Consider the following 70,258-nt stretch of genomic DNA (forward strand, 5'->3'; position numbering starts at 1 on the left):
CATTTCATTACCATTTGCACTTCTTTGTTAGCAATTTGGATACCTTATCCCCAATTTTCAAGATCTTGCAAAATAATGTGACATTGCCTCTCTATTTATCTTAACATTGGCTCTCTGTTTTTGGTATCTTTATTTATCTCTTCAAGAGATGAGTGCATGGTTGTCACATAATCACATTACATGTTTCTTTATCAAACTGTATACGATTTCTGATTCTTTCACGTCTTAGACAATATAAGGATCTTGAACCTGAAGAAGACAACAAATGTCAGGCAGCGATGTACTGGTGAAATACAAGCATCAGTATTTCATTGGAAAATCAGGTGCAATACAGGTGTTTTTATCTGCAAAAAATTCAGATATGGTGTCTTAATAACTTTCTCATGCTATTCTATTTGATTCTTTAATCAAAGTTTTGTAGTTTTTAGATTTGGTGGATCTTAGTAAATTAGGTAGTAAAAAGTGCTCTTTTGCTTATTCTCAATGTAGTCAAATTTTGTCAAGACGATTTGAGTGGGGAAAAACAATGTCAAACATACGTCGTATATATAAACGTTTCTTTTGGTTGTGAAGATACACTATGGAGTGTGTGCATATTTGAATTTTCAGTTTCCTCGAGTGTATTCAATCTCCCATTTCTTTATAGAGACCTCACGTAGTACTTAATTTAAGATGCATGCTTCAGTACAATCGAATGGAAAAAAATTAAAAAAATACCATTGCAATGTTGGTATTTCGTATATCTTATTTATAACTACGTTTTCTATTGCAAATTATCGCCACAACAATTTATATGCGCGATGTCCATGTGGCGATTATGCATGCATTATTTTCTTCCAAGTGAGGATACGCTTTAATTTGTTCCTCCCTCATTTTTCAGGTGCAGAGTGGTGCTGAAAGTTTTTCTCATTATGCTCCTATGCCCGGTTGGTCTGGTGTATATGACATGCAGTGAGCTCAGGGACACAGATAGGTTAGTTCATCCACGATGCTAAGCCCTGTCTTGAATGGTATCTTGGCTGGCGCGTTTTAGATGCTTAGGTCTGTGATTGAAGTATTATCTGTAGTTTTTCATTTTGCAATTCATAATATTCACAACTATAAACAATAATATTCTTTTATACCTCTATTTCTCTTTTCTTTGTTTTCATGAGAAATTATTGTCATTGGCAGCACTATAGAAAACCATCTTTCTGCATTATTCTCCGCTTCATACATAATTACATGACTTTAGGTTTAACATCAAATGTCTTATATGTGTAAAATGCATGTTGATTCTGTTTCTCAGGGAAGCAGAGTATTTTTTGCAACCACATCTTTTGTAATCAGCTTGGTTGAATGTATATAAAAACTAAGCTGCTTATCTTACCGACACCGTTCACTCATCTATCCCTTTTGTTTGTTCATGATTATGTTGAATTTTTTTTCAAATTAAATGTGTCTTATTCATGTAGTTAAGGCTGGTGCATTCAAGTCCCGCAACAACGCGCGGGCATTCCTTCTTGTTCATCACTATAATAAGAGCATATTCTCAATCCTCTTCAAAATCATATACCAATAATCACTAACTTGTAAAATCATACCTCATATCACAGTGTCTCATGCATATATGAATAATTTAGATTCTATTACAAAATCAATTGACAATATGGAGAATTAATTCCCATTTTTTCCTGACATGGGTTTTTTTCCTTGACGTGGGATTTATACTCCTAACACCCCCCTCGTGTGTGGTGAATTTTCAAGCCTATTATATGAACAACACAAATCGGGTGACGTGGATCACGTGTGACAATTGGGCTTTACAAATGGGACAACTTGCTCTGATACCATGAAGAATTTGGGGTTCTACCATAAAACCAATTGGCAATATGAGAAATTAATTCAATTGCTCATAAACACATGCAAAGTTCACATTCTCAACAATATATATCTCACAATACAAAATGCTACTCGTGATAAAGATTACACTGATATATGTTAGTATACCCTACTTTCATTAGAGAGATTATACAAATAATAGTATAAATATTTGACAAGTGTAGCATTTGTCGCAATTCCCATTGAATTATCTATGCTCTATCCCTATAAACTGAAGACTAACAGTGCTTGTGGCCAAAAGTTAATGATCTGTTAGGAATCCTTTGCCTTAAAGCCAACCTTCTTTTTTAAAAGGAAAATTAATGAAAAGGGCTTGAAAACTTTGAGTTTTAACGATAAGGACAAAATAAAGGGTAAAGTGAATAGTACCAAGATTGACTTTTTAGTGTAAAAATGTGATTTTTTTTGTTAAAGTGAATAGTACGAGGAGCTTTTTGTTAAAGTTCTCTTTTTTAAATGCATTTTTTTTAGGAAACAGAAATTTCATTAACTAGGGCAAAAAGCCAAAGTACAAGGAAAGCCACAAAGGCTGATAGATACCAACAATGAGAAAGTAAGAGGGATGTGAAGGTTACAAGACATAGCTGAGCATCGACATTCACTTTGATCCAACGCTTTCGAAACTAAACAACCTACTGGGGGCAGGGAAGACTGTCCTTATTGAGGATTGGATTCCCACAAGTGAGGATGGAGGTCTTTCGACCCACTCAAAATTACGTATCCCAGCCACATAATGTGATGCAACAAAGTCCACCGCTACATTTGCTGATCTTGGGATCTAAGACCAGGTACAAGCCTGGAAAGATCTACCCAAAGCCAAGTCACAACTTAGGATGTAGAAAACTTCCCATAGAGTATATTTCAAGCGAGCGTTTAGATAGGAGATCACCAACTTAGAATCTAACTCTACAACAATCTGGGGCAAATTCCTTTGACGGGCAAAGGTACACCCCTCCCAAATTGCCACAGAATCCTCCATCAATGCACTTGAGGCAACAACTTCCACCCAAGACACCTCGATGCATCTGCAGTGGGCATCACGAATAACTACGCCCACAAAACCCTGAGATTTCCCTGACCTCCAACTGGCATCAACATAGACCTTAACCCTATTTGGGGGAGAATGGGACCACAGAAGGGACTGGTTAATCACCTACAGGAGGGGGGACGTAGGCGAGCAGCGTGTTGCCATAAGGAAACAGTCAAACGCACTTCTGACAACAGCAATAATATTAGTGGGCGACGGTTGGCGCAGTTCGAACATAGCATCGCACCTGGATTTCCAAATGTGCCAGCAGGAGAACGTGACCAATGAGAGAGTCTTTGCTCTTTCCCATTTAGATCCATAATTCCCATTCCCTCACCCCAAGAATCCAAGCATCAAATGATGAAATGGAGGTTCGGTCCATCTGGAAATCAAGGCGACCGCCAAACCATACTACCTCCACCCAAAGGTATAAGAGGAGAAGATGTTTAGTCGACTCGTCTTGTTCACCACAGATTAGGCAGGTAGGGGAAGGGGAGCATCATCTTCGAAAAAGATTCCGAGAGGTGGTAATAACTCCTTGAACCCCACGCCACATGAAGTTCCGCACCTTGGGAGACGCTTATATACCCCAAATCATTTTCTAAGTATTCGAGTTAATCGATCCAACAGGGCCTGCACGAGATGGTCTTTGCCCAAGGATCCATTGATAGCCCGATTGACCATGTAGCTCCCTTTTTTGTCCGCACACTAAACTAAACAGTTAGGCTTCCCGGGATCACTAAATTGGTTTCCCTTAATTACCATTTTATCAGTCACCGAGATCACATTAGAAATAGGGTCAAAATCCCATGCTCCAGCCTCGTGATTAATGATTGAGTCAACAATCTACTCCAAGTTCATCGCGCCATTGGTAATGGGAATAGGGTGACCACTCGTGATACTCGAGACCCAAATATCTTTCCAGAGGCAAACCCGCCTGCCTCTGAGAACCTACCAATTAGCACCCTTCATAATTACATCCCGTCCCTCCAAAAGAATAAACCATATCCATGAAGCTCAGCCTCCCCTTTTTACCTCCAAGAACGAGGAGTTAGCGAAATACGGAGCTTTAAAGACCGGAGCCCATAATGAATTGGGATCCTGGATAAGATGCCAATTCTGTTTAGCGAGAAAGGCAAGGTTGAAATCCCTAAAGTTCCTAAACCCCATGCCACCATCACACTTAGGCAACCCCATGTCCCGCCAATTAACCAGTGGATACCCCGGGCCTTGTTCGAATTCGCCCACCAAAATCTCATGATTGCCCCATCAATATCTCTGCATAGCCTATCCAGGAGCCAGAAGACGTTCATTAGATAAGTTGGCAGCGCCTGTACCGCTGCCTTAATCAACACTTCACGACTAACCTGTGATAGAAATTTGTTCTTCCACCCTTGAATTTTCAATAATACCTAATCCTTGATATAAGACAAAGTCGCCATCTTAGTCTTGCCCCACCCCATTAGGATATGAAGGTAGGTCCCAGGATCCTCCACCCTTGACATGTTCAAAATTGTACATAGTTCATACTGAACAGACGGTGGAGTATTAGCACTGAAGTACACCATCGATTTTTTAGTGTTGACCTCCTGACCCAAGGCATGACAATATGCCTTTAAGAGCCTGTCAACATTTTCGCAATTACTCCTTGAAGCCGACAAGAAAATCAAGGTATCATCCGCAAATAATAAATGAGATAATCTAGGGTCATGGGCGTTAATCCTGATTCCTTCAAGAAATCCCATCTCAGAGGCATGCTTGAATAACCGGGATAAGACTTCGCTGATGATAAGGAATAGATATGGGGAGAGTGGATCCCCCTGTCGAAAGCCATAAGTCAGCCTAAAACATTCTCCCGGACATCCATTGAGTGGCACCAAAAACTCCACAGTCGTCACACACCTCATAACAAGCCCTACCCATAAGCGGTTAAACACCATTTTCAGCATAGTGGCTTCTAGAAAGTCCCATTAAACCTTATCGTAGGCCTTGTTCATGTCCATTTTGATGCCAAGCTCAAACTTCCTCTTAGTCTTCCGGAGCTTAAGGAAATGGAATACTTCATGGGCGATGACGATGTTGTCCTAGATTTGGCGGCCTCCCACAAATGCAATTTGGCTTGGCGAGATGATCGTGGGAATGAGGGACTTTAATTGGTTGGCAATAATTTTTTAGAGGACCTTGTATGAGTAGTTGTAAAGGCTTATCGTCCTAAACCGATTAACCGATTCAGGGTTTGGGGTTTTCAAGATCAGCACAATATTCATAACATTAATAGAACGATGGCTCCAACCATCATCCAGGCAATCAACAGCGAACCCATTCTCGCAATTATTCTTAAATACATTTTGAAGTTAAGAAACCAACTACAAAAATTAACCAAACTACAAAGCACAAGAGAAAATGCTACCTGGGAACTCAAGAAACCAAGACTATCTCCAACAGCTAAAAACCTTTAATGACTCCAAAGCTGGTGTTAAAGGGATCGTTGATGGTAGCATCACCAAAATCGCTCGCATTTTTGTTTGCCCTTTGGAAGATCTCACCGGAGACAAACCAAAGTTCCGGCCAACCAATCTAAACCCAATTTAGCATCCCCATAGTGGACCTTGCTGACACTGCCGCGCAGCGTTATGACGTGGTTGCCGGAGTTCGATTTGCTGCGGAGACAGTTGGGTTCTTCTAGGTCGTGAACCATGGTATACCCAATAGAGTGTTGGAGAAGATGTTGGACGTTAAGCGTGGGTTCTACGAGCTGCCTAAGGAGGTGAAGGTTGTGTACTATAGCAGAGAAAGGGTGATGAAAGTCAAATTCGGAAGTAACTTTGATTTGTATAAGTCAAGGTTTGCTAATTGGAGAGACAGTTTGTTTTATGTTATGGGTCCTAATCAGCCTTTTGTTGAAACACAGTTTGCCCGACATCGGACAGAGGGCCAAAGAGAAAACATTTTAAATAGAAATACCCCTCTCTAACTAACACCGAGGTTTTTTGTGATAAAAACCCACACCTGAAGATTGAACAGGTGGTAAAGTGAGGACAATATCAATGTTGTTGGAGGGGGCCCTGGCCTGTCGACCTGAAAAATTCTACATGGTATCAGAGCCAGGGACGGGCCAGTACTACCATGTGATTGGATAGGTCCCCATTTGGCCCCGCATGATAGGTGAGGCCCGACATGGCTCCACGTAGGCCAAAGATGCCACGTGATTGGGTGGGTCCTCATTGGCCCCGCATGATGGGTGAGTCCTGACATGGTTCCACGTGGTTACCGATGTGTGGATCTCCACGTGTGACCCATAAAAATGGGGTCTCACGTGCGGGGGAGTGTTGAAACACAATTTGTCCCACATCAGACAGAGGGCCAAAGAGAAAGCAGTTTAAATAGAAATACACCTCTCTAACATCGAGGCTTTTTGTGATAAAATCTTACACATAAGGATTGAACAGGTGGTAAAGTGGGGACAATATCGGTGTTGTTGGAGTTTGGAGTGGGCCCTCGGCCCGTCGACCTGAAAAATTCTACACCTTTTGATCCTTAAGAATTGCAGGATGTTTGCAGGTATATATGACCTTAGCATATTTTTTTTGATCAAACAATAGATTTTGTTAGATTAGCTACTGACAGGAATTGAACCCACGCAGTCATGCAAGGGCTTAACAGTTTTCCACTACTGTGGTAAGAGACCACTTGCATATGGTCTTAGCATCTTTAATTAGATGTTTGCCCCCCCCCCCACCCACAATGCTGCTTGGTAGCTCGGTTTGGCATAGACTATTTTTTGTTTTTTTCTTGTCAAACAATAGATTTTGTTAGATTAGGTGTTGGATTAGCTACCGACGAAGTTTGAACCTACTCCGCTCACACCGTCTTGCAATGCTCACCATCTTTCTATTACTATGGTAAAGAGAGTTTGGCAGAGTATAATTGAGTTGGACAGCAATTGAACATAGTGTTTCTTACAAAAAAAAAAAAAAAGTGTTATGGACCTATTTTAAACTCAATTTCAATCATGTTCATTCCCATCCACAAGCCGGGTTGGCATGTGATTTGAATTGATAGAACTTGGCGACGAACTTTGTTGACTGCTTTATTGCTAAATAATTGATCACATTGTTCAATTTTTTTTTATTATCTTTTTTTTTTTTTTTTTTGTTAGGAAGTGATTTTTGCGCATATATTTTCTTCTCCCAGTACACTTATTATTCCTAAATTTTAGATTGAATAAAGAAAGGTGAATTAACTGATATAAATGAACATGATCTATTTTTGTTTGAGTAAGTGATAGACTTGTAGTTTTATGACATAAGATACCAAATTTTTTTTTTTGTAGGTTTACAGTTTGACAACATATTTAGTTATAAACATTCCAATAAAAAAAAAAATCTAGTTGTAAGCATAGCATTGATTTATGAAATGGAAGACAAATTATTCTCATCCCATTTGATGTTATCGTTTTATTTCTTGGTTCAAATTACAGGAACATAACTATGGAGTATGCAGACCATGTCCACAAATTAGGTGTCACTTTGTTTGAATTTCTATCCGAAGCACTAGGGCTGAAACTGACCACCTTACAGGCCTGGATTGTGCAGAGGGGCCTCTTATTGTTAGTCACTACTATCCCCCATGCCCTGAACCTGAGCTGACTATATGAGCACTAGCAAACACCCCAATCCTTCTTTTCTCACCATCCTACTTCAAGACCGCATCGGTGGACTCCAGGCTCTGTGTCACAACCAGTGGATTGATGTTCCTTCTGTGCCGGAAGCTCTTGTAGTGAACATTGGAGATCTCTTGCTGGCAAGAACTCTATAATTTCTACATGAAATACTATTTTCCCAAGAAAAAAAAATTCAGCAAATAGCTTTAGTTTCTAATCTGTGTTTTGATGCAGCTAATTCCAAATGACAAGTTCATAAGCGTCAACCACAGAGTATTGGCTAAGCATGAACGTACTGATATTATCTCACCAACTTACATTTTAAGAACCACACCAAGTATGCGCTTATTACAAAAGAGTTCCAGGTAATCAGAACTGAAACCAATCAATGAGTCTCTTTGGGTAGGAAAGCAAAATAAAGTTCAAGTACCATAACTACACGTAACTTGCAAAGTTCCACATGTGGCAGCAACGAAAACACGTGGAGTCTGAATTGTGATCTCTGGGAAGTGGGAACCTATGTTGCACTTGCGCGGATACGGTGGCGATACGTATCCGAACAAATGGATACGGGCCCGATACGTATCCGAACAAATGGATACGTTGTTTATTGATGAGATACATGTATCATACTATCGAGATACGCGTATCATACTTTTTGTATACGTTTCAAACTAAATCAGAGGATAATTAGAGAAAAAAAATCCAATAAATTCGCACAAAATCATGATTGATTCAAATTAGCTAAACTGAAACCATTGTTTGACTAAAAACCAAAACGATTTCGAACCTCAAAAATCAAACTTGTCGTCTGCAACAGCTCTGTTTGTCCGTTGTCTCTATCGTCTCCGTCTGCAACTGCTCCGTCATCTCCATCGTCTCCATCTGCAACTGCTGCCGAGAGCTTTGGACTCGTTTTCACTTTGTTAATTTTGAAGCTCAATCTGATTCACAGAACCCATCTCTGAAACTGAAAGGAAGCTTGCTTTTCGGTTTTGAACTTCGAAGCTAAAAGATTCTTTTGCTTTGACTGATTCAATGACTTTTAGCTCATCTGTTGTGTTATGTAAATTGGAAAAACTTAAAGCCCCCTTTGCTTTTTGTATATATTATTATTATTATATTTTGTATGCTTATTTTCGCTTATCTTTCCATTTAGAGTTTATTGAAATAAATTTAAGTTTGGGTAATAAATTTGAATGCTTATTTTATAATATTTTAGATATATTTATTTATTTATATATATTTTTAATTGACGTATCCTTGATGTATCATGTCTTCGTTTTTAGAAATTTGACGTGTCTCTGTGTCGTATCGTATCGTATCGTATCTCTGTATCCGTGTCCGTATCCATGCATCCTAGCTGGGAACCTATGTTTCACTTGCGCGGATACGGTGGCGGATGCAGTGACACGAGACACGGCGACATAACAATCTCAAAAAATAAAGATACAGACACAGTTAGTGTCAAACCATGATTTTCTAGGGGAAAAATAAAGCAAATTGAAATACAAATATCTCAGAAATCTAGTCATAAACTTAGCAACATTCCAACGGAGCTGCACACATGAAGCAGAGATGTCACCATCATTCTGGTGAAAGTTTGATTTTTATCGATGTCCCTCGCCTCTAATAACTAATAATTTAACCTACTAACTGGTATCTAAAAAAGTGTTACTCTTGGCCCGGTCATAAAGAGAGAGCGGATGTTGGTGGGTTGTGTGGTCAGTTGAAAACCACATTTATAAAGTCAAGCTACCTCCACCAGAGTCCACACATTAGAATTACTTTCTGAATAAATGAAGTTTTTTCCCACATTACAAAGCATGAGCCAAAGTAGGACAATATTCAGTCACAGACACTTGATCAAGTTTTGATATGGAAAAGTTCATGGATCTCAAACTTGTTGGGCATGCAGACTCGCATGAATCTAACAAATACGACCGAGCCAAAGAGCTAAAAGCTTTCGATGATACGATGGCTGGTGTCAAAGGCCTAGTAGATGCTGGCACAGTTCATGTACCCAAGATATTCATAGAGCCACCCAACGATCTCACCCATTTTACCACGTGTCACCAACCCAACCTGCTAATTCCTGTCATTGATCTCAGTGGCATCAATGGTAGTGATGAGATCCACAAGCAGATTGTAGATGATGTTCGGACTGCGTCCGAAACATGGGGATTCTTCCAAGTGGTCAATCATGGAGTCCCACTGATTGTGCTGGAAAATATGATCCAAGGAATAGTTGAGTTTCATGAGCAGGATCTTGATGCGAAGAAAGAGTTCTATTCCCGTGATCTAGGGAGAACCGTCCATTTCCTTAGCAACTATGATCTGTACCAATCAAAAGCAGCTAATTGGAGGGATACTTTGTCCTTTACCAGGTCTGCTGTTGTTCATGATCCCAAACAGCTTCCTTCAGTCTGTAGGTACGTATTCATCACTTTTCAAAGGGATTTTCTACTTCTACTATATATGTACAGATATGGACACCGAGATTTGTGGCCTTGGTTAAAGATTCAATCATCAAGACCTAAGGACCAAAAAATTCCGGTGTAAATGTTAAAATGCTTGAAATAAACATGTTGGAATAATGGTAGGCTAGTCAATTTTCTTGTTCAAAGTTAGGCAAGTTAGGTTAGTCAAGCAAGTTAGGTAAGTTAGGCAAAATTAGGCTTATGTTCTTTTTCTTGCCTATATATATGTTTCATCTTGTAATTGTTTCAACAAGCAAATATACAAAACCATCTTCAACACTTCTCTCTCATGGGTTAAACCCTAGAACCCACGAAACCCTAGCAGGTTTATATTTCATCATGGTATCAGAGCACCGTTTCTGGTGACTCTGAATACCCCACCTATCTTCAACGCTTCCGCACCACAACCAACAACATCGTCATCATGAGTGATTCAGGAACCAACACAAAACCATTAGAGATGGCTACTGATCTCTCGAACCCATTTTTATTACACCCCTCTAATCAACCTGGGAACATCTTGGTCTCCAAAACCCTTCAAGGAGACAACTACAACACATGGAGCCGTGCTATGCACATCAGTATGTGGTTGCAGTTTTGACTGATCTTCCACATCAGAAAAGATTTCTTGAGATTATTGCTGGTGCAATCTTCCACGAGGTCAACCATTCTAGGCATGGCCTCTCATTCAAAATGGAAAAGTCCCAACCACCCGCTCTATCTCCACCACTCGGATCAACCTGGTGCAATCCTCGTACCACAACCATTGGTGGAAGACAACTACAACACATGGGTTCAATCCATGAGTATGGCCTTAACGGTCAAAAACAAACTTGGTTTTGTTGATGGGACGATCAACAAACCAAGTGAGGATAATTTTGAGGGGCTTGATTATCGGGAAACTTTTGCTCCAGTTGCCAAGCTCACCACCGTCCGCGTCCTCCTGAGTATTGCCTCCATACGAGGCTGGCATCTTCATCAACTTGATGTGAACAACGCATTCTTGCATGGTGACTTATACGAGGAGGTTTATATGTCCCTGCCTCCTGGGTTCGGACGAAAGGGAGAGACACGAGTATGCAAATTACTCTTCCTTTCCCAACATTTTAAACTAAAGGATTTGGGAAAACTCAAATACTAAACCTGTCCCTTACACAAACTGATGGGACGCTCCTACATGATCCTTCTTCATACAGGCGACTCGTAGGGAGGCTGATTTACTTAACCATCACGCGACCTGACCTGACTTATGTGGTTAATATGTTGAGCCAATTCATGGACAAGCCACGACAACCACACCTTGAAGCGGTGCAAACAGCTTACGAGTATGCAAATTACTCTTCCTTTCCTAACATTTTAAACTAAAGGATTTGGGAAAACTCAAATACTAAACCTGTCCCTTACACAAACTGATGGGACGCTCCTACATGATCCTTCTTCATACAGGCGACTCGTAGGGAGGCTGATTTACTTAACCATCATGCGACCTGACCTGACTTATGTGGTTAATATGTTGAGCCAATTCATGGACAAGCCACGACAACCACACCTTGAAGCGGTGCAAACAGCTTACATACGGACCTCGAATCAACCTGCAGACTTGTTCACCAAACCACTAAGCTCGGCACAATTTGAGGTCTTAATTAGCAAGTTGGGTGTCATCGACATTCACACTCCAACTTGAGGGGGAGTGTTAAAATGCTTGAAATAAACATGTTGGAATAATGGTAGGCTAGTCAATTTTTTTGTTCAAAGTTAGGCAAGTTCGGTTAGTCAAGCAAGTTAGGTAAGTTAGGCAAAATTAGGCTTATGTTCTTTTTCTTCCCTATATATATGTTTCATCTTGTAATTGTTTCAACAAGCAAATATACAAAACCATCTTCAACACTTCTCTCTCATGGGTTAAACCCTAGAACCCACGAAACCCTAGCAGGTTTATATTTCATCAGTAAATACACACAACCCATTTTAGTCGTCGAATTATTTAAAACCCAATAAAAGAAAAACTAATGAAAAATGCTTGAAAACTTTGAGTTTTAACAATAAAATAAAGGGTAAAGTGAATAGTACCTGAATTGACTTTTTAGTATAAAAATATGATTTTTCGTTAAAGTGAACAGTACCGAGAGTTTTTCGTTAAAGTTTCCATAAATAAAACGTCACACATGATATACATGGACGTATAACAGAAGAAAAAATAAGTATTATTATTTCCCCTTCATTTGTGATGCTATTGTTTGTGTGGTTGATTTGGTTGTATCTAGTTTTAGTTATTGGTTGTCTAATGTAACTGGTTAATTGATTACATGGCCATTTTTACTGCTGGTTTTTGCTTAAATTTTGAGTTATATATGCACTTGTAAGACTTCATTTTGAATTAGTTCACATACGGTGATATTATTTTGTCAGACTCAACATGCTGTAATATTGTTTTCTCAGACTGTTTGGTATTATGAAATATTAATTAATTTCGTCAAATTCTAACACAGTCTGCTAACCCACAAGAATTGTAGCAGGGTTACATTCTAATCATAAAAAATTGGCTTCAATAAATGAAGAATATAGCTCTGTATAATATGTTCCCAAAACATACTCTGGAAGTTTTAGAATGATATTGGTTTAACCTAGAAGTGGGTTGAATAGGTTCCTTAGAAAACTCAACGCAGATTCAATTCTCAAATCAATTTTCACTTACTCATTACATACTAAAACATCACAAAAAAAAATAAAAAAATGCAAATAAATAGACCAATAAAAATGTATAGCGGGATCAACTTTAGATGGTTTTGGAAAAATATTTCCACATGGTAAATTATGAGTCAAAATTTATTACTGGGAAAATCTTCAGGCGTCCAATCCAAGACGTACTCATCTACCAATTCAACTTTAGATGGTTTTGGAAAAATACTTTTTTCAGTTCAGATATCTTTTTAAATATTTGTTCACTCCTATATGCAGAGATGCAACAATTGAGTACACAAAGCATGTCATAAATTTGGGAGACCAACTTTTTGGAATATTATCAGAGGCTCTTGGACTCGAACCTGACCACCTAAGGGAATTAGAATGCGCTAAAGATTACAAGTTTGTGTGCCACTACTATCCACCATGCCCAAAACCAGAACTAACTTTGGGAGCCAGCAAGCACTCTGATCCTTCTTTCCTCACTATTCTTCTTCAAGACCAAATTGGTGGCCTTCAAGTCCTTCATGATAATCAATGGGTAAATGTAAACCCAATTTCAGGTGGCATAGTAGTAAATATAGGGGATTTTCTCCAGGTATGTAACCAAACACATTATTTTTTTCTGTTATCATAATGTTGCGCGTGTGTGTGTGTGTAGTCACCAACTTTTCTATGGCTTCCTGAAAAATTTTCCAGGCTATATCAAATAACAAGTTTCAGAGTGCTCAACATAGAGTGCTTGCGAACCGCATTGGTCCAAGAGTTTCCATAGCATGCTTCTTCAAAGGACAGAGTAATACTGATGCACCGGCCAAGTACTACGGTCCGATCAAAGAGCTTATATCAGAAGAAAACCCTCCCGTTTATAGAGATTTCTCGATAAGTGAATACTATGCAAAGTTCTATTCTCAAGGGCTTGATGAGAAGTCTGGTATTGACCATTTCAGGCTTTGAAGCCAACAACTTTCACAAGGTGAAACTTTGAATATTTACATAACAGCTTGGGTAATAAAGTTGTTTAATCACACATCGTGGAGTTCCACGTACAATCACCGGCTTTCCTTGTTATATATTTGCAAGATTTATAAGAGTTATAATACTTAAACATCTATTTGATAATCATTTTATTTTTAGTTTTTAGCTTGAGATATAGAAAAATCATATGGGAGAAATCAGAGATAAAAACAGTAGGTTTTAGTGAGGGAGGTGAAGAGAAAACAAGAAAGAAAATAAAATAGTTAAAATGACAACTTAAAATTGGTTCTCCTCTATCTCCCTAAAAGCAGTAGGTTTTAGTCTTTTCACATTTCTTCAACACCTCTCTCATTATCCTTCCCTCTCCCTTATATTCCCATCATATTTTTCCCATATATGTATCCTCTATCTGGAACTCAAAAATGAAAAACTAAAAACTAAACTTTATCATTAAAAGTGTGTTGGATAACCGTTTAGTTTTCAATAGCATTAGGAGTATCAATTGTTCAAACTCCACTGGACTTTTGACTAGATTTCCTTAAATATGACTAGACGATACATACATGTATTTAATATAATTGCCATCTCAATGGTTCGATAGTGGTCTTCTATTTTATTCACATGAATTATATTCGACGGTTAGATAATCGTTGCTCTTCTATCAGCTCGATTTTGAGTAACCTGATTAATGATTATGTAGGCTTCAAATTTCAGCATCTTTCGGTGGATGCATTGAAGCACTAATGATTTTTGTTATTTTATAAAATTGATTCAAAGAAATTCAACTGCAATGCCAAATTTCATCCAGTTATAGTGGATTACATTCCATCTTTTATCCTACAAATTTTCCGAAACTGATTTATCCTACTCGTTAACTACCTTTGGAATAGTTGAAGCTTTGTCTCCATTGAGCTAGAATTGTGGGAGCATATGAGATCTGAATAACTACCGAGTTTTAAAGATCTAATCAAACCAAGATTTCCATTGACCACCTATAAGCTGCCTACATATTTGCTTCGCCATTTTTTGTTATTCTTTCATCAAATCTTAAGAAAACCATTTTGACCAAACGATATGTCATCATCGTTGAACATAGGTAATCCGATAACCATTTTTAACAAAGCTATATACTTAATTAGTGTAGTATCCGATAACTGTTGATGTCAGTGAAACACTACAAGAATCATATTTTTTTTATTTTTTTTTATTTTGTTATGTTGTATGTAGTCACCAACTTTTCTAAAACTTCCTCAAAATTATTCCAGGCTATATCAAATGGCAACTTTCAGAGTGTTCAACATAGAGTGCTTGCGAACTGCATTGGTACGAGAATTTCTATAGGATGCTTCTCCAAAGGACAGATTAGTTCTGCTGCACCGGACAAGTCCAACGGTCCGATCAAGGAGCTTATCTCAAAAGAAAACCCTCCCCTGTATAGAGATTTCTTGATGAGTGAAATTCAGTGAATACTATGGCAACTTCTTTTCTCAATGCCACGACGATGAGAAGCCTACTCTAGAGACTTGATTACAACTTCCGAAGGGTGAAACTTCGGATATTGTATTGTTATAGCTGAATAAAGGTAACGATCACAACATTGTGGATTTCCACGTAAAAACACAGCGATTCCTTGTTATATATGTATATTATAATTTCTCAATTCTGACACAAGGTACTTATTAGATCTAATAAGTACATTAGATCTAATAGAATTATTTTGCTGTATCCAGCCTAATACCAACCCAACCCATTTCATGAATAAAATGTGACCAATTAACCAACCAACAAAACTACTTGTTACAAATAACATCTTGTTGTTGCATCGAAACATATAAATGTTGACTAATCTGACTAACATTGAACTTGGTAAAATGAAATGGTTGAATAATTGAAAAATGAGATTATTCAGGAATAACCATTGAATGCTAAGATTACGCATTGAATTTCTGGTAGTAGATCCATAATCAAAAAAGTGTTTGTGATTGTTCCAGAAGAAATGAAACAAAAGATACGGTAAAGCTAGGACAGTTATTGTATGAGGTCTACCCAATGCTAGATGCAGAGGCACATAATAGATCGATATGAACATCATGAGCTGTCCCGTAATAAAACCGGTTGTTGCTGATACTTTCTTCTCGGTTCCTTCTTCTCCTTCTTCCATAACCCGAGCTCGGAGAAGGAAGAGATAAGAGGGCCCTATGGAGAATGTGGTCAGAAATCCATAATAGAGTCCGACCACAACGACTGAAGGATACTAGATTACCTAGCATAAAATATTTTAAAATCATCACAAACCTCCGTTTTTTTCTTTTCTATTACAATTTCTGGATTATTATATGATGATTTTTAACCTTCCATACATATATAGAAATAGAAAGAGATAGACTAGAAACGACATCTCTTATCTCAATGACACCAAAGGGATATTAAATGAATGGAATTGAGATATGGATGGAATATAATGAAATAGAGCCGTTTTGTGGTTCCCTATGAAATGAGGCATGGAGCGGAGCCACTACGAAGAAGTTCCGGGAGTTACAAGGGAAACTTCGAGCTCATATTGGTCATGGGTTGAGAATGGGAATTGAACTCTATGAGATCTAATCTCCTGTTGTTCCTCAGTAGCTCAGTGGTAGAGTGGTCGGCTGTTAAATGACTAGTCATAATAATCATTAAGGTTAGAGAAAATTTGATAACTATTTTGTTTTTATTTTTTATTTTTATTATAAAGAAAGGAGAGATGAAGAATAGTGGGGAATTGGGAAATAAATAAAAAGGAAAGAAAAATAAATAAAATCTCAGGTGAAAATAATTTAAAAGGTTTTTAGTTTTTCCTTAATGTTTCTTTATCTATAACTCAAAGCTAGAAAAAATAAAAACTAAAATTGAAATAAATAGGGTTTAGAATGCTGAACTTTTGAACTTGAAGTTTGATGGAGCTTTGTAGTTATTGATCTTTGAATTGAAAATGTATTAAGAGTTAGGACTGACACCAATAGCATAACAATCTATATAATTTCTTAACTTTGTTAGCTCAATCTTTTTCGTGTGCAATTTTTCAGCTTTGGTAACCAATCGTGGAGAAATTTAAAGTTTGAAATGCATCAAAATCTAAAGTTGAATAACTAATCTAGCTACCATCCAAAGATTAATAACTATAAAACTCCATCAAACCTCGACTTCAACATCTTCATCTATGACGTTGTATTAATAAAAATAAAAATTAAATTAAATTAAATTAAATTTAAAATAATTAAAATAAAATAAAAATAAAAAAAAAAAGAACATTCTTATTTAGCTATTAGGTACCAAACAATGATCATCCAGTTGGATTTTGGACCGTTTGACTTTTTTCTTGGTCTGGTTCAAGGGAATTGATGCTCACCCTTACTGAATTCTCATAGTTTTGAGAACAATTTACATCATATTAAAGTATTATCATTTAATTTTCAGTGTTATTTCGGTTTTATACACCATCACTAATGGAAGTAAAACTCATAGTTTTTGGCAAAGCTAAACATATGACGACATACAATTTTTCTTTCTTGGTACGTACCATTAGTAATCTAAAAATCTCCGTCTAGGCGCTAGGCTGCTAATCACCGTCCCGATTAATGCTTAGACATTTGAAAATTAAGAAAGGGTGTCTAAACCAGCTGAATCGCCCACCTAGACAGCCTAGGTTGCGACTCACTTAGACAGAAAATAGATAACTTTCAATTTGCATTTAATTTTTTTAATAAATTGTAAGAGACTTGTTAAATACTTAAATAAGCACACACTATATGCTTGTTCCCCATGTTTTTATTATGTTCTAATACTACATAATACATATGTCATTCTATTTTTTAGTTTATGATGAAATTATATATATTTTAAATATAAATACACTTATTTACACAAATTATAATGGATTTACTTAAATTTGCTTAGTCCTCCTAAGCGCCCGTCTAGACCTCGCCTAGCCGTCTAGGCACTAGGTCCCAACCTGCCGTCCGACTAGCGCCTAGCATGTTTTGGAACCTTGAGTGTATGTGTAATGTAAGTCTCTCTAGATTTGAAAAATACATTTGCTCACTTGATGAGCGTCACTAATGCACTGTTTATTGTTAAATGAGTTTAAATTTAGATTTAGTAGGCCAGGTGGCATGGTCTGGTGACATCATACGTGATTGAATTTACGCGCCACTTGGCGCGTCCGGGGGAAACAATCAATTTTCATGTTGAGCGGGCCAGATTTGCCCACGCTATTTGACCGGAAGCATGTTGGTTGGGGGAGAAGTTGGGAATCGCATTTTTGTTCAGCTCGTCTTCTTGATTCATTCACTTCATCTTTCTCTTTCCCTTTTCTCTGTTGTAAATTGCAGTCCAAGTTCTTCACTTTCCACAACAATCAAACGTACCCAGTTGGAATTTACCTCCAATTATTTTCTGGGTAGCAGAGATTTGGCATCCTGAAAGGAAAGGAATAGTGGGTTGGTGAGCTTTCTTCTTATTGTTTTTTGGGTGATGAGTTTTTTATGTAAAGGTAAGATGGAGTTTTTTCTATGACCCAGTAAGAATCTGATACTTTTTCTGGGTTTTGAGAGGAATAATCAAATGAGGGATTTTCCTGGGACTCCTGGGACTTTGACTGGCCTTCTTCTCAGGATTTCCCAATGCGTCTTTGCTGCCGGGTCCATTGCTTCCATGGCCACCACTGCCAGCTTCTTCAATTTCACTGCTTTCTGGTATTTTGCTTTCCTGACTCACTGATTTCTTATTAGATTTGATTGCAGAAGAACAGATTTTTGGCTATACTGTAGTGTTTAACTGAACAGGATTGACACACTTTCGGGATACGTAAACATTTAAATGTAAGCAGAAGGAATTGGGAAGTTCCTCTGCAGGAAGTTGAAACTCTGCTGAAATTTTGACTAGATTTGGTAAAATATGACTTGATAATTCAATTAGCAATATTAGAATTTGGAACTAGCAAATGTGCTGGGCAGTGATCTTCATTGGCCTTGTTGAATTGGTTGCTATCACCTCGATTTTGCATGACTCAACTATATAGGTTTCAGATTTCAGCTTCTTTTGGTTGATAGATTTAAGCACTGTTGAGTTTCTATGTCATATAATTGATTCACTACTACTTTACTGCAATGCCAATTTCATCCACTTATGACGCATCACAAGCCATTTCTTGTACCGAAAGATGTCGGATATTGGTTTAAGAGAATGCTGATTTTGCAGCTACCTGATTGCTTCAATGGGTCTGCAACTGATCTGGAGTTTGGTACTTGCATTGCTTGATGCATATTCCTTGGTGAAAAAGAAGGTCCTCCACAACCCTGTATTGGTTAGCCTCTTTGTTGTTGGAGACTGGGTCAGTCTCTATAAATCTCTGACTTCGTTTTACTCTTACATGAAATCTGTGTTCGTACTTTATAGCGCTTGCCATTTAACGGCTTACTCATTTAATGTTTCTATAGGTTACAGCAACATTGTCTCTTGCAGCAGCTTCGGCCTCAGCGGGCGTAACCGTGTTGTACTTTAGTGATCTGAATGACTGCAATTACGGAAGGGAATGCCAAAAATACCAAATGGCAGTTGGTTTGGCATACCTGAGCTGGGTAACAGTTGCAATTTCTTCTCTGATTATGCTCTGGCTATTGGCAGCATGTTAGATCTCTTGTATTTGTATAGGCCATAGGATTTGTTTGATCTCATAGTAGTCCTTCTTTGTCATACATATTTCATTTTTCCTTTGCAACCAAAACAAGAAATTTCAGTGTCGATAGAAAAGGAAACAAACTTGATAGCGCATTGCGGTAGAATACTCGAAAATTACTTTTATTCTGTTGAGATAGATCAGTTGGAAATGAGTTGTAACAACTGGAACTGTAGAATTGTTACATGTACTTGTATAGAGTTGAATTATAAGCAAAGGGAATTACTACTTTTTCTATTGAAGTTGTAAAAATTGATGATGATCCGAATTGGATGGTGAATATTGCTTCGCTCCTTACATTTAACTGCAATTACAAACTGACACATATTGATTTAACATGTAAAAATCACAAAAAGGTTTATGCACATGTGTCACATTTATCAGTAAGGAGAGAGAGAGAGAGAGGAAGGCTAGGATTGATTTTGCATTCATAAATTATATACAAAAAATTTTAACTTTTTCTGTATTATTGGTGAGGCATCTTACTGGTACATATTGATTTGCTTTTAATACAAGAAAAAAAATAAAAAAAAAGCAGATGCTAGTCTTGTGCAGCTTTTGTAAATGCTTCAGGGAACATTATTGGGTGGGTTCTTTTCTTTTCTTTCAAAACAGCAAGTTGCATAGTAAGCATAACGCAATGCCATCTACTATTCTACTTTGAGTGGTCCTCGCCTCACTCCTCATGCTCATGTGTCTACTTGATGTTCCTCCTCTGTCCGAATCCCACTGGATGTATGCTAATTATTTTATGCCAAAACAAAATCCACATGAACTCTTAGCTCACTGGAAATTATGTCCATTTATGGTATTATATTTTTTAGAGTAGCCTGCTTTAATTTTGCTTGTGTTTGAGCAAAGAAACACTTCATTTGTGTCATCGATAGTGGTAACATGAATTATGCTAGGGATAGTCGTCCTTGGTGCGAATGACTCCCAACCATTGATACAAGTGTAGATCCAACTGAATCAATGGCTAGGAACCTAGGAGTCATATACATGCATGGACGACTCGCCAAGCATTCCTCTTGTATGTCTTTTGTAGGTGTATTTGGTGGTTGTGGCAAAATCCTTCGTGTTCTCTGGTATTGGAGCATATGCCATATGGTGTGACTTTTCACTACTTGATTGTTAGATTTTTGGCAGAGCATTCGGTTTTTGTATATTATATATCGGAGCATAATGAAGTTTTGACAGATGTTGTGGGATAAGTGGCAGCAAGAGAAGTATCATTTGACATTGCATCAAGAAGCAAAATGATTACAAAAAAAAGTAAGTGGAAGCAGAGATTGTTGGGTTAGTTGTTGGATAGGGTCCACTGGCAGTGGCAGGTGAAAGTGTGCTATCAGCCACTACTTCAACCCTTTTGTCTTTCCAAAATTAGATTCAGAGGCTATAATTAATCATGGCCGGCAGAAGCTACTCAACAAAATGATTCCCACATTGGAAGAAGTATTATGTATGTAAATCTGAAAGATGAATGTAGGAAATGTCGCCTCTTTCATTGTGTGGTCCTGTCCTGTGGAATAGTGAAAGTGAAGTTGTGTTTGATACCAGATCCAGATGTGGTGGTGACCTGGTGGGGCTTGGGTTGAGCACCTGAGCTCAGCGGAAGAGAAAACTATTCTTTCAAGATGAGGTGGTGGTGGACTGGTGGTGTTTACTTTACGAATAGTTTGTTTAAATGACTTATATGAAATGAGTTTACAGTCATTGTAGCGTTTGATCTAATAAAACAATGACATGCATCCATTTCTACTAAATCAATTACCCGTTCCATGTGCCCATCTTCTAAGCTTTCTCGAACCAAGAACAAGAAAAACTCACCTCTCATGTTATACCCTACCAATACCCTACCAACCTGGTCATATGAAGTCATAGATATCAAATGAATTTAAGCAGGATGTATCTTTATACTCGTGTACAAGAGTCTTGCCCAGTCGCAATAGTTGAATTAGGGCTCGTGGAAGTAGCAGTGGTACGGAAGATTAATGGTTACGATTGAAAATAGAAGATCAAATAATTGTGAAGTCACCTATTTCCTTGACAAGTGACATTGGGAATATATAGACTAGCAACTTCTTAGTTTAACATTCTCGTTCTATCTTTAGGACTCTTCTCGTTTCTCATAATGAAGACTATTGCGTAATAATCCAAACCATCTATCTTATAGCTAGGTGACCCTTTTTAAGATTAATTTTGCCTGATACCAACGAAACCCAAAATCGTTTAGTCATATATCCAAAACAAACCATGTCATTGTGTTATTATACAAATATCTGACAAGATTAATCGAAGGTTGAACGACTAATGATTTTGTTGATTTTTTGTAAAGTTGATATTAAAGGGGTGGATTAGAAATTAGGCGAATTGGATCGTCATGCAACATGTTAGAACAAAAATGAGAGCCGAAATGGTCCAGCTAAGAAGGTCGGCAGCATCCCTAGAAAATATGTATAATATATAGGATAGGTAACCAATTTAACTGATAAAGAAATACATGATGATCATTTGCAATCACATCAATGATAAAATCTTCATTGCTAATGCAGTTCTCTAATGGTTCGCTAAGATAAATGATGCAAGAGTCATTTTCCGAGGGGATGCCATGAAATCAATCGGCAGACAAATTGCTAATTTGGTAGAACAGACTACACACAAATTGATGATAAATTCTATAAATAAAAATCTTCTCTAATTGAAAGTTACGTTATAATCATCAACGAATATTGGATATACTTATTGGGATCGAATATCTTCTGCTATTCCACTTATTTATTCTGTGAATTAAGCCAGAAGATTAATGAAGAACCTAATACTGTCAACATGAAATAAGAATCAAGAACTTAACTATTCCATCATGCCCTATATGAACGTATACATGCATGATGTGCTCCTCCAGCTTGTCTAGAACTGAAACAAAAGAAGGAAGAAAGGCGGCCGGACAACCGGAGGAGGTTATGGCACACGAGTTACGTAGTAGTAACCTTAAGGGACTTTACAGGAAGTTCAAGCCACACCTCCTCATGATATTAGCCCAGATGGGGTATACATTTCTGTATTTTATCACAGAAGCGTCCTTCAATCATGGGATGAACCCTCACGTCTACATAACTTATCGAAATATTGTGTCCGGCGTAGTGATGCTCCCTTTTGCTTATTTTCTTGAAAGGTATCAATATTGTGTATAAAGCTGCATTTGTACTTGAATAGGACAACATTCTTTAGTCTAATAGCCTAACAACATAATATGTCAGACGGTCTAGTAAGAGACACTTCCTGATTCTTGAAACATGTTCATGTGTGACTCAAATATTTCTACATATTGTCAATCATGTCCTGCGGTTAACTATTGATCTTTGATTCCTCACCTGCAGAACAGAGAGACCAAGGCTCACTTTTGCACTTTTCTTGGAACTTTTTTTACTCTCTCTATTGGGGTAAGGACATGTAGAATTAGAACCCATACATGCTTCTGATGAAGGGACAAATCAAAGCGCCAACTAAGTTCTCTTTCTTTTTTTTATTATTCTTTCTTTCCAATGTTTGCAGTGTGGGCTTGACATTAAACATGTACTTTGCAAGCTTAAGATACACCTCTCCGACCTTCCTTGCATCAATAATCAACACCATAGCGTCCCTAACCTTTGTAATTGCAATTGTACTGAGGTTAGTACACCTACTTATCCGTAAATCCAGACATTAATTCACATTTTATCCTTAATAAATTACGTTTTTATTCAGGTTGGAGGCTCTTGACCTTCGAAATCCTCGAGGGTTAGCAAAAGTTTTGGGTACCCTAATCTCCTTAGCGGGTGTGATGACCATGACATTGTACAAGGGGCCTATTATCAAAAATTTATGGCCTGCACTAATCCATGTTGAAGGAAAATCCTCCATCCATGAGAACTGGCTAAAGGGTTCAATTCTAACCGTTGCAAGTTGCATAACATGGTCGGCATGGTACATCATGCAGGTTTCACCCCTTACTCAAAAGTACACTTACAAATGTATATATGTTGAATTATTGTCTAACGAAGTAATGAAGTTAACTGAAAGTGAGATGTTATTGTCACTCCAAAAAAAATGTAGTTAACTGATGAATATGTAACCGGGTGCACATATTGATCGCTATCTCAACCCTCTCAACCACCTCGACACAACATTCACTGGTTAACTGCTACTTTTATTTGTGGTTAACTTCTTGCATATAAGTGAGACTAAATATAGAATTTCTGATAATTTACATTGGTGATGTTGGCATGTAATTTATACAAATAATTTTCTGAGAAGAATAAGATTATTGTAGGCAATCACATTGAGAAGATATCCTGCACAACTATCATTGACTACATGGATGAGCTTTATAGGGGCAGCACAATCCGCTGTCTTCACCGTGTGTATAGAACATAGACGAGCTGCTTGGACAATCGGATTCAACATTGACCTCTGGTCGACATTATATGCTGTAAGTATCGGGATTTTCTGAAAATGACAGTGAAACTACGACCCATTTTGTAACCATTTTGGATTTTAGTTTTCACTGTTTTAGATGGATACAAGATTGGCGGGAGGTGGAAGAAATTTGCTCGAAATGCTACATAAAATGATAAATAAAAACTTAAAAACTAAATAGTTATTGGTAGCACTCTTCTAATGTGGTGGCGTATCGCAGGGAGTGGTGTGCTCAGGTCTAATAATCTTCATTCAACTATGGTGCACAGAAGAGAAAGGGCCAGTTTTTGTGACCATGTTTAATCCTGTTTCAACAATTTTGGTGGCTGTTTTAGCTTACTTTGTCCTCGGTGAAAGACTTTATGCTGGCAGGTAATTTCTTTTTCGTATTACATCATCCAATCTAATATGATTTTGCTGATAACTTTGTATGATGCACATTATTGAGCCACATTATGTGACCGTAACACCGCCATGTTGTGTTACCAATCTTGGATTAATCTAAAATTTCGTGTGTGGTTTGTTCAGCATAGTAGGGGCATTCATTGTCATCCTTGGTCTATACTTGCTGTTATGGGGAAAAGAAGGTGATGAAGTTTATGTCAAGGCGGAAGAGGCATCTTATCAGACGAAGTATGAAGAGCATAAGGATAATGGCGTGCAGATCACTTCAGCTAACAAAAATGTGCAGCATGGTGAACCATAAAGATAAGATTGGATCCTTCCCTGGAATCCATCGAGATGGAAATCACGAATCAAAATTCGAACATAATAAAAACTAAAAGAAGAAGATGAAGGTGACAAAGAAAAGCTAGTTGAGTGATAAACATGAGAGCAAGAGAATGAAGTCTGCTTTAACCTTGGTTATAGGTAGAGATAAATTCGTGATTGTTTCCGTGGGATGAGGCTGCACATCTTTTAGCCCTTCATGCTCTAAAATCTAAATTTTGATGATTTAATTTGGATTGAAGAAGCACTCTTTAATTTGATTACATAACCAGTTGTAATCCCCAATGTTATCAGAACTTTTCTTCTAATAAGAAACTAGCATCTCACCCGTGCTTGTGACAATTGACTCTTGATTGTTTTAGCCCTTATGTTTTTTAATATTTTATTGGAGGTTGTTTATCTTTGAAGTCCTAGTGGATTAGCAAAAGTTTGGGGCACCGTCGTCTCTTTAGCCGGTGTTCTGACCATGACATTGTACAAGGGGCCTATTGTGAAAAATTTACGGCGTCCATTAATCCATATTCATGAAAAATCCTCCAAGCATGAAAACTGGTTGAAGGGTTCAATTCTAACTGTTGCAAGCTGCATAACATGGTCTATATGGTACATTATGCAGGTTTCACTCCTCACTCAAACTATAATGCAACTACTTGATCATACACAACCATTACAAAACATGCATATGTCGAGAAGTTCTCCAACGAGGTTAACTGAAATTTAGGAGGTGCAGTTAACCGGTGAATATGTGGTGGAGAGTATATCAACTGTCTAACCACCTTCATCGGTTAACTGCACTTTTCAATTACACGGTTTACTACCCACATTGCAGTTTTCCTGCATATATTTGAGACTATATATAGAATTTCCAATAATTGACATGTGCAAATAATTATAAATAAAAATGAAAAATGTAGGCAATTACATTGAAGAGATATCCCGCAGAACTGTCACTGACTTCATGGATGAGCCTTATAGTGGGGCAGCACAATCGGCTGTCTCTGCAGTATGTATAGAGCATAGACGAGCTGCTTGGACAATCGGATTCAACGTTAACCTCTGGTCAATTTTATATTCTGTAAGTATCTTGGATCTTCTGACAACGCCCATGAAATTACGGCCCTGTTAATAACCATTTCGTTTATAATTTATATCTTGAATTTTGTAATATCGAATTAGGGAATGTAAGATGTCGTCTTACGTAGCAAATTATAAGATTCTTCTAATGCGGGAAGACGTATGGCTGGGATCAGTGTGCTCTGGTCTTATAATCTTCGTTCAACTATGGCGCACTGAAAAGAAAGGGCCAGTTTTTGTGGCCATGTTTGATTCGGTTTCAACGATACTGGTTGCTTTATCCTCGGCGGAAGACTTTCTACGGGGAGGTAATGTTTGCATTACTCCCTACAAAATGCATTTACGGGCGCATATCTAGAGTTCATTTAAGGCATTCTACATGTCAATGGCTATCTGTTCTAGTGACATACAGTCTTCACTTTGTTGGAGGAGGTCATCTGATCGACGATAGTTTCATAAAATAAAGAATGTAGTGGCTATGCATGCACATCACTAGAGGGATCACATTTTTAAACCATATTAGTGAAGCGCACTTTTTTGCGCAGCATGGTAGGGGCAGTTATTGTCATTCTCGGGCTATACTTGCTGTTGTGGGGAAAAGAAGGGGATGAAGTTTACATCAAGCCGGAAGAGCGTAAGGATAATGAGATTCAAAATATCACATCATATAAGAAGGATGTGCTGCATGGTGAACCATAAAGATTAGACTGAAATCCATCAAGACAAGAATCACAAATCGAAACTCAAAACCGGGTAAACCTTAGAAGAAGAAGATGTAGGTGACAGGAACGGTCGACTGAGCAGACGGGAGCAAGAGAAATTCCACCAAGAATAGTTTTGCTAGATGCATTTATTTGTCGGAATCTTATTGATAAAAATAGTGCTCAAAACTCAATGAACTTCAATATATGCACAATGCAGATAGAAAGAAATTTGTGACAGAACAAACAGAACAGAAAACCGGCAAGACAGAAAGAAAGAAATTCAGCGTAATACGTTGCCAAGAACCACCAGTACTATCAGATATGCTATTGAAGAAGGTTGGGGTAAAAAAAGTAAGAACAGAATATGGTAAATACTGGACATTTACCAGTCGTTTTATTCCGAAAATGAGAGCCTTCAAGCTACATTTAACAATTCAGCCACACAAGTGCCACCAGCCAAATTAAAATCAGGCAATTGAAACAGCGCTGACATATTGTCAACAATGGATAAAAAGGTCAGTAAATGTAAATGAAGGCATCTAAATTGTCCGAGTACTCTATTTAAAACCTAAGCAGCAGGGGGCCTAAGTTCGTGATCACGAGATGTATCACGGGCCAATGGAGGTATATAGTGCCACATAGGGACCAGACTATAGCTAGGATAGACAGCCATCTTGTTTGCCCCAGGATGATATGCAGCTGGTACCGCTGGGTGGGTTGGAACAAACCCAGAAGGTGAAATTGACATACCTTTCAACTGCTGTTCCAGCCGTTCTTTATCTGCTTTCAGGACAAGTTTTTCTTCACGAAGTTCATTCTTCTCCGCCTGTAACATGCAAGAACAGTAAACTAAGTGCGTACTCAAAAAATTTCTAGAAGTGAAATCTCAAATAATTTTCTTAAATCCTTGCCTCTGATTAAATGCACCAGATTAAAAACCAGTTCATCGTCACAATACAATGGCGGTAGAAGTTCCAACTCAAAGAAAGAATCTGACATATTTTTGTAAGGGATGGACACAAGGCTACAAGATAAGTACATGGGGATTTTACACACTTGGAACTTACATGTTTCGAAGTGGGAAGAAATTGATTTAAAATCAACAAGCAGTAACACAATAGATTATATCCAGGGTACAAACGGGGCAGAAATAAAGCAGGGGCGTATAGAACAAGAAAAAGGGTGCGCGAATATCATTTTCCTATAGTTATAACGGCAAATTATCATAATAATGGATTATTTTTTGGTAGAATGAATCATCTTACAGATGCTACAATAAATCAAGTCATTTTTAAAATTGATGGATTGTAAGAAAACGAAGCAAGAAGGATGCTTGAAATTTTGAGTTTACGAGAAACCACATGATACAAATAAATCAATCATAGACGCCCCATCACAGCTTGGAGATCCTCCAAAAGAGTTTTCTGTTCATTTCAGATCATAGAAAGCAATAACCACATAAGTTTTGATTTACTATATCAGAGAAAGGGTTCAAAAGAATTAAAAGACGTTTATGATAATCTAAAGCCATGTCATTGGTCGTTTCAGATCATCGACAGCATAGTTATTGGTCTTCTCCAACACGCAATTCGGCTGAATTTAAGATAAGCTAAAGCCAAATCTCATAACACTCTTAATGAAACTTTATCATAAAACATTAAGAAAACAAACTTCAAGTAAATGATGTATACCGAACCTTTAAACTTTTAACTTCTTCAAGTAACTTTTGATTTGTTTCTGTGAGCTCCTGAGCTTCAGCTCTAAGCTGGTTCAAAACCCTTATGGCATCATCAAGTATAGCAGCTTTGTCCGTCTTCGGCGGCCTCCCGGGTTCCAAAACACCGCTCAAATCCACAAACCTGCAACAAAATAATCAAATACCAACACTTCTTAATCACAAAGAAAACAAAAACCCACCATTCTTTTCATCATTACAAAACAACCCAATTCTTAAAATCTGTAAAAAAAAAAAAAAAAAAAAAATAGAAAATGAGATTAGATTCATGCCTGTCATTCAATCTCTCCCTCCTCAATTTCTCACGGCAAGCTTTTGCCCCTGATCCTCCAGAGCATGAATCCGTCCGTCCCCTTAACACCACCAATCAAACAGTCAATTTCGTGACAAAAAGTTTGGGGCTTCCGTGACTCAGAAAGCATTACATTTCTGAAGATTTCAGATTTCATCGAAAATGGAATAGGAGGAAATACCTCTTGCGGGGGCACTCTTTTTCCTGTGACAGTGAGGCTGAGGAAGCGGCGGCAGCCGGAACATCGACGGCGGAGAATTCGAAATCGCCGAAAGGAGTGTCATTGGGCCAAAGGAAATCGGTGGGTTGGGTTTCGTCGATGTAATCAAGATACTCTATCCATTCCCCCATTAGAGATTACAAGAGAGACTGAGGACTATGCTATTAATATGATTCTCTGGACTCGTGATGTAAATTTAAATTTGGTTATTTTGGGAAATAAAAAAAAAAAAATCAACAACAACAATTTAAATTTAAATTTTGTTATGATATAGAAAGTTGTTTATTTTTTTTATGAATAATTAGCCTCTTGTCACACAATTAGGTTGACAATTGATTTTTTTTTATTGTTTTACTTTTTTTAAATTTTAGTTATGTTAGATATATTGTTTTTTCATGGAAATGCATTTTGAAAAATAATGAACGTAATCACTCACCTCACACTTTCACTACAAGAGTATTATGAAAAGAATAATATTAGGGAGATCAAAATTTTAAATTAAATTTGCAAACCAAATGATGTGTCACTAACTCACCGATAAGAATTAAATGTGTTAATCAACACTTAAATAATAATTCAATCATCAATAACCATATTATTTGGTTTACAAATTTATTCTCCCTCGCATTACTCTTATAAAAAAGATTAACACAAAGAAAAAAAAATTTATAATATCCAATTTAACCTTCTACCATTAGAGATTTAAAAAACAAAAGAAAAATATTCACACAAAAAAAGATACGTAAGCGGAATGTGAGTGAATAGTAAAATAAATAATAAATAAATAAAAAACGAATTGCAAGAGTATTAATAATTCGAGTGAAGTCGTAAGACATGACATCTTTTTACAAAGAGATAATTGCGTTTGTATAATTATGTCTCAGACGATCATTAGCCACAAGAATAATATAAAATAACATACGAAATGTTACATCAGAAACATCTAAACAATAAGGTATTCATTAAGTTTAATGGTCTCTCTATGGTATGTGATGCGTACGTCACAATTTTGATGAAACTAAAGAAATATCGGTATGAAACTAAAATTGTCCCCGTCGCTAACCAACCAACCAAGGAAAAAAATTTCCAAGATAAAAAATAATAAACCATCACATAAGAAAAGGGAACAAAATCTACCGAAATTTTTTCAATGTACCAAGAACACAAGTCGATACATTGCGTCTCCTAATATAAATGGATAGAAAACATATTTTTCAGTTTCACTCCACTTGTATTATTATGCATGGTGGACTGGCTTGTATTCCGTGGACGTTGAAAATCTCTCAACCAATACAACCTCAATGTTGATAACTTGACTATAGACAGTAAAATTGGTCCAACTACGTTTATTGGCTGCAGCTCTCGCCTTTCGTCATGTTCTTCGTGATTGTTTTGAAGGACACACCAAACTCATTATTCACTTTATTTTACACAACGACTCGAATGACCAGCTATTACTACTATTGGCGTTTCTATCCGAGACTTGACTAGGATACAACTCTTCACACCTCTGCTATCTCAAACATTGAACACTGATTGGCTACTCAAGAATGAGAATAAATTCCTCCTCAAAACGCTTCATGGCGAATTGTAGAATTCCGTCCTTAGGATCAAAACCGTTAATATTGTAAATCATTTTTTGCATATACGACATTTACAAAGTAATTTATAACATAACGGTTTTAATCATAAACATGAAACTCTGGGAATCAACCAAGAAGACTTTCGAGGAGGAATTCTCCACATTTTTTGAGCGGCCTAAGTATTTCCAAGACATAACTAGAAAGGTCACAATGGATTAAGAATACCCCATCTCCAAGAACAACCTAGTGTAACGTAAAAATATACAATATCAAAGATTTAGTAGGTCGTAGTCGTATGATGACTAAGAACTTATTAAGCTTTGGATTAAGATTTAAATTTCCATAAAATGCAGTTATCATTAGTCAGAAGAAATGGCTTGATCAGCACAAGGCTTTGAAGCAAAGTACTGAAAGAAAAGTTAAATGACATGGGCTTCGTTCTTAAGCTTGTCAATCAGCTCGTCTACGGAAGAAACGATAACCCCTGCTTTTCTCTTGGGAGGTTCAGTGACTTGAACCTGCTCTATATCGGATTTGAGTTCCACATTCAGATCCTGTGGAGTGTACTTCTTTATGACCTTTGATTTCGCTTTCATTATGTTCGGGAGTGTTGCATACCTCGGTTGGTTTAGCCTCAGATCGGTGCTGCAAGAGGGCCACAGAAACGGGTATCAGTTACGATTTTTCACCAGAAAATCAGGTTTAGACAAGCTCCCTACTCCTTCCCATCATTCATGATGTATGTGCTGATGTTTTCGCTGCATTTCAGTCCATTACTCTAATTGATATCTCAAATATTCTAATAGTTGAAACCTTCAAAATAATATAGTTACATCATAAAGTAACAAATGTACTTAAAATATCATCAATATTTTGTCATCCTGACACTTCATATCTGTCAAGCTCAATATAAAGATAGGATCCACCACTATTGAATTTGTCTGCCCTTTTAGTATAATTTTACGCAGTAAGACCATTTATCCATATCATTTAATAAGTGAACAAAATAAAATAAAGTGGCATTTATCTTTTCTAATCATATTATTAATTAATGCATGCTGTCTACATTAAGAGTAAAATAAAATTGTTTTAAAACTAATTTGACGCTAATATATAGACAAAAAAGTGAACAACACATTGAAACTAATAATTAGAGAAGCTCATAACTTCTAGGATTACCCTAGCTATCTTAATTGAAGGCTCGGCTTTATCACCACAGCCTTCCTTTATACACTTCTCTCTTTTTAATGGCCTAGCCAACGGAGGTGGAATTGTTTTTATGAGTTTGGTTCTAATTGTCGAACTCCTAAAGAACAGGCAACTATACCCTTGGACTGATTCAAGGCTAACCAGGTCCTTATTTGTAGACCTCAGTATGCCTTAAGCTTTATTGGCTTGGGAAGCCCCTTACCTCAGGGTTGCTTGACGCTGAATGCGTATGGTCCTAGGCAAGGGCCTGAGGTTGTAGGTCTGTAATGGTGGTTGGCTGTTGGGTTTTAATGCTAACACTGCTTCAGGTGAGATATTCAGCTGGACGTTGATCTTGATACCATGCTCTTAAGCCGGCTTGGGATCAAAGAATCTCCAATCTGTTGGTTGAGATGATTCAGCTATTATGGGTTGATTGGTCTTGGCACTGAGTACAGATGTTTGATCAAAGGAAGTTGTTCATTGGAAAAGAAATTTTGGCAGCAGATTTCTTAACTTAGTTGGGTCTTACAAGTGTGTTGGTAATCTATATTATGGTATGGCTGCAATTACTAGACCGAGGTTAATTGTAGTATAGTACTTTGGGTTTAGGCCCGCGATTTAGGTGGGAAAAAAACTAAAGTCTACGTGAGTGGAAATGTTATCTTTGAACCAAATAATGGGGCGAGCTAATCTACTTCTGAGCCGTTCATCTTTTTCATTTTGACAATATATCTCCATCCATCTAGTGTGTACAAACAAGGGAAATGGAGATAATTCTTCCACCAAGCTACAACCAGGGAGATGAAGAAATGAAATTGTAAAGGGGCAGACTGGAGAAAGGTTGAAGAGAAAGGACTGGAGAAAGGTTGAAGAGAAAGGGAGACATGGCACAGTAGCAACAAAAGAAAGAGTTTTGTAATTTTTATTTTCTTGTCGGGTTTGGATAGACAGAGAGTACGACAATTATGAAATCTGTCTTATATATCTTCCTAATAACATTAAATTTTGTGAAAATGCAAACGGAAAGAAATTCCATATATCCAATGTATAATCTTACCCATGGGCCATTAGAGCTTTTTAATCAAAATGGTCTAAAGATTATACTTTTTTCATAAACTAACTGGTCTGAATATTATTGTGATGATTTGTGTAAGCGGAGGGGGCAAGAACAGGGACTGTATTATGCGTGAATTTCATACTTAGAAACCATCCCAGTTTCAATTTCTGCAAGGAACCACACACAAAGCAAAGGATGCTTGTTAACTTCTAAAGGATGACTAAGAAAGATAAGAATATTACATAAGGAAAGAGATGAATGTCCACTAGTGTTTTTGGGATTTATAGCGCCGTGGAAGCAACTGCTTCACTGACTATAAATGGTAAGGATGATTACTATAATTTTTTAGGATAACTTCTATTTATAACAGAAATAACTAATGCTTACTTCAAATTGAACTACTTCTCAAATTCAGAAAATAGTTTGAAGTTTTTGTTATCAAGTAATTAAGTTTGAACTATTGAAGTTTGAAAGCTGTTTCAATTTCCTAATTGATCCTATCAAAGTGAACAATTTATATTTGCAAAGTTTCCAATTCTCTAAATGAACAATGCATTTGAAAGTGAAAAGAGAAGCATCTAAAAGTCCAAAGGGTCCACACAGGAATACATGACAAGATCTGATACTTACGTGATCACTGCTGGCAAATCTAGACACAGAGTCTCGAGACCACCATCTACCTCTCTGTCTACTGTTACTACCTGCTTCTCCTTATCCAGCACAACCTACTGGAAACATTTCGTCATAGGAATAAATTCATAATGTATGAAAATCAGGCTAGAACAGAATGCAATATCAATAACATGTGACAAAATCAGTATGTATGCCTCTAACTATAGTATCACCACCATAATTAGTAGTCTTTACAACCTTAGTTCACTTTTAGAACCTTCCATCGTGCTATCTGGCTTTGTGGCATGCTGCGTTTCAAAATATACTTTGACCAATGCAAACAAACTTTTACAAAACAGCGTCCAATTTTCCACTAGTTATTCTCTATGACCTCAGAAGTCATAAAGAATCCAGGTGGATAGGGATATCTGTAGAACTGATGCAGGACGAACTAAGGGAAAGGGAGATATAACCTGGGAATCACTCAACCAGGGCAACGGAACTCGCTCGATGTTGCTATGGGGATAGAACCTGGGAATCACTCAACCAGGGGCAATGGAATCACTCACATCGCTAATTATGGATTCACTCAACACGACCAAGCCTAACACTTGATTTAAGGAAGGAGAAAACTCACTCTTTTCTTAGATTGATTATAATTCACTAATTGACTTTTTAATCTTACATATGGAACCCTTTAAATAGGAGGCTACCTTACATTGATAGGATAAATAACTTAATACTAAAGATTATAGTTACTAGGCATCTAATTAAAACATGGCTTTGAAAGATGAAAAGTCGCCAACAACATGTTTAATATAGGGACCATATTAATTGTTATGCACTGCATCAACAGATGTACTTGGAAAGCATAGAGAGAGGAACACCTCCCTAACCTCAACTTCCTGGATATCAATTTCTGAAGAAAATGGGGTAGTGCTCATATCCCACTACAATTTAAAACAATAGTAAACCAAACCCTTTGATCACCCTTAAAAACAAAAGACGCATTAGAAACCGATAATCAGCAGCATCAACAAACTATATTATCTATTAACTCCAGTGTCTAAACAGTTTGAATTTTCTATTTACCAATTAAAATCCCCAAAAGCAACACATGGAGTTCAAATATTGTCTCATATTCACCTACATTTGAAACCTTCAAAAAATACTGCACGAACAGCTTGATGATATATTCCCTAATTGCTTAATCGCATCAAACAAAAGAAAACCAAGGAAGCGTGAAACCGAAGTATAAAAATTGCAAGCAACTGTATTTCTTCTCTAGCTGAATGAATGAAGAGAGAAAAACTGACCTTTGAAGCAAAGGTCCCTTGAGGCCAGTTCAGAAGCCCTGCAACCATTTGCCCTGTTTGATTGCAATCATCGTCGATAGCCTACACAAACATTCAAATACGCACAAAAGATCAAATTTCCACTTCCACAAACCAATACCAACCATGCAAAGCCACAAAATTCAAATCCATTTTAATTACAGGAGCAATATTCTAATTAATTTAATCCAATCTACGACACAGAGAGATTCGAACTTGAATGCAGACGAGCGCGACCGTCTTCCTCAAAACCCCATAAAAACTAAAAGAAATTAACTTATAACCTGTTTGCCCAGGATAAGAAGTCCAGGCTTCTCAACCTTCACGAGAGCTCTCAGAAGCTTAGCAACGGATAAAGGGTAGAGAGGGCCATCAGTCTCCACATGGATTCCCCTATCGGCGCCCATAGCCAACCCTGTCCTGAGCGTATCCACGCACTGTTTTAGTCCCATGGAGACAGCCACCACCTCCGATGCCATCCCGGACTCTTTAATCCGGAGGGCCTCTTCCAAAGCAATCTCGCAGAAGGGGTTCATCGACATCTTCACGTTCTGGGTTTCCACGCCGCTCTGTGAAACGGAAGAATTGAAACTGTTGGATTAGAATTACATGAATTTGAAACGAAACAAGAAATGGGATGGGATTGGATTGGCTTGCCTTGTCCGGTTTGACTCGGATTTTGACTGCGTAGTCGACGACGCGCTTCAATGATACCATTATCTTCATGGTTTCCGGTGGGAGTGGGACTGAGATGGTAATGGCGATTGGGATTGGATAATAATCCGATGAGAGAAGACGAGTGAGGAGGAGAGAGAGTTGGAAACGGCATTGCTGAGCTAGCAGTTGCTAGGGGTGGGCACGGTGCGGTTCGGTGCGGTTCCACCCCTAAATTGGAACCGGAACCGAAATATATTAACGGTTCGATTCGGTGCGGTTTCACTTAAATTTATGACTAGAACATTACGGTTCGGTCTACACCGGTTCCGATTCGGTTCTTGCCGGTTTACGGTTCCTAATAATAACTTATTTGAACACCAAATCATTATGCATTTAAATACATCTTCTAAAACTGATTACATAAAGTTGCATACAACACATCTTTTTTAATGCAAATGTCTTTGGTAGTGGCACCAAGTCAACAAAAAGAGACAACTAAAATACATATGCACTGGTCAATCAGTCAACAAACAAAAAAATGATGAAACAAATTGCAAGTTTTCAGACTTCAGAGAGCAAGCAAGAAGCAGCAGCTCCTGTACACAATTTTTTCAACCTATTTTTCAACCTATTATACCATGACATGTGTGTGTATATATAATTTATTTATTTATTATTAATAAAACGGTTCGGTTCGGTTCAGTCGGTTCTTGGTCATTCGAAACCGGAACCAAAACCGGTTTGAACGGTTCGGTTCGGTTTTTCACTCAAAGTTGACTTTTCCGGTCAACACGGTTTTTTTCGGTTTTTTTTCTTACGGTTGGATGCGGTTTTGCGGTTTGGCGGTTTTTATGCCCACCCCTAGCAGTTGCTACTAGTAGATAAATGGTGCCGCAAAACTTTCTTAGCGTGAGCTCTTATTTTATATTTCTTTTCTTTTCTATTTCACAATTTAAATTCGACGACATGTGGAAAATCAATACCAAGGGAGAAAATAGGAAATTAACTTTTGTAGGAGGGTCAAATTATTTTTATTCGTTAGTAGCGTTTTTCAAGTATAAGCATTCAAGTGGTACTCAAATGTCATAATAGAAGTGGAGGAAATGATATTTAATTTTGTGTCTCTTCACTTATTTTATGACATGTGAAATACCTGCTTGAATATCGAGCATTTGGAAAATTTCTCATTAGTAGGACATTAATTGTGTCGATGAATTTTCTAAGGCTGGAGTAAGATAGATCTAAATACGAATAACTTAGAAGTCTTGTCATGGCTCAATAGCTTTAATCGAATTGGGCTGCTCAAACATACCAACGATACCACCACATCCTACTATATTCCGGAAAGATAGGCGAAGTCCGCCAACTTCACTAAGATCGACCATTCTTGTTTCATAAGACATGGAAACCTAATCTGACTGGGAATCAGCCGGGTTTCCTATATTCTAGGACATTCATACAATTTAGGGATTCGCATGCGCCCCAAGTAATCACACTTTTAAGAGGAAACAATATCTACTTTTAGATATCCTCTTGGATTCTCCCAAATTAAACCTGATTTTCCAACTAGTTAAATAACTCACCTATGGCATAACTCTGGTAACGCAATCTATACTCCTTGCTTATTCTGTTGCCCGCTGCTTACTAACTTAACTATCACATAGCCTTTGATTGGTACCCCATCGGTACCCAATGTCTGCTTGGTTGTTTACTTTCTTACAAGTAGCGGACTTGAGCTCTTCCGCCCATTATAGTGCACCATTGATACAAACATGTGCGATGAATAGCACAAAGACCAGATTGTCATCATACCATCGCAAGTGGGATCCTAACGCAATCACGATCCTTTGGACACTGCAAGGGTCTCCCACATAGAGCCTAGGTACCTTGACTTCGACGATCCAGAGTTATCTAAATACTAAGAGTGACGTAGGCTATTAAATCATGACAACCCTAGGGACGTTCTGAAAGATGCTCGGAATCAACTGTCTAGCAAAGTTGTTGCAAGGGTCGAAGCTCTCTTTCTTCAACCACTAAATTTGCACCTTCTTCGAAGAAATTTACTCAGCCTAGCATCAAACACTTATGTGAAGACTCGAATGTGGAAGTAATAAAAAAAAAAAGAAAGAAAATGAGTTGTTCTTTCTTTTATCACTTAGGAACTATGAAAGATGAAACAACAGCATGCACTATAGGAACGTTATGACGCTACATAACAATAATGATGCATGGATGTGCAAATGTTTCCATGTACAATAGCCGTGAGGTGGTCTTTGGAGTTGCTAGCCCACTTCATCAATAACTATGAAACCCTCGTTGACATCTTCAAAAATACCTTCTTAGCATATTGTGGTATCTGCAAACGCCACGAGGCTGTGTTTAGCATGGAGTCTCACCGATGAATCTAGAACGTTTTGTCTCGATATATGTGCATCCGAAGATTAGAATCACTTGATAACTCAAAAAGTAGCTATTCGTTTTTTGTTCACACACGAAACATTGTCTCTCATTATTGATGTCTTTATGGCACAACTCTTGAGATTACACGCAAGAATTCAGAACGTCTTCACTACCTCACAATGGTAATGAGACTGAATCACGTGTTAAAAAATATCAAACGCTGGCTATTTCAATTTACTTTGAAAGGCATGGCCATTGGGTAATTATTCCACGTCAAGCGGAACGCCTTTTCAGATACATAGTTAGGGGCATTTGTAGGACCATGAATTTCCCAAGGCCAAAGTAAGGCGGATCGGAATACGCGTACCTCAGAAATTCGATCATTGACTCAATAACTCTGGTCATGGACTTAATGAGATCGATCATTCTTGTTCTGCAAGACACATAAATCCTGATCCAACTGTGGTCAAACGTGTAATACCCTGAAAATTTAAAATATATGATTATGTGGAGTAAATCGAGAATAAATAGATTCATGGTTATAAAAATTTGATTAGAGAAATTTTAGAATTTTGTTTCCAAAATTTATTATAATTTATGCCGAAAAATTTATTGATAAGTGGAAAAGACGAAAATGCCCTAGTTGACTAAACGTAGTTTTATGAGGACATATTTTATCCTCATGTATTTTATCATATTTCTTAACGTATTTGGATAGAGTTCGATTCTACGAAAGCATAGGCGAAAACCATTTGTGAATCAGAATTGAAACAAAGAAATTAGAGGTTTTAGAAAAAAAATATAAAAATATAAAATAAATAAAATAATAAAATAAAATAAAATAAAAACGGAAGAGGAGTTTGGAAGTTGCCAGATGGCAGCGTGAAACAGGAGGAAAAAGAGAGATGCAGGCAAAAGAAGGGAAAAAGGGGAACCAATCTGGAAAAAAGAGGGGAGGGGGGGGAGAGAAGGGTGAACCCAAATGAGGGAAATGAGGGAAGTAGGGGTGGGCACGGTGCGGTTCGGTGCGGTTCCACCCCTAAATTGGAACCGGAACCGAAATATATTAACGGTTCGATTCGGTGCGGTTCCACTTAAATTTATGACTAGAACATTACGGTTCGGTCTACACCGGTTCCGATTCAGTTCTTGCCGGTTTACGGTTCCTAATAATAAATTATTTGAACACCAAATCATTATGCATTCAAATACATCTTCTAAAACTGATTACATAAAGTTGCATACAACACATCCTTTTTAATGCAAATGTCTTTGGTAGTGGCACCAAGTCAACAAAAAGAGACAACTAAAATACATATGCACTGGTCAATCAGTCAACAAACAAAAAAATGATGAAACAAATTGCAAGTTTTCAGACTTCAGAGAGCAAGCAAGAAGCAGCAGCTCCTGTACACAATTTTTCAACCTATTTTTCAACCTATTATACCATGACATGTGTGTGTATATATAATTTATTTATTTATTATTAATAAAACGGTTCAGTTCGGTTTGGCCGGTTCTTGGTCATTCGAAACCGGAACCGGTTTGAACGGTTCGGTTCGGTTTTTCACTCAAAGTTGACTTTTCCGGTCAACACGATTTTTTTTGGTTTTTTTTCTTACGGTTCGATGCGGTTTTGCGGTTTGGCGGTTTTTATGCCCACCCCTAGAGGGAAGGGAGAAGGAAAGAACCGACCAACCTAGTTCTTTGACCCGGTCATATCTCCTTCGTCCGATGTCAGTTGAAGGTGATTCCGATGTCCATAGGAAGCTCTTGGCGAGCCCAACATCCATGAGGTGTTGGATTTCTCAATTTCTTACCCAATTTTAGAAATCGAAGCCACAAACCCACGGTTGTCCCGGCTGTTTTCTTCCTTTTTCTGTGATTCCAACAACGATTATCGTCGATCCCCAGCACCAATAAACTTCCCTCAACCCCAGGAGCAAGGCCCAATCATTGAATGAGGCTGTGAACACGGAAAATTCCTGAAACAAGAGACAAGAATAACGCGTACAAAATATATTTTTGTGTTTAATGATTTTGGGGTTACAATCTCTTTGGAATTTGATCCTCTGATTCTATCTTCGTAGGGTGTAGGTTTGTGGATGAGCTGTTGATCCAAAGGGCCGTCGGGGCTTGATCTAGGGATGAACAGTTGATGAACAGATCTTCGAGGGCTTTTGAGCTTGATCTTGAAGACTGGGTGTATGGATTTCTTCAAGGGGGCCGTCGGGGCTTGACCTTGAGGGTTGATGGATGAGCGGATCTTCAAGGGCTTTTGGGCCTAATCTTGAAAACTGGGTGTATGGATTTCTTCAAGAGGCCGTCGGGGCTTGATCTTGAGGGTTGATGGATGAGCGGATCTTCAAGGGCTTTTGGGCCTAATCTTGAAGACTGATTGGATGTGTGGATTTGTTGAGGTTGTTGATCCAAAGGGTCGTTGGGGCCTGATCTTGGGACGAACAGATGATGAACACTTTCTTCAAGGGGCCGTCGGGGCTTGATCTTGAGTCGGCGGAAGTTCTTCAAGGGCCGTTGGGGCTTGACCTTGAAGGAGGGTTTGACGAAGAACGAAGAGTGTTTTCTTGATCCTTCGGGATTTTGCTTGAGAGCTTTAGAGTTTCAAGGCTTCAAGGTTTTGGTGTGATGTAAATTCCCTTCCTTCTTTCTCTTCTTCTTTTCTTTCCCTCTCGAAATGAATGCCTTGGCCTCCTATTTATAGAATTCCAAAACTTGATTTTTGGATTTAAATAATCAGATGAAATAAATCATTTCTGCCAGATATTGACACGTGTCCTATTTGATGACCTTTCCAATTTATTTCGATTTTTCGTTGAGTCACACGCTACATGTAAAATTTATGTGACACGTAAGCGTTGAAATTTTAATTATTGGTTAACATTCATTTCACCGAAATTTCGATGTCTACAAATGCCCCCACTTCAAGGCGCGTCGTTGACATGTGCTTGTCACGTGTATGAGATGCGTTTTGAAGTTCCTTAATGTAGATGTCGATCCAAGGGCCGTCGGGGCTTGATCTTGAATTGGGCTGGAAATTTCTTCAAGGGCCATCGAGGCTTGATCTTGAGTTCGACTGGAAGATTTTCTGGTTTCCTCCAATCGTTGATTTTCCTTTGTGCTACTCTTGAACTGGGCTGGAGGATTCTTTTGGTCTCCTCCGAAGGTCTGAACTTGCTCCTTTTATATGGAGTTGAATTTGATTCAAGGGTGGTGAACACTTGATTTTGAATCGGACTTGTGATTTCTTCAAAGGCCATTGAGGCTTGATCTTGAACTGGGCTGGAGGATTCTTCTGGTCTCCTCCGCAGGTCTGAACTTGCTCCTTTTATATGGAGTTGAATTTGATTCAAGGGTGGTGAACACTTGATTTTGAATCGGACTTGTGATTTCTTCAAGGGCCATTGAGGCTTGATCTTGAACTGGGCTGGAGGATTCTTCTGGTCTCCTCCGTTCGTTGATTTTCTTTTGTGCTACTCTTGAACTGGGCAGCAGGATTCTTTTGGTCTCCCCCCGAAGGTCTACGAGCGGTTTCAGGATATGGCAGGCAAGTACAAGGTGGAGGTGCTGACCTGTTTCTTTGTTCAATCTTTCCAATTCGTATTGAAGAGGGTTGGAAAGATTGAAGTTTCCTTGTCCCTTCTCTGGCAGTGTATCAACCGTTGAAGATGACTACTCGAGAGCAATACTAGGTAAGCAATTAGGAATAGATTCCAGGTAGTCGGTTCCAGATCGGAAGACTGACTCCAAGTGCCGCTGACTGCTCTCTTTCACTTTGCCATGCGAGTAATAACAAAGACAAAGGAAAAGACAGGGAAAAAGCATGATATGAGATACCTTTGCTTTCGAAGAAGCAGCAAATGAATCAGCACATATATTTGTTATGCTTGTCTCCACATGCTTCGATGTATCATTTTCACTTGCCTTACTTGCTCCCCTTTGCAGAAGTGGTATTTCCTTATGCAGGTTTAGCATCTTTTCTTGTAGTATTTGTCCTCCGATGCAGGAGTTGAATGCAACCTTTGCATTTAAATGGTGCTTCACTCCTTGGTGGCAACTGGTTTGAGTGGAGGTTCCGACATATTGCTTCCTCTGTCCTTGTCTTGGCAGGTGAGAACAAGGGCAAAGGAAAAGATAGGGAAAAAGCATGATATGAGATACCTTTGCTTTCGCCCTTGATGATATGAGATACCTTTGCTTTTGAAGAAGCGGTGAATGAATCAGCACATGCTTCAATCTATCGTTTCCTCCTGGGTCATCTGTACTCCAGGCATCTGGTATCTTCAAAGGTTGAATAGGTTTTCTCAAAGGAAGAAGAAGAGTTGTGTATTTCGAGAGGGTTTGCTGGGAGTGCGCCCTCAGAGGTGAGGAAGAGTTGGGCATTTTCTTCAGGTCTGCCTTGCCATAAGAGACGAAGGTCGACACATATAGGGATTTCTTAATAGCAAGTGGTGGTCTTGTTCTTTTACCCTTGTCGACAGACGTCTCTTCGATATCTGAACGACGCCTCTTCGATTTCTGAACGACGCCTCTTCGATTTCTGAACGAGCGCCACTTTTGACAAAGTTGCACGCGTTTTCTGAAAAGCAGAGAAAGCGTTGCCGAACTTTGCGCCTGTCGGCTAAAGACGTGTAGTTGCGATGATGGCCTCCACGTGTTCTCGACTTTGTCAGATATCTTTTGACAAAGTTGAACGCGTTTTCTGAAAAGCCGCGAACGCGTCGCCGAACTTCACGCTGGAAAATCCGGATTTTTGAATCGGTGGTCGTGTCGCTTGGCTTTTTATAGAGCGGCATTGATCACCCCAACATTCACACTCTGAAGATTGCCCATTCTTGAAAAATTGTCTCCGACCCTTTGAAATTTTTTATCCCTTCTCTTTGAACACCTTTGAAAAATGACTAACTCATCGAACCTTTGCTTAGATTTGAGTCTCAGCAGCAATCCGGTTGTGCCCCGTCAAGGTAATGTATGGTGCCCTTATTTTTTATCTTCTAACGGTCCTCTTACAGGTGAAGACTCTGTGATGAAGGACGCAACAACAGCTACGATAGTAGCTAGGAACCTCCTCACTCCTGAAGATAGTCGGCTGCTTTCAGGACGGTCCGATGAGTTGGCCGTTCAAGAGTCCCTCGCTCTCAGTGTTCAGTGCGCAGGCTCTGTGTCCAACATGGGCCAACGCCTACTTGCTCGCTCCCGCCAAGTTGAATCCTTGATGGCGGAGGTGGAAAGTCTCAAGCAAGAGATCAAGCAGCTGAAGTATGAGAATAGAAGTTTGCACGTGCTTGCAAACAACTATTCGACGGGCATGAAGAGGAAGCTTGATGAGCTGCAAGAGTCTGAAGGTCGGATTCAAAGTGACCGTCAAAGGTTTTCGTCTTTCCTCCAGAGGCACATTTTTCCTGGGTCTTCCAGCGTTTGGCCAAGTATTGAGGCCTCGAATGCTCTATCTTCGATGCCTCCCGCTCCGATGCCTTCCGCTCCGAGAGTTTTGCCAAATAATGGGGCTTTACGTGAACATCCTTTGTGAAAGCTCCAATCTTGTATTTTTTTTTTTTTTTTTTTTTTTTTTTCATGTGTAAGCACATATCTGTAATTTATCAGAGATATCAATAAATAAACCTTATTTTATTTAGCGTAATGTGCTAAATAGAGCGCATATATATATATATATTATTTTTTCCACATGGTGCCGGTGCACCAAGATCCTCTTTTTTTTTATTGTTATTTTTTTTCTTATTGCTTTCGGTGGTACTGATCCTCCAAGATAGATCTTTTTTTTTTTATTATATTTTTTTTCTTTGCTTTCGGTGGTACTGATCCACCAAGATAGATTTTTTTTTTTATAATATTTTATATATATATATATATTTTGGACATTTGCTTTCCCCATGACACCATCATTTCTACCACTTTTCCTTTTTGTTTTGGCTTGCTAATAGTAGCATGCATCATCTTTTTTTATTTTATTTATTATTATTATTTTTTTTATTTTTTATTTATATATATGGTGCTCTGCAAGGCTAGGTTTGTGGGTGAAAACCCAGGCCGAGTTCGAGAGAAGACGGAGGAGATCTTTGGGTGTGAGTTGACAAACTTTGATTTTGTCAATCACATTCAAAGGCAGCAGCAGAGGCAAGCAGACAGATGAGATCTTTGGGTGTGAGTTGACAAACTTTGATTTTGTTGATCACATTCAAAGGCAGCAGCCATGGCGGAAGTGCAGAAGCAGCCAGAGCTTGAAGTAGTGCAAAGCGTCGAGCTTGAAGACCGGCTAGTCGTTTGACAGCGGTCAATGAAGCTCTTCGTTGATTTTGATCATGGTGGCCAGAGTGAGGAGCTTGAGGTAGTTAGTGGATGTTGTTGCTGGCATGTGCATTGAAGCCACCGAGAGCTGCAGTCATTGCGGATCCAGTAAGGTTCTTGAGCATGTTAAGTTCACAGAGGGACGCCACGTTGGTTTTCAACACCTTCTGCACCACATCGCCCTTGATCATAGCCTTGCAGACCACTGACTTGCCGCGGCCTTCTATCCAGCTCACTGCAGCGGGCTTCTTGTCTGAGCAGTAGTTGCTCGAAATTCCAATCACATCCATGTCAGGGAAGTCGTTCTGGAGGATATCCAACACGTTTTGCACACCTTTGGAGACCATGTTCATTCCCGTAACATCACCAGTGCTGCAGGTGAATCTCATGTACAAGTTCTTCCCAGTAATGGCACACTTAATTGTCTGAAGCCTCCTACAGGTCTCAGTGAACATCTGCCAAGGAACATCGCCAACAAGCATCCAGTCATCATCCTTGTCCTCGAAAGTCAGAACAAATTCAGAACCATTGAGAAGATCCATCAATCGACTCGCACTCAGACCATCTCGCTCGGGAAGTCCATTAGAACTGCACTGCCCAATGGTGAAGCAGCTAAACATCTTCTCCAGAGCCATGGAAAGTTCAGTGTAGTTGTTGTAGGTTTTAAGGTCAACTTTTCGCAGGTATGGAGCGCCGTCCATGCTAACCTTCACATAAAGGCACCCGGACCCTTGTTTACCCGCAGCGTCATCGTTGTTTTTCGCCAGACTAGAGGCCATGGAATTCTTCCGAAATGATCGACTTGGGGGCCATCCTACCACCTGTGCCTTGCAAGAAGGAGAAGCAGCAGCATGCTCAGAGGCCAGAGTGTTCTTCTTCTCCAACTGAGCTGCTGGCTTTGGCGACAGAGGAACGGAAGAAACCTCCTTCTTGGCTAATGGAGAACCCAAGACTCCTGCTTTACCCACATCAACCTCAGATCCATTACTCATGGTAAAAACCTATTTCTCAGAACACCCATCAATGGCGTCAGAGAATCCCCTTTTTGCCCCTGACACAGGTTTCTTTGGAGGGTGTTGAGGGAGCGGTTGTGGAGGATTTTTCTTGCGGCTGTGGTCCAGCGGCCTTGAATCGGAATCACAAGGTTTTGTGCACCTTCTAAAACGAGATCAATGGCCTCCACCAAGCTGGCGTGTGGTTCCAAATGCCTAACAAGGCCAGATCCTTTCGGAATCAAAACCTCCAGCGGAGCCTCGAGCGCTCTCGCCGGAGACGACAAGTTCTCTTCTTTCCCCAAGAAGCATATAACGTCCAATCTCTCTTTCACGAACTGCACCAGCTCATCTGGCGGACCACCGCAATCAATGTACGCCATCAGGTCACCTGCGGAAAGCGTGGCAATGGCAGCTGCCACGGACTCTTGGCAGGTGTTGAGGGTGTATTGGGAGATCTCCCCGATCATCCTGCCGTCCTCGTCAAGAATGGCAACCGAAGTTTGCTGGGTGAGGGATTGAGAGATGAGGGGCAATGAGGCCGAGGCAGGGTCGTCGTAATGAACGGCTAGGATGTTTACGGTGTCGATGGCATGGAGGGAGTTGATGGGGGTGTTTGAGGTGGGGCTGAAGAGCCCTATGTAGTTGAGGAGATGGCGAATGATGTCTTCTTGTGTGAGCCAGCAGTATTCACGGTTGTTGTGGAGAAGAAGCACTTTCAGAGAAGAGAGACTGAGGGTTTGAGTTTTGAGAGGCGAGTTGCTGATGGGCTTTGAGAGCTGGGCTCGCTGGCTTTGGAAAGAGGAGTAAAAATTTTGGAGCCGGCCTTTTTTTTTTTTTTTTTTTTTTTTTTTTTTTTTTGCTGATTTTGGGATGACACATATACATGCATTCCCTTTTTTTTTTTTTTTTTTTTTGAATAGAGAATATATATATAGTAACATATGTATTTTTGTTCTTTTCTTTTGTAATAAAATTGACTTTCTTTAATGAAACATTTATTTATTTATTTTGATGTGACTGTACTTGAAGTTTTGAAGTTTCAAGTTGCCTACGTACTCTTCCAAAGAAGAGATCAAGTCATAACGTAGTTCAAATGAGTGATGGCTTTGATGATGATTTTGCCGTACACAGTTTATGCTCTTGCGGGCCAGGAGCGTGATGCGTTTGCTTTAGGGGTAGTAGCGCTTCAAAAATCTGCCGTTGATGGGGCCGATCTCCAACCCGTCTTCTGCCATGATTAAGTAGGCGCCATTGGTGTAGATCTCTTGTATTACGTAGGGTCCATCCCACTTTGATGTGAACTTGCTTTTTGTCTTATGAGTTGTAATGATAGGCCTACGCAATGCCAGCACGAGATCTCCGGCTTGGAAAGACCTTGGGCGGACTTTCTTGTTGAATGCCTTGGATAACCGTGCTTGGTAGCATTCCAAGTGTTGTTGAGTTTCGAGCCTTCTCTCATCCAACGCTTCCAACTCCTGAAGGCGCAACTTTGCATTTTCTTCATCAGTCAAGCCTTCTTGTATAGCCATCTTTAGTGAGGGGATTTGACTTTCCAGCGGTAGAACAGCTTCTACGCCATATACGAGAGAATAAGGTGTAGCTTGGGTAGGAGTCTTATGTGTAGTCCTATATGCCCAAAGTGCTTCACTTATTCTTTCATGCCAGTCTCTCTTTGTTCGGCCGATTACCTTTTTCAGGAGGTTGCACAGCGTCTTGTTGAATGCTTCCGCGAGGCCGTTGGCTGGAGCATGATACATGGAAGACTTGTGCTGCTTGAACTTGTATTTGTCGCAAAGCTCGTCCACGAGTCGGTTGGAGAACTGCTTTCCGTTGTCAGTGATAATGTAGCGAGGCACCCCATACCGGTGGATGATATGCTCCTTGATGAAACGAATAACAGTTTCCTTTTTTACTTCCCTTAAAGGTATGGCTTCAGCCCACTTGGAGAAGTAATCTGTTGCAGCTAGGATGTAAGCTTCCCCCGCAGATGACTTTGGCGTAATTGGTCCTACAACGTCCAATCCCCATGCGTCGAACGGCCATGAAGCAACTGTAGGGTGTAATGGTTCAGGCGGTTGATGTATGAAGTTGGCATGGAATTGGCAAGCTTGGCACCTTTTGGCGTGTTCCAGGCAGTCCTTCACCATGCTCGGCCAGTAATAACCCATTCTTTTAAGCTGGAAATGTAGCTTTGGTCCAGATTGATGTGCCCCACACACACCTGAATGTGCTTCTTCCATGGCTTGATTAACTTCTTCCTCACCTAGGCATCTCAGGAGCAGTCCTTCAAAAGAGCGTCGGTAGAGTGTTCCTTTGTAGTAAAGGAAACGAGGCGCTCGTCGACGTATTTCGGAACGGTGTCTAAGATCATCTGGAAGCTTTCCGTGCTCTAAGTAGTCAATCAGCGGCTGTCTCCACTCTTCAGCATCGACTGGGAGTACTGAGATGACATTTGTATCATCTAGTGACATTTCATTAACGAGCGGAATCACCCATCTTTGGCAAACCGACACGTCTGCAACTTCATCTTTTCCTAGTGTCATACTCGAGGCTAGATTGGCGAGAGCGTCTGCCATTTGATTTTCCTTTCTTGGCACATGTTCTAGTGTCACAGCTTCGAACTTTTGTAGCAGTTGGGTCGCTAGCCGGAAGTATGGGACGAGATCATCTTTCCTCACCTCATATTCAGTTAAGAGTTGGTTGATTATGAGCTTGGAATCGCCATATACCTCAAGAGCTGTGATTTCCATGTTGATCGCCATTTGGAGCCCGATGATCAATGCTTGGTACTCAGCAACATTGTTGGAGCATAGCTCATTCAGTTGGAAGGAGTAAGGTAGTATGTGCCTTTGTGGTGACATGAATACTACTCCTGCCCCCGCTCCATCTGCTCGTGCGGATCCGTCGAAGAACATCGTCCATGTCGGGAAGATGTCGATGTAGAACACCTCCTCGTCAGGCAAGTCGTCTGAGATTTTCCAATCAGCCGGCATTGGATGATCGGCCAGGAAGTCTGCTAGCGCTTGTCCCTTGACGGCTTTAGCTGGGACGTAGATGATCTCGTATTGATTAAGAAGCAAAGCCCATTTAGCGAGTCGCCCTGTCAAGACTGGCTTAGTCATAACGTATTTGACAGGGTCGGCTTTAGCAACCAAGTGGATGGTGTAAGCATGCATGTAATGTCTGAGTTTCTGGATGGCAAACACCAAAGCGAGGCACATCTTTTCTATTGGGGAATAGTTCAACTCAGCGCCGGTGAGAGTTCGACTGAGGTAGTAAAGTGCTCCTTCCTTTTGGGATTCATTCTCTTGCGCCAAGAGTGCTCCGATTGAACTTTCCTGAGCAGCAATATACAATATGAGTGGTTTCCCAGGCACAGGTGCCCCCAGGACAGGTGGGCTTGACAAATATTTCTTTATGCTTTCAAAAGCATTATGGCATGCTTTGTCCCATACGAATGGAACATCTTTCTTCATAAGGCGACTAAACGGTTGACAACGCCCTGCGAGGTTGGAGATGAAGCGTCTGATGTAGGCTAACCGTCCTTGTAGACTTTTCAGCTCGTGCAGGTTTCTTGGCTCAGGCATGCTTTGAATGGCCTTGATCTTTGATTGGTCTACTTCAATACCACGGTGCTTGACGATGAAGCCGAGGAATTTTCCAGAGGTGACGCCAAACGCACACTTTAACGGGTTCATCTTGAGGTTGTATTTTCGCAGCCTTTCAAACACTATTCGTAGATCCTTCAAGTGGTCTGATCTTTTCTTCGTCTTAACCACCACATCATCTACGTAACATTCTACGTTTTTGTGTAGCATGTCATTGAAGATTTTCTGCATTGCGCGTTGATACGTAGCTCCAGCGTTCTTTAGACCAAAGGGCATCACCTTGTAGCAGTAGATACCTTTTGGAGTACGAAAGGCTGTTAGTTCCTCGTCTTCGAGGGCCATGCGAATTTGATTGTACCCAGAAGAGCCATCCATGAATGATAATGCCTCATGGCCAGTGGTTGCATCCACCATGATTTCAATGATTGGCAAGGGGAAGTCATCCTTTGGGCAAGCATCGTTGAGGTCCCGGAAGTCTACGCAAACACGTATTTGTCCTGATTTCTTAAGGACAATGACGATGTTGGAGATCCATTTGGGGTATTGTACTTCTCGAATAAAGCCTGCTTCGATTAGCTTGTCAATCTCGACCTCGATTTGTGGGATAAGCTCAGATCGATAGCGTCTTTGAGTTTGCTTTATCGGCCGTGTTCCAGGCCTGACCGCAAGATGATGAACAGCGATGATAGGGTCCAGGCCGGGCATTTCTTTGTAGGTCCAGGCAAAGACGTCTTTGTAATCTAACAACAGCTGATAATACTCCTCTATCTCGTCTGTACTTAATAATGCACTTACGAAGATAGGCTTTGGTTCCTTGCTTGTACCTAAGTTGAGTTCCTTGAGATCATCGATCGTGGCTTGCCCCCCATCTTCGAGCTGTGGTGGTGCAGCAGTGACATCTTCCTCGGGGATTTCGTCTTCTTTACCTTCTTGAACCGTGATGTGGAAAACATCTTGGATCTCCTCTTCAGTGCTGTCTTCTCGAGCTTGTTGGCATAAGGATTGTCTGGTGTCGTTAAGCCTCTTGAAGACAGAGGTTCGGTCTTGACCACCAATGCGATTAAGCACTGCAGTTCTGGAGCTTGAATGGCTCATCCTATCGAAGACCGATGTCCGAGGGGAGGGTTTAGGCTCTTCTTGGTCTCGTTCAATGCTCACGCTGATGTGTTGAGCGTTAGTGTTTTTTGCTTTGTTTGAAATCATCACAGGTGCATTTGGTGTGAAACCAAGTCCGGCTTTGTTGTTGTCAACTCCGTAACCATGCTCCTTCAACTTCTTTTGAGTTTTGGTGAGGTTACGTTCTTCGTCATTGACAGTGTTTGAAACCTTCTTTCCAGCCACTGCAGAAGAAGCGAAGTCGTACCCGGCCCTTGACATGAGTTTGTAGGCGTTAGGGTCGAAACCTTCATCGGTCCTCTTGGTTGGAAGAAAGCTTGATTCCACCTTCTTTGGTAGAGCTTTTATGAAGCCTTTCTTGCGACCTTAGCACCCCCTAGCTGTGTCAAAGGCAAAACTGCATTTGTCTTGAGCAACTTCAGATTATCCGCGTGCCACTGTGTGTCGGCTTCTCTTGTTCCAGTTTCGAATGGAGATTGACCATTCTTTCTTCTTGACATCGGGATATATCGAAATATGGGTGCGTTCGGTCCTTCTGACGGCATCCTACTCCCTTTGGTTGTTGCAGGTTTAGCAAACTCGTCATCGTCTTTGCTTGAAGATGGCACATCCTGCTCTTTTTTCGTTTTAGGCATGACTTGCCACTCCTGCTTTTTAGGTGCTGCTTTGCCCATGGATCTGATGTCTTCCGGAAGGGCTTCGGGTACCATGTCTTCATCCATGTAGAACTTGGCGTCTGCAAAGTGCGATTCGGCTTCGGTGAATGGCTTGGTATCACCTTGGATCACCTTCACCCCTTCTTGGTAAAATTTTAGGCATTGGTGAAGGGTGGACGGCACTACCCCATTTGCGTGGATCCAAGGTCTTCCTAAGAGCAAGCTGTAGGAAGTTCTTGCATCGATCACGTGGAATATCGTGCTTGATTTGAGCTCACCCATGGTCATCTCTACTCGGATCATGCTCATCGCCCTTTGTCCTCCTTGGTTAAAACCCTGGATCAGCAGACGGCTCAGGGATAGTTCATTCACCTTGATGCCGATTATGGTCATTGTTGATTTTGGCATGATGTTTATGGCCGACCCACCATCCACAAGCATGCGGTTGACTTTGTATTCCCTTATGTACCCGGAGACGAAGAGAGGACGGTTGTGAGGCTTTGATCCCAACAGTAGGTCTTCGTCAGTGAAGTTAATTACGTCATGGGTGGCACAACATGTGGCACATTCATGTGGCGGAAGCTTCGAGCCTTCGTCATTACTTTCTTGCACTTCGTGGTCGTCGGGACCTGCCAAGACTGCTGCTAGTGCTCTTCGCATCTTTTTTGGTAATGGTAGCGCTTCCTCGATGCTAAAGTGTGTTGGCAGACCTTCTCCAGGTGTAAGGGCCTTTTCTACCTCAGTGGCGATAGCTTTGCCTTTTGAGGGCTTTTCTATTTCTACTTCAACCATGTGACAGGCCACAGTAGTGCTTTGTTGGAAAAAGTCATTCGGGAAGTATTCATGTAAGGAAACGGGAATGCGTAGCCCCTGCTCCGTAGGTTCCCCAGCATATGTTGTCTTATCATGCTTTATGTTTCTTTTAGGCTTCGCATTGTTGCGGCCGTGGTGATTTCTTCTTTGTTCCACCTTTGGCTGTATGACTCGTGGTCTTGGTTTCCTTGTCTTTTTGTAGGTTACCAATATTCATCCTTCTTCATCATCAGCATGTGCATCTTGGTCGCTTCTCTCCAGTGATGGTTGTGTAGGAGGTGCCGTGCAACTTGAGCATTCATGGGAACGGTCAGGTGTCGTTTGGAGAGGCACAGGATTAAACGATCCAAACGCAATTGTAGTGGTATGCGTTACGGCCGTGTCCTCAAGGTCGAGCTCAATTTGCCCTTGTTGTGCTAGCTTCATGATGAGTTCTTTGAGAACGAAGCACTTGCCAACATGATGACTCACAATACGATGGTACTTGCAGTACCTAGGATCGTTTGTGCGATTCATTTCTTCAGGACGCTTACATTTGGGTAGCTCAATCACCTTTTTTTCCAGCAAGTCATCTAACATGGCAGCCATGTCAGAGTCAGGAAAAGGGTACGTTTTCTGTTCCAACTCTCTCAAGGTGCTCTTGTATCTGTCTTGGGTGCGAGAAGGCTCACTTGTCTTTATCTCTTTCGCTTTCTTCTTGGAGGAGATCTTGATGGGTGCTGATGAGGTCTTGATGGGCGCTGATGAGGTCTTGATGGGCGCTGAGGAGGTCTTGATGGGGGTAGTGTTGATGGTGAAAGCTTCCTTAGCAGGCTTCTTCCCGGTCTTGTCTACATTTGAGGCGAATACTTTTTCCTTATTGAAGTTAGTAATCGGCTCTTTTTTCCCGTGATTAGCGATACTCAGCTCCATGTCGTGGGAACGAGTTGCTAGCTCTTCGAATGTTCTTGGTTTTATGCCTTGGAGGATGTAATGTAACCCCCAGTGCATGCCTTGAACGCACATCTCAATGGCAGAGGTTTCAGAAAGCCGATCTTTGCAATCCAGACTTAAGAAGCGCCATCTATTTATGTAGTTGACGACAGGTTCATCTCTCCACTGTTTCGTACTGGTCAGCTCTAGCATGCTTACAGTACGACGAGTGCTGTAGAAACGGTTGAGGAATTCCCTTTCTAGCTGGTCCCAACTGTTGATAGACTCAGGTTCGAGGTCAGTGTACCAGTCAAAAGCGTTACTTTTCAGCGAACGCACGAACTGTTTGACGAGGTAGTCTCCCTCTGTCCCAGCATTGTTGCAAGTTTCAATGAAATGGGCGACATGTTGCTTCGGGTTGCCTTTTCCATCGAACTGCATGAATTTTGGGGGCTGATAACCCTTTGGCATCTTCAAAGCATCAATCTTCTTGGAGTAAGGCTTTGAGTACAGTACGGAGTCATGCGAGCTTCCTTCGTACTGTGTCTTGACAGTGCTTGCGATCATCTCCTGTAGCTGCTGGATAGATAGAGATCCCATGAATGCCGTTGCTTGGTCTAGCTTCGGCTTCTCTTCAACTTTCTCCACTGGTGGCTCCTCTTCTTCGTCGTCTTCTTTCTTTAATAGGCCAATATTTGGGTCGACTTTCACATCGGGCAGCGCATCTAGTTGGTTGACAAGTGCGGCAATCTGCAAGTCCTTCTCTTCCACAGTCCGTGTGAGCCTTGCGATTGCTTCATTCATCTGAGCTAGCTGCTCCTCGATTGAAGTTGCTCCAGTGGTCATGACTTGCATGGTTGTACTGCCGCTCGAATCAGCGTCGGAGAGTAGGGACTCTGAGTATTTCTTCGGGCTTTCCCCCCTTGATGCCCTTAGCGAGGCTAGGGTGATCACATGCTCGTAGCTCAGGTGCTCTTGTTCCTTTGACAGAGTCAATGCAGGGGCAGAAGCCGCAGCAAAAAGAGCTCTTGCCTTACTTCGGGTCATGATGCCTGAAATATCACCACTTGCGGCGATGATGTTCTTGTTCTTTGCTTTGATTGCAGGAACAGCTTGATCATTTCTTGATGCCATTTGCGTTTTTCGATGATTGGAGGATAGAGATGAGAGGTAGAGAGATCCCACCGGGCGTGCCAAATTTGTGAACACGGAAAATTCCTGAAACAAGAGACAAGAATAACGCGTACAAAATATATTTTTGTGTTTAATGATTTTGGGGTTACAATCTCTTTGTAATTTGATCCTCTGATTCTATCTTCGTAGGGTGTAGGTTTGTGGATGAGCTGTTGATCCAAAGGGCCGTCGGGGCTTGATCTAGGGATGAACAGTTGATGAACGGATCTTCGAGGGCTTTTGAGCTTGATCTTGAAGACTGGGTGTATGGATTTCTTCAAGGGGGCCGTCGGGGCTTGACCTTGAGGGTTGATGGATGAGCGGATCTTCAAGGGCTTTTGGGCCTAATCTTGAAAACTGGGTGTATGGATTTCTTCAAGAGGCCGTCGGGGCTTGATCTTGAGGGTTGATGGATGAGCGGATCTTCAAGGGCTTTTGGGCCTAATCTTGAAGACTGGGTGTATGGATTTCTTCAAGAGGCCGTCGGGGCTTGATCTTGAGGGTTGATGGATGAGCGGATCTTCAAGGGCTTTTGGGCCTAATCTTGAAGACTGATTGGATGTGTGGATTTGTTGAGGTTGTTGATCCAAAGGGCCGTTGGGGCCTGATCTTGGGACGAACAGATGATGAACACTTTCTTCAAGGGGCCGTCGGGGCTTGATCTTGAGTCGGCGGAAGTTCTTCAAGGGCCGTTGGGGCTTGACCTTGAAGGAGGGTTTGACGAAGAACGAAGAGTGTTTTCTTGATCCTTCGGGATTTTGCTTGAGAGCTTTAGAGTTTCAAGGCTTCAAGGTTTTGGTGTGATGTAAATTCCCTTCCTTCTTTCTCTTCTTCTTTTCTTTCCCTCTCGAAATGAATGCCTTGGCCTCCTATTTATAGAATTCCAAAACTTGATTTTTGGATTTAAATAATCAGATGAAATAAATCATTTCTGCCAGATATTGACACGTGTCCTATTTGATGACCTTTCCAATTTATTTCGATTTTTCGTTGAGTCACACGCTACATGTAAAATTTATGTGACACGTAAACGTTGAAATTTTAATTATTGGTTAACATTCATTTCACCGAAATTTCGATTTCTACAGAGGCGTCGGAGTTCGTTTTGGAGTTGAATTAAGAACACCCAATTCAAGGGTTTTTGGCGGTTCGAGGGCGAATTGAGGTGTTTTCTGGCTGAATTAGACTTCGCCCAGGTATGAAAGTTGTTCCTTTCATTGAATTGTACTTGTCTGTAAAATTTGGTAATTTTTGGAGTTCGTCAAAAAATTGGGTTTCTATTTGCCAGAAACCGCCACCCACGGCGGCACGTGGCCAATGGGCCAACACTGCTTTTTCATGCAAATTTCGATATTTTAAATCTGTAATTGGTACCCATTTGATGTGATTCGATTATGAAAGCTAATGTTGAATATTTCCGTTACTTGAATATTTCATAAATGGATAAAAGAATGAATGTGAACTACGAAAGGTTTGATCCCGTTCAAGGGTACGTAGGCAGTCTAACAGGAGTTAGATGCAGCCTTAAAAGTAACCGAGATTAATCTTTTGTTGAAAATTTGTACAAGAAAAGGAATTGGGTGATTAATTTAAAAATTAACCTTATGTTTTTGGTAAACAATTTGGGTTATAGATTTTGTGAGTAACTAAGAATTAAATAAAAGAGTTGTGATAAATGGTAGAAAATAAACAACATTTTAATTTGGGCCTATCATAGTAATTATCTTCCGAAATAAATTTTTCGGGTCGCGGCGTTAGAAAATGAGTTTCCTCTATTCTTGGAGATTCCTACAATCTAGTGCGCCGTCAATAATCACACTCCTAAGAGGAAACAATATCTAATCTTAGACATCCCTTTGGATTATCTCAATTTAATACAGTTTCCATATCCTAAAAGATCTCTCTCCTGATTATTAAAGTAATTTCATCTAGGGCATAACTTTGGTAACGTATATAACGCAGAAAGAGGATCTTTGCCAGATCCTCAAATCACATCCGTTCATCATACATCGTGCAGTCAGAAATCATTGTAAATTTTTTTATTTAAAATTGAATATAAAAAATATCTAACAAAAACTGGCCGCACAATCCACAATGAACGGATTAGGATCCGGTGAGGATCCTCTCTCTATAACGCAATCTATGCATACCCCTTGTTATTCTCTTCTACTGCTTAAGTCGTAATATTACTTTACTAACTTGACCATCAGAGAGTTTTTTGTCTGTACCTCATGGGAACCCAAGGTCGACTACGATTGTTTGTCTTCTTACAGGTAGTCAGACTTGTGTAGCTCCTACATCCATTCGTAGCAATGCGTGAATTTAGTTCCAACATTTAATCATGTTAAACTTAAATAAAAATGCTATAATTAAATGTGGTGAACAAAAATGCTACCTACTTTTGTTGAATTGGTAGATTTTGTTTGTGTTAGGCCAATGCTATATTGTAACATCCCATATCGTCCAGGGGAGTGGATCCTGTAAGCCTTATATGTATATTCCCATCTCTACCTAGCACGAAGCCTTTTGGGAGCTCACTGGCTTTGGGTTCCATCGGAACTCCAAAGTTAAGCGAGTAGCGCGCGAAAGCAATCCCATGATGGGTGACTCACTGGGAAGTTTTCGTGTGAGTTTCCAAAAACAAAACCGTGAGGGTGTGGTCGAGGCCTAAAGCGAAGAATATCATGCTACGGTGGAGTCGAGCCCGGGTTGTGGTGGGGGCTTGGGCCGGGATATGACAATTTGGTATCAGAGCCAATCCCTAGCTGGAAGTGTGCCAACGAAGACGTCTGGCCCTTAAGGGGGTGAATTGTAACATCCCACATCGCCCAGGGGAGTGGATCCTGTAAGCCTTATATGTATATTCCCGTCTCTACCTAGCACGAGGTATTTTGGGAGCTCACTGGCTTCGGGTTCCATCGGAACTCCGAAGTTAAGCGAGTAGCGCGCGAGAGCGATCCCATGATGGGTGACCCACTGGGAAGTTCTCATGTAAAAATAAAATCGTGAAGGCGTGGTCGGGGCCCAAAGCAAAGAATATCGTGCTACGCTGGAGTCAAGTCCCGGTTGTGGTGGGGGCTCGGGCCGAGATGTGACAATTTGGTATCAGAGCCAATCCTTGGGCGAAAGTGTGTTGACGAGGACGTCGGGCCCCTAAAGGGGGTGGATTGTAACATCCCACATTGCCGAGGGGAGTGGATTCTATAAGCCTTATATGTTGTTTGGGCCAAAATAATGTTGTTGGGCCGAGTGTAGGTTTATGCTCAGCTCAAAGCTGTTTTAAATATACTATGAGCTGCTTGGTGATCCCGGGCCATTCAGCAAGGATGATTGAGCTCTATCGCAAGAAGGAGTAGTTCAAATAAGCGAAAGGGTCGAAGAAGTCCTAGTGCAATTTGGATTCTCGACCAACAATGAATATAGCCTAAAAAAGGGGGTGAGTTCAAAGTCCTAATAGGGGTAGGATTGGTCGAAGTAGAGTTGGAATAGAACAAAAAGTCTCAATCCAGATATAATTTTGACTCAATCTTAAGGAGGATTTGGTGCTATAAATACAAGACATCATGCAACAATTGAGGGATCTCCAATTCAACACACAACTACCCTGCGCAAAACCTCTCAAACATCTTAAGATTTTTCTTTTCTTTTCTTCGACGACACATCTTCAGTTTTGATAAACAGCACTGTAAAGGCAACCGGCGAACATCTTCAGTTTAGATAAACAACACTGTTGCCGTAGAATCAGCCGACCGAGGAGCACCTTCAGTTTGGATAAACAGTACTGCGTCGAGGCCTATTGGTTACCTATCCAAGTCTCGGTCGAGAAGGGTTCTCGAATCCTTATTGGCAGAAGTCATCTTATTAGCCGTCTTGGCGAAGTAAGGTGTTATGAGTTATGACATTCGGCACATTAAACGCCGAGTGATTTTATGATTGGATACTCACAAGTGAGTTTCAGAGTTCGGCATTCTGATGGCCGAACCACATTCACCATCAAGACATACATCACATTTGAATACTTGTGTCCATATAACCTGGTGTCGATTCGAAGTGCTTATACTCTCACAAATATAATCACTGTGACCGAATCCGGCGCCGACAATTTGTGAACTTCGCAGAACTAATAGCCTCGTCTTTAGGCTCAAGAATCCAAAGGCTGAGATTTGTTCCTTCCTCAGCCGCAGTTGCAAGACAAAGAAGTCAGCAACGCGCTGAATGCAACATTAACAAATTTTACTCCTCGGCCGAGCTCGGTCGACAAGTTGGCACACCCCACATTCAACCGAATGACGTAATTAGCTTATTAGTTACTCAGCCTGCGCGCCACGTAGGCTTTGTAATTTTTAGGGTCAATATATGTATATTCTCATCTCAACCTAACACGAGGCCTTTTGGGAGCTCACTGGCTTCGGGTTCCATCGGAACTCCGAAGTTAAGTGAGTAGCACGCGAGAGCAATCCTATGATGGGTGACCCATTGGGAAGTTCTCATGTGAGTTCCCAAAAACAAAACCGTGAGGGCGTGGTCAGGGCCCAAAACGGAGAATATTGTGCTACGGTGGAGTCAAGCCTGGGTTGTGGTGGGGGCCCAAGTCGGGATGTGACATATATTGTGTCTATGTTAGTCATGTCATGCTCATGCTAGTCTGATGAGTGATATTCTATTATAAAACTAATTTATATTAGGGTAACAAAACCGTGAGGGCGTGGTCAGGACCCAAAGCGGACAATATCGTGCTACAATGAAGTCGAGCCCGGGTTGCGGTGGGGGCCCGGGGGCGAGATGTGACATATATTGTGTCTTTGTTAGTCATGTCATGCTTATGCTAGTTTGATGAGTGATATTCTATTATAAAACTAATTTATATTAAGGTCATTTTGGTTATGGTCCCTACTCAACATAGTTATTAGAATGAAACCTTTTTTGTTTAAATAGTTTGATCAAGGTCCTCATCATCATTTAAGAGATGTAACTCATGCGTTTATGCATTCAAGATCCCACAAATTATGAAATTTAAACAAATCCAAATAATATTGTTACAAATATAACAATTACTTAAAAATCAATAATAGAGTAATTTGTTCTTCACATAGTTCTAGCAAAAAAAATGTACCCACATAATTATCAATACAGTGCAAGAAATGTCACATCTCGACCCAGGCTACACCACATTCCGGGCTCGACTCCGTTGTAGCACGATATTGTCTGCTTTGGGCCCCGACCATGCCCTCACGGTTTTGTTTCTGGGAACTCAGACAAGAACTTCCCAGGATGGGTGCACGCCTTGATTTCGGTTGGGGTGTGTCAAGAAATAACTATGGATATATTTTAAAACATAAAATAAACACATACAATTAGCATGGGTACGTTCATAAAAAAATATTGGTACAAATTAAATTAAAAATAGGGATACATATTAAAATTCAAAACTATGGGTACAAATTAAATTGAAAATATGGGTACTTATTAAAATCAAAATTATGGGTACAAATAAAAACTAAAAAGAATATTGGTATAAATTAAAAAAAAAGATACAAATTATAAATAGAAATATATGAAAAAATACTAAAAAGATTATATTTGAAAATGATTAATAATTTTTCATTTTTAAATTGACATATAATGACTTGTAAATAATTTAATATTCAAATCTCTACTAATTAATGAAACCTTCTTTGTCAACCAAAAGAGGGTGAAAAGACAACTTAGTCTTCTATTACACAAAAAAAATGATGGGCAATAATGTAATTACACAGGTCTAAATTTTACTGTTTTTTATTGAAGCCTCACCTACAGGTGATATTAAAATACCTCCAACATAAATAAAATAAAATAAAATAAATGTCAAACGAATGTACCCATAGTGTTAAAAAAATTGGAAAATGGGTACATTTTATTATAAAATATGTATACATTATAAATAAATAAAAAAAGATTTTACATTAAAAAAATGGTACATTCACCAAAAAAAAAAAGTACATTTTACATATAACAAAGTGATACATTTATGAAGAAAAATGGGTACATTATAAATGAATTATGAGTATAAATACAAATTTTAAAATATGAGCACAAAATGAAATTAATATATGAGTAGAAATTAAAACTAAAAAGAACATTGGTAGAAATTAAAAAAAGGTTGCAAATTAAAAATGGTACAAACTAAAAATGGAAATATATAATACAAGTTTAACCATAAATATAAATATATCAACTGTAACGTTTCTAACACTAAATGAATACATTTTAGAAATAAAATTTAATTATGTTGGTATGTAAATAATTTATTTCAAAATTTAATTATGTTGGCATGTGAATAATTTATAATTGAATAATGACATTCATTAAAAGCTAGGGACCTTGATAAAAAAAAATTTAATCAATGCAATGAAAGAAAGAGTGATGGGAGCCTAAGTTCTCCCTTATATTATAAGGAGAAGATTTAAACTTGTGTGCATAAGTGGGAGCATATTAGGTCTAACCAATTTAGCTACACCTACATCTGCATGTAACAAATGTACAAACTTTTATAAATATTGTGGTCGATATGATTTATCTGTAGATTTTTCTAACATAGCTACACCTACATCTTCATGTAACAAATGTACAAACTTTTATTAATATTGTGGTCGATATGATTTATCTGTAGATTTTTCTAACATAGCTACACCTACATCTGCATGTAACAAATATACAAACTTTATCAATATTGTGGGCGATATGATTTATCTATAGATTTTTCCGATGCATGTATACCAGGGAGAGGCCCAAAACGAGGGAAGTTCAAGTCAAGGTGTACTCGGCCTAACTGCACAAAGTAATCGGTCGTTATACAAGTGGAATTGAGGGAAGAGGAATCCAACACATGACATTGAGCCAAAAAAACAAATGATTTTAATCAATTAAATTACAAGCTTCTTACACATATACAAGTGTGGGGTGGACTCCAAGTCATCCGAGATTTTAACCCACATCTAATACTACCTACAATAGCCCATCAAGCCGGCCCAAATTATCCTACTATCCTAACTCAAACCCTTTACCCCAGAAATCATAATTCTTTCATGTCCCTTTACATCCCTCATTCCCAGCTTTTATGCTTGTCCGGTATCGCTACTCTTCTCGTTATCCTAACTTATTTCTGCTTTTTTTGCTTCCTCCTTCAGTTGTTCTTTCCTACTTCCTTATTTTCTTCTTCTTCTGGTCCAACCTCCAAGAGTTGGACTTCTTCTTCGCTAAGGCTTATGAGGTCGTCTAACTAAGTGGATCTTTACTTGCTTATGAATGAAATTCACTCTATTTTCGAGTTATGTTTAGAGATTTGCATTCCTCTATTTGACTAGTTGTGCATGATTTGGGGAAATATCATATAAACAGATGAGACTTTACCAACGTTTAAGAAAATCTTTCCTCTAAAGAAATCTGACATCAAAGTTCCGGTCATCCTAGTTTTATGAATCCTAGATCCATGTTTACTTACACACCTTAGATTGATTTTGTGAATAAAATTTTAAAACATTACCGTATCCTGTTAGGGTCTCTTATATACGCACAGGACCATGTACGAGTTGATTTTAATGCATTAACCGAACTACCATTATAAGTGTATTTCATGCTACAATCCCTTTGCACACTTACGTCACAATGCATTAAACCAAACCGTATACCATTAGCGCCCAAGACTTGTCCTGATTCTAACTCATTACCACACTATCCTATTACCTCAGTAGTTGACTTAATTACCCCAAGAGCTGATACATGTACTTTCTCATCGCGGACAAAGACCAGCAAACATGCCTCATGCCACATGCATTTATCAAGGATTTCAAGAGCAATCTCACGCTCAAACCACCAGACACAGAGAACATGGCTCTCATCAAAGTGCTACCCCCCTTCCATCTTATCACACAGAGCTACTTTTCTATGTTACGTGACTCCTCCTATGATAGCCAACAGTGAATATATATGATCAGAAGTGGGAACCAAAAGTACCGCTTTATGGAAATTTTGAGCATATTTCGGAGCCAGTGAAAAGACATCTAAACAAACCTCTTCCTGTTCAACAGTCTCGCACAATATTTCGAACTATGCAAGATTTTGACAGAAGATTTACCTGCTCTAGCAACTATTGATTGTAATGTAAAGAAAAGAAAATGCAACACCTGAGGGGAGAATAAAACAAGTGATTCAGGATATATGAACTGTTTTTCAAAGTAAATAAAATTTTGTGTATATTATCTTACAAATAAAAAATGGATTGACTTTCACACATCTTTTTTAATTTCTCACATATTTTTTAATTTCTCACATATTTTTTATTGCTGATTATGAGATTGAACAAGAAAATGAAAACGGACATTATTAAACATGAATGTGTAAAAAGAAAAAATATGAATGTCTATAATGTTTCATTAAAAAAAACAAAGTGGTATCTATATAATTGTGAGTGACTCAAATTGTAAGGCAGAAAACACAAAACCAAAAAAAATATAAAGAGATGGTGTCAGAATAGTAACTTGCTAGCTGTTCCTGCAAATTAAATTGGGCCAATCACAACAGTTCTTAATTGAATGGACCCTGAGTTTGAGCCTTCTGCCATGAAATGTTGGATACAACAGTGTCGAAGAACAAGTGTTTTGAGCGCAGGACATTTGTATATACTGTATATTTCATTTTCCTTGCACCATCCGCACTGTAATGATAATCGTGATATACATTATTGGTCCTGAATGTTTAAATTTTAGAGAGAGTAATAATTTAATATGGTATCAGAACTTTTTTAAAGTGCGTAATCTTTCTAGTATGTAAACTAATGCGATGGATGATTGCATATGTCATGTCCCAATGAAAGCTTTCTCGTCACAAAGTGAACTACTGACTAGTTCTAGTTAATATTTTGAAGGCAATTTACTTGAATGCGAATGATTTTCATATTCCTTTTTTTACCTCATGAACTCTACACTCTAATGTTGTTCATTGATTTTCATCTCTTCCATTTATTTAATGCAACGACTAGAAAAGAAAGAAAAGAGTGCAAGAGGTGCAAAGAGAGTGTCAATTCTCTCACCCAATTATAATAAAACCATATGTGCATGATTGAGATATAATCATTTCATTATAGGTAAGTAGGTTAATCTTCCAGACTGGAAAATTGTGGACATGATTAGGGAAAGAACCTCACACCAACCATACACATAAGATAAGAACAAAGCATACCTCCCTTATACCAGCAATAGCATTATTGACCATCACACTTCACACAGGAAGGCACTTAATCAAACGATTGTTTGCAATTTAAATAAAGAGGACCACATATCTCTGCCAACTTGATCGCTGAAATGAAAGAGGAATTTACACGCTTTGTAATCTTTGGATTCTGCTAGTTGGTCTACATAAGGGGGGCCTCCCGCATATCCTAAATTCCTCTTTCTTTCCACTAAAATAATTTGATCCTTGAGGTTGGTATGTCTTTCTCTATTAAGCAACGATGAACCTCCCAATTATTCAATTCAATTTAGGTGGGAAAAGGTCTTTTGAGAAAATTAGAAAATACAAAGTGGTGATTCAGCAATGATGCTAATAATAACGTCTTCAAATCATTTGAAACACTTTGATCAAGGAAAAAAAATTTGCACACACTTTTCAAGATGTTGCCATAATATCTTGAACTAATAATATAATAATATGTACTAAATTTTTTCAACTTAACATAGTATTACTAATACGAATTTTCGTTGTAGTGTCATATACAATATAAAATAGTAGAGTCACTCCCTCTTCGACAAGCCTCAATGGGACAAACCATAAAGGAAATGGAAGGTAAAGTAAAGCAATGCTTTCAAATTTTAATTGAATATGGTTATGTAACATTAACAAATCATGTAAGCTCCACAATATTACATCCAAAATTTCTATCTCATAAAAAACACTAAAAACTTGCAAAAATACAAAGAAAAAAACTTGGCTTATGGCTCCAAATAAACAGGCAGAATTGCATTTCGGGTTCCCCTACCATTGCCAAAAGAAAAGAAAGATCTTCTAACTCTACCACTACCAGTGCTACTGCAACCTTCAATGGGACTGACCTCATTGACTTGCCTTTGCTGCTGCATTGCCTCTTGAACTGCCAAATAAAGCTGCCTATCAGCTGATGAGTCCATTGAGAAAGACCTCCTTATTGGTTGGATCGAAAACTGCTCATCCTTCCCTCTAATATCAATGCATTCATCCCCCATGCTTGTAACCTTGCTGTGAAACTTTCTTCCAAATTTCTTGGGCAAAACTTTATGTTCCAATTTCCTTGGTGAAGGACTAATAGCCCTTAGTGATAGTGATAACTCCCCGGAATTCAATATTTCTTGTCTTCCAAGCATTGGTTGATCCATCGAGTTATCGTTGCTCAATTCGATCACCACGTAGTCTTCATCACCGCCACTGAGGCTACCTGCGTTTGGACTTGGATCTCGGGGAGAAGAGCTTGGAGCGACAGTTGGACCGAAAGGATATCGGGGTGCAGTTGAAATGCTTGTTCTACAAAGTGGGCAATTGGCATTGCTTTGAAGCCAAACATCAATGCAATCAATGTGGAAAACGTGGCTGCAGTTTGGTATGATGCGAAGCTTCTCGTCTTCATGAAACTCATTCAAGCAAACCGCACATTCGTAAAAGCTTCCCTCTCCAAGTCCTCTGTAATTTCCATCTTTCTTGAATTGCAACAATGGGATTGATCTGATCACCGCCTCGTCAAGCCCCCGGGTCTCTATCCCAGGGGAGTACACCATTAGCTGGTCTTCGTCCCGCGTATTACGCGACAAAGAGAATCGTCCGAGGATATCGACTCGGTGCCAGTTGAGGCAGCATTTGATAACAAAGATGTAGTAGCTGACGAGCAAGAAAGCTGTGGCTATAATTCCTATAACGACAACCGCTATAATTGGGAAGCTTGTGTCGGAATGGTGAATCGGAGTTCCAAAAATGGAGCTTCCCGGAGTTGTTGGAGGAAGAGCTTGTGACACGTGGATCAAGTAGCTTTTGCTTCCAAGATCCATGAAAAAAAAAATGAGATATGAACAATAAAACTAAATGGGGTTTTCTTCCTAGATCTTGAAACTTATAAGCGAACGAAAAATTCACCCTTGCACCTGAAGTCCTGAGTATAAAACCCCTCTCCTCCAATACAAGAAAAATACAAAAAAAAACATGAAACTCACAAGAAGTGAGATTCCCAAAGATCTAAAAACCCAGATTTATTTGAGTTTTTGAGTTGATGAAGTATGGATTTGGAAAGGTGAGTTTAAAGTAAAATGGAAGAATGAGCTAGAAACAATGAGAAGAGAGAAAACGAGGGAAGACCCAGGTGGAAATAAATGATGAGAGGAACATGGAAGAAGCCTGAAATTCAATGAAAATGTGCTCTCTGCTCATTTTTTTTTTTCTTTTTAATGTTGGCGAGGGGGTCTTGGAGTTGAGAGGACTAGTCTCGGAGACCTTACGTGTAGTTGGTGAAGTTTTCTTGGCTTCCCACGAGAAGTTTGAGTAGAATAATTGCCCAAGTGTCTCGATATTGGTAGATTATTATTTTAAAATTGATGTTACAGAATCGTATGGTAGATTGGTAGTATGGAGATACTAGTACTATATATTAAATTGTGGTTGTGTAGAAATGGACAGCTCTTCATCATGGCTTTGCATTTTTATATGTACATGAATTATTATTTACTTGGTTTTGGATCAACCCAAAAATGTATTAAGACAAACCCATTAATCTTAAAGTACATTAGTATCAAATAAGTCAATAATAAGAGGATCATGCACTTCCTAGCTATAGTTAATTGGCTTTGAAACGTTGAAGGTGAGACATTTTTCAGTGCAACAGTCATACTGTTATATGTGTTATTTATTTATTTAATTTGTAATGCGTATATTAATATAATATGTATAATCGTTCACTCATATTATAATACTAGCACAATTTCACTATCATATATTAAAAACACTTGGTTTCATACATTATATTTCATTTCTTATTGAAGGTAAATCACAGTTCTATCTGTATGCATAAATTTTTTTTTATTATTATTCCATGAGTTATTTTTGCATGCATATCAAACTAAACTTTATAAAAACTGTAATTTGCAAAATAAAGACGGATAACTCTTTACAAGTAAGAAATCAAACATTCTTGATACAAAATTTCTCATGCGGATTAGTAATGGTTTTTTTATTTTTTTAAACAATTGAAAAAAGAAGGGTAAAACCTTGACTTTCAACGTAACCGTCCATTCACAATCATAATCAATCATAAAGAAGAAAGTCTCACGCCCACATGCAACCCACCGTTGAATTTCTTGACCAGAGAGGCCTTGGCCGTTTGGTTAATCCATGCATGTTTGAGTTTGCATCCACATACCCGCTATACCAATTTGAAAAGCTCTCTGTACCAAAAGTAGTATAGTAGCCTACACGTTCGGGGATAAATCCAGTAGGTCCCAATTAAAAAGCTATTTATCATGGAGAAGTCAAATCCACACACTGTCCATACCAAGAACACACGAAAAAGAAAAGTTAAAAAAAGAACCGACACCACCCATCAATCGTGCAGTCGTGTTGACAAAGATTTTAGCCCTTAAGGTAAGAAAGAGAAATAGTAGCTTCTTTTTTCTTAAGTGCTTCTTCGTAGTCAAAGGTTGAGCCTCTGCCGAGGAAATCTCCCATACATTTTCTCCAAATTTTCCGAACAATACCAAACTTTTTGATCATATCAAGGTCACGTCTCGATCACCTAATGTTTTAAACAGAAATCTGAAAGCCAAAAGCTACAAGCCTCTCTTTATTTAATCAGTAGTGACAAGGAAGCTTATAATATTTCATGGTTTGAGTGAGCTAGATAACGACCAAATCTATGTGATTAGTGCACATATTTTGTTAACCAAAAACATAAAATAGAAATGCTATGAAGACTCCCGCTAGCCATGTATATTTATGAATACTTTCTTTTTGGGGCGAATCTTCGTAGTGTTTCTCAACAAAAATGGGATCATGTATACCAACATATATGTGACTAGAAGTCGAAGACAGCTGGCCTTGAGAGAAGGCGGCGTCTCCCAAAAAACATGACCAAATTATTTATTGACCTCGGCGTCTCCCAAAAAACATGACCAAATTATTTATTGACCTCGCAACCTTTCTTCCCTTCATTGCTGTGCTCAGAACCTGTCCCTATTGCATAACCCCTCTTTGCATGGTTTACTTCTTCGTTTCACTAGCTATCGTTCAATGCCTTACTTCTTCGACTAATGATTGGTGAAGAGAAGAGTACCCTAAATCAACACATTGTTAATTTATATTTTAAAGGTTTTTCTAATTAAAAAAATGTAATTTATTATCCACATTCAACTTGACTTTAAAAGTCTCTTCGTATGTAATTCTATGATTTTATTTATGAAGATTAGTTTTCTTACAAGTATAATGTTTCCTCTTAAAACTGCTATATATGTTTACTTTGGTTCTAATATACTAGTCATCTTATACGTATGTATGTGTTTGTGTGTGTGTGTGTGTGTGTGTTACTAGGTTTTTTGGTATTCAGTACTTCTATCGATCTAAAATGAGTTCATCGAACTTCAAGCAACCCTGTCTAGCTTGTTCTACAAGTATGCTGACTTAGGTTTGACCATTAAACAGTGTTGCCTTGTACTAAGGATTAAATATTTCCTACCTAAACATCTTATCATTAATTCTTATTAGTTCTAAGTATCCTGATTATTGACCTCCCTTTATTACTAATCACCGCATATATTGCATGGCTCTTTGGATCAATCGATCAGACCCTTGGTATAAATTAACAAATATGGTGCAAAGTGGACCATCGATATGAAGCTGGCATACGTAAAATATATTATAATACTTTTAATAATAAAAAAGCAAATCTACCTACAATGCAGTTCTGTAAAAAATAATAAAATGTATATTTTGTACGAATTGATTAAAAATGAAAATGGGAAAATTAATTGAGAAGTTGAGCACATGGAATGGAACTTGGAAGATGGCAACAGCTGTTGATTAAAACAGTTTTCTTGAAGAGCGAGTTACAGACGTCAGGAGACGTGAATATCCTTAATGTTTTCAGCAAGAAGTCTACTTGCTTGTCTGTTGACTCAGTCTGTTCAAATAAAATGGTTTTATATTTTAAATTTTTTTTTTTATAGTGTTTCGGATTATCAAATATATTTATTTATTTTTTTTTTATCAAAAATACAAAAAATAAGACTAATAGTTTTTTTTTTTTTTCATTAAATAAGACCTAATAGTTAAAAAGTCCGAAGATTGCCACATAATTTTTGCATATGTTTATGCTCAAGCTAAGTTACCATTTTGTACAAAAATTACTTTATCCGGTGGTACCTCTGTCTCATTGTATTAGACTTGATTTTAATACAATTCACACTCTGTCTCATTGTATTAGACTTGATTTTAATACAATTCACAACTATCAAAATCAAGTGAAAGGATATAATCATATAAACTTAGAGATGTGTTCTGACATTTTCTTATATGTTTATTTCCTAAAAGGAAACTCATTTCATCTTACGCATTTCATGAAACTACATCGTCATCTATATGAGTTTCTATTTGTACATGAACTAGGAACTAGCTGATTAAAAGCTAGGGATTTCAATATAAATTTTAGCTTGTCTTTTTTTTTTTCTTTTTTTTTATTGCTTTTCCAAATTCTGATTGTTGATATTAGTTTCCAAATTCTGATTGCTCTCAAACATCTTGAGATTTTTTATTTTCTTTTTCCGCCAACACATCTTCAGTTTGGATAAACAGCACTGTGAAGGCAACCGGCGAACACTTTCAGTTTGGATAAACAACATTGTTGCCGTAGAATCAGCTGACCAAGGAGCACCTTCAGTTTGGATAAACAGCACCACGTCGAGGCCGACTGGTTACCTATCCAAGTCTCAGTCGAGAAGGGTTTCCGAGTCCTTATTGGCGGAGGTCATCTTATTAGCCTTCTCGGCTAAGGAAGGTGTTATGAGTTACGACATTTGGCACATCGAACGCTGAGTGATTTTATGATTGGATACTCACAAATGAGTTTCAGAGTTCGGCATTCTGGGTCGAACCATATTTACCATCAAGACATACATCTCCTTCGAGTACTTGTGTCCATATAGTCTGGTGTTGATTCGACGTGCTTATACTCTCACAAATATAGTCACTGTGACCGAATCTGGTGCCGACGATTTGTGAACTTCACAGAACTAGCAGCCTTGTCTTTAGGTTCGAGAATCCAAAGGTCGAGATTTGTTCCTTCCTCGGCCGCAGTCGCAAGATAAAGAAGTTAGCAACACGCTCAATGCAACATTAACAAATTTTACTCCTCGGTGGAGCTCGATCAACGAGTTGGCACGCCCCTTATTCAACCGAAGGACGTAATTAGATTATTAGTTACTCGGCCTGCGCGCCACGTAGGCTTTGTGATTTTTAGGGTCAACATTTTGGCACGCCCAATGGAACCTTGTGCTAGACCTTCGAAGTTCATGACCATTGAGACACGGTCTGTAAAGAAGAAAACAATCATGGGAAAGTCAACAACCGACTTACCAGTACAAAGCCCTGGACAAGATTTGTCTCAGGTACAAAATCCTCTCATTGTTGTGCCACCCAAGGCTACAAGTGCGACACGCCGAGAGAAGGAAATTTGTCTCGACGGACAGCCTCGTAACCTAGAAATTCCCAACCAAACGACAGACATTTTCGTCGAAGGGATAGTAGAAGATTGTGACGAAAATGGTGGGGAAGGTTCTGATCGGCCAACTAGGTCGTTTCTTCGAAGACGACTTGATGAACAATCTCGGCAGGTCGAGCAATCGATTGCCTAGAAAATGAATTATTTGCTTGACGTAATACAAAATAATAGTGATACACAGACCAAGATGCTTGAACTATTAGTCAATAAAGCCTTCGAAAATGGCCACGTCGGCCAACCTCGACAATCTCCCTTTAAGAATATTCCATTACAAGCCGAGAAAGGATCCGCTTGGCTCTAACCAATTGACTTGGAGAAAAGAGGTGGATCAAGCAGTAGATCTGATGGGCCTAACCAGGGAGTAGAAGCAACATTCGTCAATATGACCGAGGTCTAAAGAATGATCGACTCAGCCATAAAAAAAGGGCCGAAGTTCCCAAAGTTGATCCATCCGTACCTAGCTTATGTGGAAAAGTTCGAATACTTTAAAGGCTTCAAGATCCTCGACTTCATTAGAACATGTAGCTCGGTTCACTGCGCAATGTGGAGACGTTAATAGTGACTTCCATAAACTACGGCTATTCAACTTTTCACTAACAGGTTCAGCCTTTGCTTGGTACATCAACCTCCCATTGAACTCCGTCCAGAGTTGGGAGGAATTGGTCGAGAAATTCCATGAACAATTCTATCGACCAGGGATGGAAATGTCCGTTTCATCGTTGGCTAGGATGGCTCAAGCTTCAGACGAATCACCAATGGAATACTTAACAAGGTTCAAGTCAGCCAGGAATTGGTGTCGAGTACCTCTCCTTGAAATTGAATTCGTTAGAATTGCTCTAAACGACCTGGATGTGGAATACAAAAAGAAATTCTTGAGGGTAAATATCCGAGATATGTACGAACTTGCTCAGCACGTTGAGCAGTATGATTATTTGCTCTGAGAGGAAAAAATATCAAAATCCCCATCCCAGGGAACGATATACAAGAATCCCACAGTCAGCTACGCATTGGCCGAAAGCGAGGATCCTCAATACGCCAGTGTGGATGCAGCTGAAATAGTGATAGATAAACCATACGTTTGCAAGGCATTAGCTCAAATCAGTCCCAAAGATGCAAAAACTAGCTTGGCCTCTGAAGAGATGATTAAAACATGAAAAGTTTACACTTTCGATATCACCAAGGCCGATGCAATTTTCGACCAGTTGTTGGTAGCAAAGATCATAAAACTTCGGCTAGGACACAACATTCCTAAGGCTAAAGAATTGAAAGGCAAAACATATTGCAAGTACCATAATTCAAACAAGCATGCTACCAATAATTGCGTCGTATTCCATGATGCAATTCAAAGTTGGATTAAGAAGGGTAAGTTAAAATTCCTTAAGAAACAGATGGCGGTTGACATTAATCCCTTCCCCTTGACGATAATTGGTATGGTGG

General features: G+C 39.2%; 8 protein-coding genes, 1 long non-coding RNA gene and 2 pseudogenes across 10 annotated transcripts in view; 6 read left to right on the top strand and 5 right to left on the bottom strand.

The window, feature by feature from the left end:
• Positions 1–1,368, top strand: part of LOC125472780 — a 1,850-nt gene extending 482 nt beyond the window's left edge. The window contains exons 1-2 of the long non-coding RNA XR_007254673.1: positions 1–973; positions 1,289–1,368. The exon at positions 1–973 is cut by the window's left edge and continues 482 nt beyond it. This is a non-coding gene — a long non-coding RNA (uncharacterized LOC125472780). The remainder of the gene's footprint in view (positions 974–1,288) is intronic.
• Positions 1,369–4,782: 3,414 nt separating this feature from the next.
• LOC103967496 lies at positions 4,783–9,058 on the top strand (annotated as a pseudogene).
• Positions 9,059–9,205: 147 nt separating this feature from the next.
• Positions 9,206–15,430, top strand: LOC103967475 (1-aminocyclopropane-1-carboxylate oxidase homolog 1). Of its 2 annotated transcripts, XM_048574611.1 has the most exons (4): positions 9,206–10,003; positions 13,010–13,331; positions 13,433–13,709; positions 14,977–15,430. In XM_048574611.1, exons 1-3 carry the CDS (start codon positions 9,450–9,452, stop codon positions 13,688–13,690), a joined length of 1,134 nt encoding a protein of 377 aa, XP_048430568.1. In that variant the 5' UTR covers positions 9,206–9,449; the 3' UTR covers positions 13,691–13,709; positions 14,977–15,430. The 2 variants fall into 2 exon arrangements, with proteins under 2 accessions (XP_048430568.1, XP_009379001.2); XM_009380726.3 differs by lacking the exon at positions 14,977–15,430 and having other exon boundaries at positions 13,433–13,869.
• Positions 15,345–15,999, bottom strand: LOC125472779 (protein TIC 214-like). Its single transcript, XM_048574612.1, is given in 2 exon segments — positions 15,345–15,963; positions 15,965–15,999. Coding segments are annotated over 2 exon segments (654 nt in total).
• Positions 16,000–17,963: 1,964 nt separating this feature from the next.
• On the top strand, positions 17,964–19,661 carry LOC103967476 (CASP-like protein 5B3). Its single transcript, XM_009380727.3, has 3 exons — positions 17,964–18,441; positions 18,947–19,079; positions 19,186–19,661. Exons 1-3 carry the CDS (start codon positions 18,311–18,313, stop codon positions 19,378–19,380), a joined length of 459 nt encoding a protein of 152 aa, XP_009379002.1. The 5' UTR covers positions 17,964–18,310; the 3' UTR covers positions 19,381–19,661.
• Positions 19,662–22,294: 2,633 nt separating this feature from the next.
• LOC103967477 (WAT1-related protein At4g08300-like) lies at positions 22,295–24,919 on the top strand. The gene is made up of 7 exons (XM_009380728.3): positions 22,295–22,596; positions 22,802–22,864; positions 22,977–23,093; positions 23,169–23,400; positions 23,734–23,892; positions 24,100–24,251; positions 24,408–24,919. Exons 1-7 carry the CDS (start codon positions 22,310–22,312, stop codon positions 24,583–24,585), a joined length of 1,188 nt encoding a protein of 395 aa, XP_009379003.2. The 5' UTR covers positions 22,295–22,309; the 3' UTR covers positions 24,586–24,919.
• Positions 24,920–24,966: 47 nt separating this feature from the next.
• Positions 24,967–26,659, top strand: LOC103967495 (annotated as a pseudogene).
• Positions 26,660–26,738: 79 nt separating this feature from the next.
• Positions 26,739–28,810, bottom strand: LOC103967474 (transcription factor bHLH104). The gene is made up of 4 exons (XM_009380724.3): positions 28,595–28,810; positions 28,394–28,474; positions 28,083–28,245; positions 26,739–27,212 (listed from the first exon to the last, which is right to left on the bottom strand). The coding sequence occupies exons 1-4, from the start codon at positions 28,762–28,764 to the stop codon at positions 26,955–26,957; spliced, it is 672 nt and encodes a 223-aa protein (XP_009378999.2). The 5' UTR covers positions 28,765–28,810; the 3' UTR covers positions 26,739–26,954.
• A 1,602-nt stretch (positions 28,811–30,412) lies between these two features.
• LOC103967473 (electron transfer flavoprotein subunit beta, mitochondrial) lies at positions 30,413–35,253 on the bottom strand. Its single transcript, XM_009380723.3, has 5 exons — positions 35,068–35,253; positions 34,695–34,979; positions 34,393–34,473; positions 33,095–33,189; positions 30,413–30,861 (listed from the first exon to the last, which is right to left on the bottom strand). Exons 1-5 carry the CDS (start codon positions 35,134–35,136, stop codon positions 30,636–30,638), a joined length of 756 nt encoding a protein of 251 aa, XP_009378998.2. The 5' UTR covers positions 35,137–35,253; the 3' UTR covers positions 30,413–30,635.
• An 8,582-nt stretch (positions 35,254–43,835) lies between these two features.
• LOC103965494 (auxin-responsive protein IAA21-like) lies at positions 43,836–44,846 on the bottom strand. Its single transcript, XM_009378562.2, has one exon. The coding sequence runs from the start codon at positions 44,781–44,783 to the stop codon at positions 43,836–43,838; it is 948 nt and encodes a 315-aa protein (XP_009376837.2). The 5' UTR covers positions 44,784–44,846.
• Positions 44,847–62,889: 18,043 nt separating this feature from the next.
• On the bottom strand, positions 62,890–64,519 carry LOC103967472 (RING-H2 finger protein ATL16). The gene has a single exon (XM_009380722.3). It carries the CDS (start codon positions 64,110–64,112, stop codon positions 63,030–63,032), a length of 1,083 nt encoding a protein of 360 aa, XP_009378997.2. The 5' UTR covers positions 64,113–64,519; the 3' UTR covers positions 62,890–63,029.
• Positions 64,520–70,258: the final 5,739 nt, after the last annotated feature.

This window comes from the organism of the source record quoted next, unplaced genomic scaffold, assembly GCF_019419815.1.
Source record: "Pyrus x bretschneideri cultivar Hongxiangsu unplaced genomic scaffold, Pyrus_bretschneideri_v1 Contig73, whole genome shotgun sequence".
Taxonomy (NCBI): domain Eukaryota; kingdom Viridiplantae; phylum Streptophyta; class Magnoliopsida; order Rosales; family Rosaceae; genus Pyrus; species Pyrus x bretschneideri.

Coding starts and splice junctions, on each gene's coding strand:
- LOC103967477 (XM_009380728.3), top strand. CDS start 22,310: ATGATGTGCTCCTCCAGCTTGTCTAGAACTGAAACAAAAGAAGGAAGA. Junction 22,597..22,801: donor TTTGCTTATTTTCTTGAAAG/GTATCAATATTG, acceptor CCTCACCTGCAG/AACAGAGAGACCAAGGCTCA. Junction 24,252..24,407: donor GAAAGACTTTATGCTGGCAG/GTAATTTCTTTT, acceptor TGGTTTGTTCAG/CATAGTAGGGGCATTCATTG.
- LOC103967474 (XM_009380724.3), bottom strand. CDS start 28,764: ATGGGGGAATGGATAGAGTATCTTGATTACATCGACGAAACCCAACCC. Junction 28,246..28,393: donor AGGGAGAGATTGAATGACAG/GCATGAATCTAA, acceptor ATTTTGTTGCAG/GTTTGTGGATTTGAGCGGTG. Junction 27,213..28,082: donor AAGAAGTTAAAAGTTTAAAG/GTTCGGTATACA, acceptor TGCATGTTACAG/GCGGAGAAGAATGAACTTCG.
- LOC103967473 (XM_009380723.3), bottom strand. CDS start 35,136: ATGAAGATAATGGTATCATTGAAGCGCGTCGTCGACTACGCAGTCAAA. Junction 34,980..35,067: donor TCCGAGTCAAACCGGACAAG/GCAAGCCAATCC, acceptor TCCGTTTCACAG/AGCGGCGTGGAAACCCAGAA. Junction 34,474..34,694: donor TTCTTATCCTGGGCAAACAG/GTTATAAGTTAA, acceptor ATGTTTGTGTAG/GCTATCGACGATGATTGCAA.
- LOC103965494 (XM_009378562.2), bottom strand. CDS start 44,783: ATGAGTAATGGATCTGAGGTTGATGTGGGTAAAGCAGGAGTCTTGGGT.
- LOC103967475 (XM_048574611.1), top strand. CDS start 9,450: ATGGAAAAGTTCATGGATCTCAAACTTGTTGGGCATGCAGACTCGCAT. Junction 10,004..13,009: donor CAGCTTCCTTCAGTCTGTAG/GTACGTATTCAT, acceptor TCCTATATGCAG/AGATGCAACAATTGAGTACA. Junction 13,332..13,432: donor ATATAGGGGATTTTCTCCAG/GTATGTAACCAA, acceptor AAAATTTTCCAG/GCTATATCAAATAACAAGTT.
- LOC103967472 (XM_009380722.3), bottom strand. CDS start 64,112: ATGGATCTTGGAAGCAAAAGCTACTTGATCCACGTGTCACAAGCTCTT.
- LOC103967476 (XM_009380727.3), top strand. CDS start 18,311: ATGAGGGATTTTCCTGGGACTCCTGGGACTTTGACTGGCCTTCTTCTC. Junction 18,442..18,946: donor TTCAATTTCACTGCTTTCTG/GTATTTTGCTTT, acceptor CTGATTTTGCAG/CTACCTGATTGCTTCAATGG. Junction 19,080..19,185: donor TCTTTGTTGTTGGAGACTGG/GTCAGTCTCTAT, acceptor ATGTTTCTATAG/GTTACAGCAACATTGTCTCT.